At 49.2% G+C, this 72,089-nt stretch overlaps 1 pseudogene; it reads right to left on the bottom strand.

Annotated features, from left to right (window-relative positions):
- Positions 1-44,167: 44,167 nt before the first annotated feature.
- On the bottom strand, positions 44,168-44,645 carry LOC140385760 (histone H2B 1.2-like; annotated as a pseudogene).
- Positions 44,646-72,089: the final 27,444 nt, after the last annotated feature.

Below are 72,089 nucleotides of genomic sequence, written 5' to 3'. Positions count from 1 at the left end.
AATCCCTTTTAGTAGCTCTTATAAGCTGCATTGTGGCCCTTTACTGGTCTTTGTATCCTTCCTATTTGGTAGGATCTGTGCTGTTATTTGCATTTTTGTAACCCCTTACTTCTAGTTTTATGCTGTCCCTTATCTCTTTCGTTGTCCATGGTTGTTTTTTCTGTGAATCGAGCTTTTCCCTCTCAGGAATATAAATGGTTCTGTATTGCATTAAATGTTTCCTTAAACATCTTCCACTGTTCTTCAGTTGTTTTACCCATTAGCAGAGTTTCCCACTTTCCTGTGGACAGTCTCCATCTCACTTCATTAAAGTTGGACGGACCTAAATCTAAAATTCCAATAGCTGATTTGTGATTTTCACTTTCAAACATTGCATTGAACTCAATCATGTTATGATCACTATTTGATAAATGTTCACGCACAATTAGGTTACTAATTAAATCCGGCTCTTAGTTTGTTACTAAATCCAATATTGCTTGTTCCATTGTTGTATCCAGGACATATTGCTGTCAAAAATGATCCCTGACGCACTCCAGAAATTCACTACCTTGCTGACATGTGTTTGACTACCTCTCCCAATCTATGTTAAAGTTAAAATACCCCATTAACACTACTTTGCCTTTGTGACACACTTGCCTAATCTCTGCATTTATACAATCTAGCACTTACGAGCTGCTACCAGGGGATCTCCACAACACCTATTACAGTTTTAGATCCTTTACTGTTCCTCAGTTCCACTCATAAGGTCTCCACTGGATGATTTCTCCTCCTTATATCTTGTCTCACCAATGAATTGATTCTGTTTCTAATCAACAAAGCTACTCCCCCCCCCTCTCCTCTGCAATTTCTCTACATGTCCTGTAAACCTAATAACTGGTATATTAAGTTCCCAGATCTGAGCATCCCGCAGCCATGTCTCAATGGCTACCATATCATAATCTCCAATTTGATTTGTGCCTGCAACTCATTTACTTTGTTCCTTACACTCCGTGCATTTGCATATAGAACTCTTATGTGGGCCACACACTCTAACCTGTCCCTCAGCACTGGTGATCGATTCACCCATTTATTATTTCTCTCTGCTGGTTTATTCGATATACCTCTGGGAGTTTTGCCATTATCTACTGGACCTGAAGTCGGATTCCTGACTGTTTCTTTACTCTCTGCCTTGTGACTTGCTTTTAAAACTGTATTGACTTCCCCCGAGGCCTCCCCCCATTTACTAGTTTATGGGCTACCTCCTGCAGTCCTACAACATTTAAGAAATCCAAATCCAACCAGCTTCAGTCACTTGTGTATCTCTAACTTCCTCCCCGACATTCAGCAGCTGTCCATAGAGTTGTCTGGGCCCTCGGCTTTGCGATCATCTCCTTAATACTCTCACGCTATTTCCTCCTTTAAGATGCTCCTTCATACCTACATCTTTGACCAAGCTTTTGGTCACCGGTGTTATGTCTCCTTCGTCGTTACTGTGTCTTTCTATTCATTCCCTTCCTGTGATGTGTCAGGGGTGTTTTTTCTGTAAACAAGGTGCTACATAAATGCAAGTTTTTGTCAGACTCATGTCAATAAATATATTATAGATCCTGGGCGGGATTCTCCGCGAACCGGCGGGGCAGGCCACTCCAGCGCCGAGGAGTGGCGTGAACCACTCCGGCGTCGGACCGCCCCAAAGGTACAGAATCCTCTGCACTTTCAGGGGCTAGGGCCGGAACCAGACTGTTTGGCGCTGCACCAGCCGGCGTGGAAAGGCTTGGCGCCACGCCTTCCGGCGCCGAAGGGCCTCAGCCGGCCGGCGCGAGTTGGTGCATGCGCGGGAGCGCCAGCGTGTGCTGGCGTCATCTCAGCGCATGCGCAGGGGGGTTTTTCTCCGCACCTGCCATGGTGGAGGTTGACAGTGGCCGGTGCGGAGGGAAAGAGTGCCCCCATGGCACAGGCCCGCCCTCGGATCGGTGGGCCCCGATCATGGGCCAGGCCACCGTGGGGCATCGCCCGGGGGCCAGATCCCCCCGAGGACTCTGCAGGCCAGGTCCCGCCAGTAAGGACCTGTTGTGACTTATGCTGGCGGGACCCGCCGAAAAAGGGCGGCCACTCGGCCCATTGCGGGCCGGAGAATCGCCGGGGGGAGCCGCTGCCAGCAGCCGCCGACCGGCGCGCCGCGATTCCCGCCCCCGCCAAAACCCCGGCAACGGAGAATTCGGCAGCCGGCGGTGGCGGGAGTCACGCTGCCCCCCGGCGATTCTCCGACCCGGCAGGGAGTCAGAGAATGCCACCCCTGGTCCATGGTATGGTGAAGTTGGATAAAAATGGATAATGCTGGAAATACTCAGCAGGTCGGGCAGCATCCGTGGAAGTAAAAGAAAGTTAGCGTTTCAGGTCAATGACCTCTCATCAGAACTGGGAAAAGTCAGAGATGCGATAGATTTTAATCAAATACAGAGGCATGGAAAGGGAGTTGGGGAGGGAAGAAAAGAACAAAAAGGGCAGGAAGGTCTCGTATTTCCAGCATCTGCAATGTTTTACTTTTGATAAAACACTGACCTTGCTTGTAGCTTCATCCAAGTTGGAAAGGTACCTCATGGTGCTGTTGGCATTCACCCATCCAAAACAAAAACTTATTCCTTTCTAGCACCTTAACTATTGGTTCAGTCAATAATATCTCTGAAAAGTGACCTTTTTGCTGAGGTAAGGTAACCCTGGAATTACACCCTCCTTCATGTTACACCGGGTGCATAGGCCATTGAAGGTGGCGGGACAGGTGGAGAGAGCAGTTCATAAAGCACACTGGGCTTTATTAATAGGGGCACAAAGTACGAGAGAAAGGAGTTTATGCTGAATTTATACAAGACTCTAGGTGACCTCAGCTGGAGTATTGTGCCAGTTTTGGGCGCCACACTAAAGGAAAGATGTGAACGCACTGGATAGAATGCAGAAGAGGTTTACAAGAATGATTCCAGGGATGGAAACTTCATTTTAAGGATAGATTGGAGAGGTTGGGACTGTTCGCCTAGAATTCCTACAGTGCAGAAGGAGGCTATTTTCCCATCGAGTCTATACCGACCCTCTGAAAGAACACTCTACCTAGGCCCACTTCCCCACCCTACTCCCATAATGCCATCAAACCTGCATATCTTTGAACATTAAGGGGCAATTTAGCAAGGTCAATCCACCTAACCTGCACATCTTTGGTATGTGGGAAGAAATCGGAGCACCCGGAGGAAACCAAACAGACACAGAGAGAAAGTTCAAACTCCACACAGACAATAACCCAATGCCGGAATTGAACCCGGGTACCTGGAGCTGTGAGGCAGCAGTACTAACCACTGTGCCACAATGCCACCTCCTTGGAGAGAAGAAGGCGGGGAGGAGATTTAATAGAGATGTTCAAAATCATGAAGAGACTGGACAGAGTAGATATAGAGAAATGAATGAGAGGGCACAGATTTAAAGTGATTTGCAAAAGAAGCAAATGCGATGTGAGAAAAATCTTGTTCACACCACGAGCGGTTCAGGTCTGGAATGCACTGCCTAGAAGTGTGGTGGAAGTAGGTTCAATTGAGACAGTCAAGAGGGCATTAGATGATTATTTGAATAGAAACAATGTGCAAAGGTACAGGGATAAGGCAGGGGGGTGCACTAAACCTTAATGTCATTTGGAGAAACAGTGCAAACATGATGGACCAAACGGTCTCCTTCTACGTTGTAACAATTCTGTGGTTTTGTGGGTGACACTTTAGTTAGTTTACTGACTGCTTTGCAACTTAATAAGTGTGAAACCTTTGAGCTGGGTCAAATGACAAAAGATTCAAGCAGACGATGCCCGAGATTTTGCACCTTAAGTGGTAATTAATCTGAAAAACAGGTTTGCTAAATGTAAAAGGAGCCAACAAGAGAAAAGCATACTTAGGCGCTATTATTCTGAATCAGTGACCCTGGGGATCAAATCTTGCAATGCAGTTGTAAATTCCATATTGGATGATAAATCCACTCCACCCTTTGTAATAAATCTGCTCCATGTTTTGTGAAAAAATGTACTCCATGTTTTGTGACTGACAGCAGGCTCCATTTAATCACAAGGGGGAAGCAGAGTGAGAAGTCGAAGGCACCAGATGTTGCGAGCTGGAGTCAAAAATCTAGTGTCAAGCACAGGATGTTGTCAGCCAACAAATCCGTCTTTGAAGAACTGAAAGGTTCTGCTAGTGTACAGGATAAAAACTCCAAATATAGTTTGAGCTGCAATGAACGACTGAATAAACATCTCGGCTTCACTTCTCTAAATTACATTGTCTGACAGCTGGGGAGGGAAACTACAAGTACAACTCAAAACCATGTCAAGAAAACCTACCTATAACTCTTTGCTATCTTAAATCAAGACAATAAGTTTCAAAATGAACTTGTGTTTCTTCTCTCTCCCCTCTCTCTCCTGTATGCGGTTAATTTTCACTGGGGTATATCTGAAGTGACAGCTGAGGTCGGTCCAGATACCTTTCCCCTTAGGGGCCAATGCAAAAGTTAATTTCTGCAGGCTAGCCCTGACTTGCTTTGAACCACAGTATGACCTTATACATAGAATATTCTGGCAGACCCGAGGGTGAACAATGAATCCTTGTGAACTATTTAGGTAAGCACCGGAAATGGTGCTGGATTCCAGTATACATTCCAGAGCCTGGGTCTGCTACTCACTCGTAATGCTGATGGAAGAGCCGTGGGTTGGGACTTCCATTTGCCGTAAGGGTACACCCCGGCACCAAAGCCAATTTTCCAGGCTTTCAGATTTTTAAATTACTTCGGATGGCCCCAGTCCATGTTGATCAACCCACCAGGTAATAGCCATTGAATGGTTGCAGAAGTCTGCAGAGGTTTGTGTGGTATTATCGTAACTGTAAGAACTGCAAGGGTTAATGAAGTGTCTAGGGTAGCCACTAGAGGGAGCTACAGTTACAACTATATAAGGCAGTGATGCTAAGCCTTGTGGGGGAGTGTGTGCAGGAGTTAGCTAGAGAGAGTCATAAGTACAGATAGTGTAAGTGAGAGCAGATCATAGTTTATATCAGGAGTGAGATTAGCTGTAGATAACTGTAGTTTAAATGTTATTAATCAACTGTGTATTCTTTAGGAGTACGTGTCGAATCCAAGTTAGTTGTGTGAAATTTGTAGCTTTGTTTAAGTTCAAGCTATTTTGTGGTCTTTGTGAATACCATGCCAACCATCCTGAAATAAGCAACACAAAGAACACCACAGTTTGTGCCAGAGTATGACCAGCTTCAAGCAGGAAAAAGAGGGGCAAATGTATTTTTTTGGTTCTCAAATTACAAGGCTGGGGAGTTCAATCGATCACCTTTGCCCTCTCCGTCATAATAACGACGAAGCCAGGACATGCAGAAGCATTCTTTGTGTATAGTATTACGAACAAGGTATGGTCATCTAATGGTAGTAAACAAAGATTTGCATTTATAGACCACCTTTCACGTCCTCAGGATATCTGAAAGTGTTTTCCAATCAAAGGAGCGCCTTTGAACTTTTGTCACTGCTGTTATTTAGAAAACACAGCAACCAATGGGCTGCCGAGGTCTCACAAACAGTGTGGTAATGGACAGATTATTGGTTTTGGTGATGTTGGTTGAGGAATTGACGGTGGTTTTCGGCAAAAAATTCCCTTTTCTTGAAACAGGGAAACAGTTAACTCTTAACTTGCTAAATAAATGCAATGTATTCTAAACCTGGGAACGTTACTTCATGGCACTTCAAGAAATCTAATTCAGCTTTTAAAATATCCACTGGCAATAAAACTCAGCCTGTTCATTAATGTCCTTTATGGGAGGAAAGCTGAGCGCATAGCCAATGCGGTCTCTAGGTGGACTACACTCTCATAGCAGTGTGGAATATACTTAGCTGCCCCTGAAGTGCAACTGCTTAGTTCTAATTGGGTGCTAAGCGTAGTCGTGGCCAGTTAGGCCATGTGAATTTAAAAATAGCACCACTTCAGCGATGTTGATGAGTTGTGTGGGTCAGGACAGGATTCAGAATTCATCCGGGTTACTGATTTCCGCTGCCTTCTTGTAAATCTGACCCTATGGCTCAATGAATTCAGAGGCCACAGGGTCTGTAGCACAGAACCGCCTTCTCAAAGGGCATGAGAGATGGTCAATAACTGTATCCTAGCCAATGACACGCACCCCACCCATGAGAGAGAAAAAAAGGTCAAAGCAAAGGGGCAGCACGGTAGCATTGTGGATAGCACAATTGCTTCACAGCTCCAGGGTCCCAGGTTCGATTCCGGCTTGGGTCACTGTCTGTGCGGAGTCTGCACATCCTCCCCGTGTGTGCGTGGGTTTCCTCCGGGTGCTCCGGTTCCCTCCCACAGTCCAAAGATGTGCAGGTTAGGTGGATTGGCCATGCTAAATTGCCCTTAGTGTCCAAAATTGCCCATAGTGTTGGGTGGGGTTGCTGGGTTATGGGGATAGGGTAGAGGTGTGGACCTTGGGTAGGGTGCTCTTTCCAAGAGCCGGTGCAGACTCGATGGGCCGAATGGCTTCCTTCTGCACTGTAAATTCTATGAACAAATTAGCCAAATTAAAATACTTTCCATGACTCAAAGGGCACGATTTAATGGCCGTGTTGCGCATAAGCGAGAGCGCAATGAGGCTGTTAAATAGTGGGATAGGCCAAAAACGAGGACCATGCCAGGCGCCAAACTGTTCGCGATTTTAAAAATAAATAAATTTAGAGTACCCAATTCATTTTTTCCAATTCAGGGGCAATTTAGCGTGGCCAATCCACCTAGTCTGCACATCTTTGGGTTGTGGGGGCGAAACCCACACAAACACTGGGAGAATGTGCAAACTCCACATGGACAGTGACCCAGAGCCGGGATCGAACCTGGGATCTCGGCGCTGTGAAGCAGCCGTGCTAACCACTGTGCCACCGTGCTGCCTTCTGTTCGCGATTTAACCAACCCGTTCCCCTTGGCGAAATCCGGATCTCGCCTTAGCGTGGCGAGAAACCAATAATCACCACGTAAGCCCAATCTCCATAAGGTTAACGGAAGCGACACCCTATTTAACAGCCTCCCAAGGTCTAACAGCCTCCCGATGGTGCCACCGCCTTCTCCACCCATCTCACCCCCTCCCCCCACCCCCCCAATACATACTCTCCTCCTTACCCCCTATCTACCCCCTTTCCTCCCTCCCCCTCCCAGTGCCTTCTCAGTGATCCTCGACGTGCTCTACTGCTGCATCTAGGTGTATCCCCAGGATGCACATCAGAGGTGGCAGTAGTTAGCTGCTTATCATGCCTGTGTCTTCCGGTATCCTCCAGGGCCGGAGGCCCTGCCGTGCTGCACTGTCCCGGGTGCTCAGTGCGATACGCCGCGTTGTCAGAGGTTTGGAATTAGGGGGAGCTGGTGACCGCCGTTGCCACTCTGTGGGATGGGTCCAGGTTGGCATCCAGCACTCCCTTCTCTCAGTCGGTGCTCAGAGAACCCTGGGGTTCACCTCGGGACGGAGGAGTAGCTGGTTCAAGTCGCGGCTGCCCCTGCATCATCTGGCTCTGCCAGCTCTGCCACATCCCCAATATCTGCAGAATGGTGTTGATGCCCTTGGCGATGCTCCTCAATGTCTGGGGCACGCTCTGCAATTCCGCAGCAATGCCCACTTGTGATTGGGATGAGCTCCGCAGCGCCTTGGCTGTTCCCATCTGAGACAGGGACATGTCCTCCAGCGCCTCATCAAAGTCTGCCTGGTATTGGATCACTCCCTCCTGCGAGTCGGACATTCTACCGAGGCCCTCAGCCATGGACGTCACCGACTGAGCCATACCTTGGACACCTTCACTTATGTTGCTGACATCGTGCACCAGGCTGTCCACTGCAGTTGCCACCCAACAGTGTTGGCCTCGATGCCACGCATTGCCAACGTCATCTGCTGTGATGATAGCCTCTGTGACTCCTCCAATTGGCTACGGAGGGTCGTTGACATCCCCCCTGAATATCGCGGCTGCACCCTATTGTCTGTATCAGCTCTGGGTAAACTTGTTCCAGAGGCTCAGTATCTGACTGGAACCCAGCTGGGTCCTAGGATCCAGCAGACCTCCGACTGCTGTCTCACGTGGGCGTTCCTGCCTCCACCTGATGTACATTAGCAACTATGCAGTGCTCACCAAAATGTGCCCCAGAAGCCTGACCACTACCATCACCCACCGAGGTGTGTGTCTCTGCGCTAGTGGAGGGGGGGGGGGAATGACAGCTGATCTGCATCTATGGTGGCATCCTTGGCATTCCGAGATGTTCTCATGGGATGCGGGGGGTGGGGGGGGGGGGGCGGGGGGGGGGGGCAGGGGAGGGGGGGACACCACCCTGGATGGGCCGGCGCGGTCGGCTAAAGGTCTGTATGGTATTAACAACTTATGTGTGACAGGCCATCTGGGTGGGGCCGATGTAACTTCACCTCTGTGCCTTGCGCCGACCTCCACGTTCATAACCGATCTGTCCTCAGCCATCCCCGTAACCTCCAGGACCCTACCTCAGAAAGGGTGAGGACTCTGAAGTCCAACATCCCACCATCATCTGGGCCCTCTCCCATCCATTGTTGGTCAACTCCTCCTGCGTGGACACATAGGGGGCATCGTTGGCCAAATGCATAGTCATTTGTGGGGTGGGGGGGGGTTGGGGGAGGTTCTTTGAGGTGGGCCATTTAGAGGGGATGGGGAGTAAGGGGGGGTGTATGAGGGGAAGAGTATTGGGGGCGGGGGGCTTGGGGGTCTAGTGCGAACTCACCCGAGCGGCACGGTGGAGGTCGTTAACCTTCTTGCGGCACTGGGTGCCAGTCTTCCTGGTTACACTCTCTGAGCCGCTGGCGCTGACACATCGTCCCAGACCCTCGGGGTCACAGGCCATCCCATCTGGCCTCCACCGCGTCCAACAGTCGGCACAGGTCAGCATCACCAAAGAGTGGGGCTGGTCTCCATGGCGACATGGCTGCGAGTGGAGTGGGGCTGGCGGTGCAGGGGCGGTTTAAGTGCTGTTGTCACTTGTTAGTGGCAAGCGCGGTCCAGGGCGAATGAGCCAACGAAGCATGACTAGCGACATGAATCGTGTGGGACCTCGTTAAATGGGCCAATTAACACTTTATAGCGGTGACAGTCTCGCCGTACCGGGCGTCGGGCAACTTGTGGCATTTCCCTCTCGCTACCACACTTAGAAACCTATCCATTACATTGCGCCCAGAGTGTCTCTTTCAAAGCTTGATGCACTATGATATGCCATCAATGAACACACAATGAGTGGTGAACATAACTGAGGCTTTAATACACTAAACAGAAAACCTCCTGGCCTCTGATCCCAAACTTGATCAGAGGCGGAGACCAGCCACCTTTATACATGAGCCTGAGGGGAGGAGCCACTAGCGGAGCCAGCAGGGACAAGCCCAGGCATGTAACAATACAATACAATACAATACAGTGGTTTGCCACATTCACCCCCTGTTAAAAAAAAGAGTCCAGCGGGGGGGGGGAAGTGGGCTTAAAGATCAAATCTGCTGGGGGCCTTGACCTTCCACCGTGATCGCCTCAGTCCCGGCTGTGGTGTGGGCACCAGTGTCGAGACCTGTGCGTCCGGGAGGGTGTTGTCCTCTTCTTCACCCAGATGTTGAATCGGTGGAGGGGGGAGCGGTGTATGGGCGGGAGCGATGGTGATGGTCGCCGGTGGGACTGCGGGTGCCAGTTCTTGAGGTAGGTGGGTAGAGGTGGGGGAAGACGGTGTAGGGTCAGGGGTGGTGGTGATGGTCGCTGGGGAACCTGCAGGTGCCAAATCCCGAAGGGAGGCTGTGTCCTGTCGCCCATCCTGATGTGCCACGTAGTCATATTGTGGATTGGCATGGAGGAGCAGGACCTTCTCAACGAGGGGATCTGATTTATGGCTCCTCGCATGCTTCCGGAGGAGGCCGGGCCCTGGGACTGTCAGCCAGGATGGGAGCAAGACCCCGGAGGTGGACTTCCTGGGGAAGGCAAACATACGCTTGTGAGGAGTCTCGTTGGTGGCAGTATACAGGAGCGACCGGATGGGGTGCAACACATCGGAGAGGACCTCCTGCCAGCGGGAGACTGGAGACTTCTAGACCATAGGGCCAGGAGGACGGCCTTCCAGACCATCGTGTTCTCCCTCTCCACCTGTCCGTTGCCCCAGGGATTGTAGCTGGTCGTCCTGCTGGAGGCGATGCCCTTGCTGAGCAGGAACTGAGGCAGCTCATCGTTCATGAAGGAGGAACCCCGATCGCTGTGTATGTAGGTGGGGAACCCGAACAAGGTGAAAAGACTGTGCAGGGCCTTGATGATGGTGGCAGAGGTCATGTCAGGGCATGGGATGGCAAAGGGGAATCTTGAGTACTCGTGAACAATGTTGAGGAAGTACGCGTTCAGTGGAGGGGAGGGGCCCTTTGAAATCGACGCTGAGGCGCTCAAAGGGTCGAGAGGCCTTTACCAGGTGCGCTCTGTCTGGCCGATAGAAGTACGGTTTGCACTCCGCGCAGACCTGGCAGTCGCTGGTCACGGTCCTGACCTCCTTGATGGAGTAAGGCAGGTTGCGAGCCTTGATAAAGTGAACAAAACGGGAGACCCCCGGGTGACAGAGCTCATTGTGGAGGGCCTGGAGTCGGTCAACTTGTGCGCTGGCACATGTACCGCGGGATAGGGCATCTGGGGGCTCATTGAGCTTCCCAGGTCGACTGGCCATACTAAATTGCCCATAGTGTCCAAAATTGCCCTTAGTGTTGGATGGGGTTACTGGGTTATGGGGATAGGGTGGAGGTGGGGAACTTGGGTAGGGGGCTCTTTCCAAGAGCCGGTGCAGACTCGATGGGCCGGATGGCCTCCTTCTGCACTGTAAATTCTATGATAAGATATCGCAGTTGTAGGTGGAGAGCTCGATCCTCCAGCTCAGAATCTTGTCATTCTTGATCTTGCCCCGCTGTGTGTTATTGAACATGAAGGCAACCGACTGTTGGTCAGTGAGGAGAGTGAATCGCCTGCCGGCCAGGTAATGTCTCCAATGTCGCACAGCTTCTCCAATGGCTTGGGCTTCCTTTTCGATGGAGGAGTGTCAAATTTCGGAGGCATGGAGGGTATGGGGGAAGAAAGCCACGGGCCTGCCCGCCTGGTTGAGGGTAGCGGCCAGCGCAAAGTCCGACGCATCGCTCTCCACCTGGAATGGAGTGGACTCGTCCACAGCGTGCATCGCGGTTTTGGCAATATCTGCCTTGATGCGATTGAAGGCCAATCGGGCCTCAGCCGTCAGGGGAAAAATGGTGGATTTAATAAGCGGACGGGCCTTGTCCGCATAATTGGGGACCAACTGGACATAGTAGGAGAAGAACCCCAAGCATCTCTTCAGGGCCTTGGGGCAGTGGGGGAGTTAAAGGAGGGGGGCGCATGCAGTCGGGGTCGGGCCCTAGGACCTAGGACTCCGTTTTCCACAACGTAGCCAAGGATGGCTAGGCGGGTTGTGCGGAAAACACCTTTTTCCTTATTGTAAGTGAGGTTCAGGAGTTTGGCGGTTTGGAGGAAATGCCGGAGGTTTTCGTCATGGTCCTGCTGGCCATGGCCGCAGATGGTGACATTATCTAAGTACGGGAAAGTGGCCCGCAGCCCGTACTGGTCAACCATTCAGTCCATTTCCCGTTGGAAGACCGAGACCCCATTGGTGACGCCAAAGGGGACCCTGAGGAAGTGGTAGAGGCGGCCATCTGCTTAGAAAGCAGTGTATTGGTTGTCCTCAGGGCGGATAGGGAGCTGGTGGTACGTGGCCTTCAAGTCAACTGTGGAGAAGACTCGATACTGCGCAATCTGATTGACCATGTCAGATATGCGGGGGAGGGGGTACGCATCGAGCTGCATGTACCTGCGATGGTCTGACTGTAGTTGATGAACATCCGGTGCTTCTCTCCAGTCTTGACGACCACCACTTGGGCTCTCCAGGGGCTGTTACTAGCCTCAATGATCCCCCCTCGTAGGAGTCGATGGACCTCCGACCTGATAAAGGTCCTATCCCGGGCACTGTATCGCCTGCTCCTCGTACCGACGGGCTTACAGTCCGGGGTGAGGATAGCGAAGAGCGAGGGTGGGGCGACTTAAGGGTCGCGAGGCTCCAGACGGTGAGGGGGGGGCAGGGGTCCGCTGAACTTTAAAATAAAGCTTTGGAGGTGGCACTGGAAATCGAGCCCCAGTAATAGGGCAGCGCAGAGATGGGAAAGGACATAGAGTTTGAAGTTAGTGTACTCTACGCCTTGTACAGTAAGGGTCGCGACACAGTACCCCCGGATTTCTACTGCATGTGATCCGGAAGCCAGGGAGATTTTTTTGGGTCGCGGGTAGGATGGGGAGGGAGCAGCGCCTTACCGTATCTGGGTGTATGAAGCTGTCTGTGCTCCCGGAGTCGAAAAGGCAGGCCGGAGATTTAATAATGGGAGATGAGGAAATGGCTGAGGAACTGAACAGGTTTTTTGGGTCGGTCTTCACAGTGGAAGACACAAATAACATGCCAGTGACTGATGGAAATGAGGCTATGACAGGTGAGGACCTTGAGATGATTGTTATCACTAAGGAGGTAGTGATGGGAAAGCTAATGGGGCTGAAGGTAGACAAGTCTCCTGGCCCTGATGGAATGCATCCCAGAGTGCTAAAAGAGATGGCTAGGGAAATTGCAAATGCACTAGTGATAATTTACCAAAATTCACTAGACTCTGGGGTGGTCCCGACGGATTGGAAATTAGCAAACGGGACACCACTGTTTAAAAAAGGTGGTAGGCAGAAAGCGGGTAATTATAGGCCAGTGAGCTTAACTTTGGTAGTAAGGAAGATGCTGGAATCTATCATCAAGGAAGAAATAGCAAGGCATCTGGATGGAAATTGTCCCATTGGGCAGACGCAGCATGGGTTCATAAAGGGCACATCGTGCCTAACTAATTTAGTGGAATTTTTTGAGGACATTACCAGTGCGGTAGATAACAGGGAGCCAATGGATGTGGTATATCTGGATTTCCAGAAAGCCTTTGACAAGGTGCCACACAAAAGGTTGCTGCATAAGATAAAGATGCATGGCATTAAGGGTAAAGTAGTAGCATGGGTAGAGGATTGGTTAATTAATAGAAAGCAAAGAGTGGGGATTAATGGGTGTTTCTCTGGTTGGCAATCAGTAGCTAGTGGTGTCCCTCAGGGATCAGTGTTGGGCCCACAATTGTTCACAGTTTACATAGATGATTTGGAGTTGGGGACCAAGGGCAATGTATCCAGGTTTGCAGACGACACTAAGATGAATGGTAAAGCAAAAAGTGCAGAGGATACTGGAAGTCTGCAGAGGGATTTGGATAGGTTAAGTGAATGGGCTAGTGTCTGGCGGATGGAATACAATGTTGTCAAATGTGAGGTTATCTATTTTGGGAGGAATAACAGCAAAAGGGATTATTATTTAAATGATAAAATATTAAAACATGCTGCTGTGCAGAGAGACCTGGGTGTGCTAGTGCATGAGTCGCAAAACGTTGGTTTACAGGTGCAACAGGTGATTAAGAAGGCAAATGGAATTTTGTCCTTCAATGATAGAGAGATGGAGTTTAAGACTAGTGAGGTTATGCTGCACTTGTACAAGGTGTTAGTGAGGCCACACCTGGTGTATTGTGTTCAGTTTTGGTCTCCTTACCTGAGAAAGAACCTACTGGCACTGGAGGGAGTGCAGAGGAGATTCACTAGGTTGAAATGAAATGAAATGAAATTCGCTTGTTGTCACAAGTAGGCTTCAAATTAAGTTACTCAGAAAAGCCCCTAGTCGCCACATTCCGGCGCCTGTTCGGGGAGGCTGTTACGGGAATTGAACCGTGCTGCTGGCCTGCCTTGGTCTGCTTTCAAAGCCAGCGATTTAGCCCTGTGCTAAACAGCCTCTAGATTAATCCCAGAGCTGAAGGGGTTGGATTATGAGGAGAGGTTGAGTAGACTGGGACTGTACTCGTTGGAATTTAGAAGGATGAGGGGGGATCTTATAGAAACATATAAAATCATGAAGGGAATAGATAGGATAGATGCGGGCAGGTTGTTTCCACTGGCGAGTGAAAGCAGAACTAGGGGGCATAGCCTCAAATTAAGGGGAAGTAGATTTTGGACTGAGTTTAGGAGGGACTTCTTCACCCAAAGGGTTGTGAATCTATGGAATTCCTTGCCCAGTGAAGCAGTAGAGGCTCCTTCATCAAATGTTTTTAAGATAAAGATAGATAGTTTTTTGAAGAATAAAGGGATTAAGGGTTATGGTGTTCGGGCTGGAAAGTGGAGCTGAATCCACAAAAGATCAGCCATGATCTCATTGAATGGCGGAGCAGGCTCGAGGGGCCAGATGGCCTACTCCTGCTCCTAGTTCTTATGTTCTTATGTCTCGTGCCCGTTGATCCAGACGGTCATCGTCGATTTTTGAGGCCGGGACTGGTCGAGCGTGATGGAGGCGAGCTTTGGAAGATGATGGGTAGGCTGGTCGGAGGTAGCGGCGGCCAGCGTACAATCGGGCGAGCAGGGCACCCGGAAGGCTGCGGAGTGGTCCCAAGCTGGCGGCCCCCATGGGTCGCGCCTGGCGGGTGGCATCGGAGATGGCATCAAAGATAGCGGCCCCCGTGGGTCGCGCGTGGTGTGTGAAGTACAAAATGGCATTAAAGATGGCGGCCCCGATGGGTCGCACGTGGTGGCCGAAATCGAAGATGGCGGCGAAGATGGCGGCGAAGATGGCGGCGCTCACGGGTCGCACATGGTGGGTGGCGCGGCAACTGGGGGCAGCCCCGACAGGAAGCAAGCAGCGCTGCTGGGCCTAGAAACTTTCGGGAGAGATCGGGCCTGGCAGGCTTTTGCAAAGTGGCCCTTCCTCCCACACCCGTTGCAAGTCGCGTTCCGTGCAGGGCAGCATTGTCGGGGATGATTACCCTGGCCGCAAATGTAGCAATTGGGGCTTCCGGCGTTGGCGGGCTGCTGCGCGGCACAGGCTTGCGTCGTACCCGGGTAGGATGATGGCGGCGCCCACGAGGTCCATGTTCTGGTAGGCCACCTCCAGCGAGTTTGAGAGCTGCACTGTCTCTGGGAAGCCGAGTGTACCCCCTTCTAGCAATCGCTGGCGGATGTAGCTCGATTTCATGCCCGTGACATAAGCGTCCCTGATCAACAGCTCCGCGTGTTGGGTAGCCGATACCGCCTGGCAATCACAGCTCCGGCAGAGTACCCGCAAGGCATGCAGGAATTCTGATAGTGACTCCCCAGGGCAAGAAGGTGCTTAGCGTACACCTCGTTCACAGACTTAACATAGTGCCCCTTCAGCAGCATTATCGCCTCTGTATACGAGGGGGCGTCCCTGATGAGAAGGAAGACTTGCGGGCTCACCCGTGCGTGGACGATCTGCTTCTTTTGGCGGTCGGCGAAGTCTTCGGTGAAAGATCTGAGGTGCGCTTCAAAGCAGCTTAGCCAGTGCTCGAAAGTTGCAGCGGCGTCGGCTGCCTGTGGGTCCAGCTCCAAGCGATCAGGCTTGAGTGATGAATTCATATTAGATGTTTAGTGTATTAAATTGATACACCATCAATGAACACACGACGAGTGGTGAACATAACATCACAGATGTCAAGATGGGGCAGGAATCAAGAAACTATTTACCTTCCAGATTTATCCAGATTGTGTGCACCTGGCTTGCAAGGAAAGATAAGTGACTGATAGCCCAGTGATCACTATTAATTACATTGTCATCCTAGCTGGACTCTTGCTCCCCAAATCCTGCTCACTAATCCATATCAGTAGAGGTCAGACTGATGCAGCACATATACGCTGAGGAAAAAATGGCACATTGTTATCACTCCTTCCATGTCCTCAACAAATCCTATGAGTGCATTTGTTTGTCTGTGATTCTCCAGAATTTCACTGATAATCCCTTCTAGAAAAATAACATGCATCGGACTAGCTGAAAATACATTTAACTTCCTCTGCCACTTTGGTCCGACTTATCCTCGCTGAATTTCCAAAGCCTCTGTCTCGCCCAACCTTCCTCACTCAGGCTGGGTGAGACAGGAGCAGCGAGGTTCTCCCGACAGCACCATTGTGGAGTAACTCAGGCGTAGAGAAGTAAGCCACTCTCCTTTGTAAGGCAGTAACTGCTGTACAGGGGAGGTTTAAATAGACAGTTTAAGGGAACAGGTAGTCCCGGATCTGGTGAGGGGGTGTCGAACCAGTTCGCACCCGGAGGGGGATTTGGACTGGGATGGGGTGGGGGGTGGTGTTGGTTCAGGCAAGGGGGGGGGGGCGTTCGGAACGGGTGGTGGTGGTGGGGGTGGGGGGGGTGGGGGGGGGGGGGGGTGTCAGTTCAGGCGGGTGGGGGTTGAGTCGAGTGGTGGGGGTGGGTCAGGTCACGGTGGGGGGTGATGTGGTGGGTCCCCTGAGGGGTTTTGTATGTGTGGGCCCCTTGGGGAGGGTTGTGTGTGTTAGGCTTGGCCCATGCAAGGCTGGGTCTGGGTGTTTTGAATAGTTACTCTGGAGTTAGAAGAGATTTTTTTCCCTTTGGCGCTTTCACAGTCACTATCAGAGTAAAACCGGCAGAACCAATCGAAGTTAGCAATTTAAATCGCTTCTGCCTGATGGTTCCCGGCCCAGCCCAATTGTCCAGAGGAAGTTAGTGCTTCCGGGCAATTGCCTGGTAAACTCTTACATGGTAACTTCCTCGAGGGATTCCCCAGCGCTTCATTGGGGTGCTCCCTAAACGCAACACTAGGAACCAGGAAGTTATGGACCAAAGAATTTGAAACTGAACACAATTCTGACCTATCACTTGCCAAGGTTTGCACTATCCCTTTGTGAGCCTGGATAACAGCTGCTTCTGAGCTGCTCAGCTCAGAGTCAACCATGATCCTGTCCTCAAGTAATCGGCACGATCTACTGGCCACGTTGCGCTTGAGCGACAGCGGCCGGTAGATCCCAGGAGAGGCCTCCCGCGGTGCCCTGCCAGCTGGCGCGAAACTGACATTGCCGGGCGGTGCATGCGCGGGAGCGTCAGCGGCCGCTCACGGCATCCCCGCGCATGCGCAGTGGAGGGAGTCTCTTCTGCCTCCGCCATGGAGGACCTCCTTTGTTCCACCGCCCCGCAAGATCCATCCGACATCTTCTTGCGGGGCGGCCTCGGGGTGGACGGCAACAACGCATGCGCGGGTGATGCCAGTTACGCGGCGCCAATGCCCGGCGCGCGTAAATGACGCGACGTCGCTCCTACCCCCCCGGGGGCGGGGGAATAGGGGGCTGGGAGCGGGAGCGGGCTCCGACGCCGGAGTGAAACACTCCGGTTTTCACTCCGGCGTCGGCATTTAGACTCCCGATGGGAGAATTGCGCCCTTTTTGTCCAAACTGAAGGGAGGGAGAATGTGTTCGAACAGAAGACTCTGCAACAAAAAGTAGCAATTTGAAGAACAAAAGACAGATGGCCTGGTGTGGGAGGAGAAAGGGGGTGGGGGTGGGGGTTGTATTGAGGCTGTACGTGTATGGGATATTTTTTAAAAGGGGGCTTTAAGGTGGAGGAGAAAGGCCACAATGTAAAGCTGCTGAAGGCAATGTTGAGTCCTCAGGGTGACAGCGTGCCCAATTGGAAGATGTGACACTGCTCCTCCAACTTGAGCCAGGCTTCCCTGAAGCAGGCCATGGATGGACAACAACAACAACTTACATTTATATAGTGCCTTTACTATAATGAAACAGAGGCATTAAAGAACAAAATATCACACCAAGCAACACAATTGACTAAAAGGTGGTTTAAAGAGGTAGGTTTTAAGAAGTGTCTTAAAGACCTGAAGGCCATAAGAAAAAAAAAAACAGAATTAGGAGATTCGGCCCATCGAATCTGCTCTGCCATTCAATCATGGCTGATATGTTTCTCATTCCCGTTCTCCTGCCTACACCCCGTAATCCCTGATCCCCTTATTAATCAAAAATCTGGAGGAAAGTGAGGTAATAATAATAATCTTTATTATTGTCACACGTAGATAGAGCTGTGAAAGCCATGAGGTGATGATGCAGCTGTACAAAACCTTGGTAAGGCCACATTTGGAGTAGTGTGTGCAGTTCGGGTCGCCTCATTTTAGGAAGGACGTGGAAGCTTTGGAAAAGGTGCAAAGGAGATTTACCAGGAGAGTAGGTCTTACGAGGAAAGGTTGAGGGTGCTAGGCCTTTTCTCATTAGAACGGGTGGAACAAACCATTACAAGGGGACATAAATTTAAGGTGAATGATGGAAGATATAGGGGGATGTCAGAGGTTGGTTCTTTGCCCAGAGAGTAGTGGGGGCATGGAATGCACTGCCTGTGGAAATAGTTGAGTCGGAAACATGAGGGACCTTCAAGCGGCGATTGGATAGGTACATGGATTACGGTAGAATGATGGGGTGTAGATTAATTTGTTCTTAATCTAGGACAAAAGTTCGGCACAACATCGTGGGCTGAAGGGCCTGTTCTGTGCTGTATTATTCCATGTTCCATGTTCCATTAACACTGCAATTAAGTTACTGTGAAAAGCCCCTAGTCGCCACATTCCGGCGCATGTTCGGGTACACGGCGGGAGAATTCAGAATGTCCAAATTACGTAACAGCACATCTTTTGGGACTTGTGGGAGGAAACGAGCACCTGGAGGAAAATCATGCAAACACAGGGAGAACGTGCAGACACCGCACAGACAGTGACCCAAGCCGGGAATCGAACCTGGGATCTTGGCGCTGTGAATCATAGAATCATAGAGTTTACAGTGCAGAAGGAGGCCATTCGGCCCATCGAGTCTGCACCGGCTCTTGGAAAGAGCACCCTCCTTAAGCCCACGCTTCCACCCTATCCCCGTAACCCAGTAACCCCACCTAACCTTTTTTTTGGACACGGGCAATTTAGCATGGCCAATCCACCTAACCTGTACATCTTTGGACTGTGGGAGGAACCGGAAAACCCGTAGGAAACCCACGCAGACACGGGGAGAAAGTGCAGACTCCGCACAGCCAGTGACCCGAGCCAGGAATCAAACCTGACACCCAGGAGCTGTGAAGCAACTGTGCTAACCACTGTGTTACCGTGCCGCTGTGTAGAAAGTTGGAGAGGTGCAGGAAGGGAATTTCTGAGCTTAGGGCAGCTGAAGGCACGACCAACAACTGTGAAATGGTTAAAATCAAGGATGCTCAGGAGGCCAGAAACATGTGAGCTCAGATATCTGTCAAGACTAGACAGCTGGATGACATTACAGAGGTGGGGAGGGGCCAGTTTAGGGAGGAATTAGAAGGCAGGGATGAGAATTTTAAAGTCAAGACAGTGCTTATCTGTGAGCCAGTGTAGATCAGCGAGCACAGAATTGATGGGTGAACGGGATTTGTAATGCGTTTGGCTATCGGCAGCAGGCCTCAAGTTTACAGAGGTTAGAAAGTGGGAGGACAGCAAGGTGTACATTAGCGTGAAGAATGCTCCACCAAAAATGTGGAGTGAAATTCCTGCAGGAAGAGAGGCCATTTTAAATCAATTTGTTGCTGCAAGCAGCTTTTAACCAAACAATTAAAAGAGAAACAGCCAAGATCACAAACCATTCAGGAAATTCAAGACACTCAAGAAATTGAAGAAGAAAAGGAACCTGAAGTGCCGTCCATGGGAGAGGTCACTGGATCAAATGGTCAACAGACACAAAACAAACTTCAAGGTAGACACAGCAAAGTGGTTCGAACCAGAGGTACTCCAGCCAGCGATCATGAGACTACATGTGGTCCAGGAGGCATTGAGCTAGAAGTCAAGGAACTGCAAATCCCCATCAAGAAAGAGAAATCATATAAACCTTACATGATTCAGAATCAAGATGCTCACAGTCAAGCCAGAAAGCCTGCCCAGAGATTTACAACTTCTCTTTGAAGGAGAGGAATTGGAAAGCATGGAGGAAACCAGGCAAAAGATTTCCCTGGAACAGTAAGTGACAGAGCCAGATAAATATGAAGAAAGCAAGCCGCAAACAACAGCAGATGCATTCTCACGCATTTGTGTTGGGAAGTCTGAACAGGAGGACATAAATCTGCTGAAATGATAGAGCCATAAAGCCCACTCGTAACAAAATTCCTATCAACAGCCACAGAGAAGTTGAACAGAATTCACTTTGCGCAGAGAACAGATGAAGAATGTGCTAAACTCAGGGAATACTGCGAAAATGGATGGCCAGAATATGTTCCTAATAATATCATTCGAAAACAGTACTTTGAGCAATATTGCAGATGCCTTATTAATCTACGATGAGAGGTTGGTCTTACCAAGAGTCCTCAGACTTGAGATCCTCAAGGAATACATCAGGGATACCTCGGCATTAAAATGTGTTGCTAGGGCATGAAATTTAGTTTGGTGGCCAGAAATCTGAAGTCATTCGAGGACATGATTTTCAGCTGCATCACCTGTGCAACCATAGAATTTGCAGTGCAGAAGGAGGCCATTCGGCCCATCGAGTCTGCACAGGCCCTTGAAAAGAGCACCCCACCCCACCCAAGCCCACACATCCACCCTATCCCCGTAACCCAGTAACTCCACTCAACCTTTTTTTTGGACATTAAGGGCAATTTAGCATGGTCAATCCACCTAACCTGCACATCTTTGGACTGTGGGAGGAAACCGGAGCACCCGGAGGAAACCCACGCAGACACAGGGAGAACGTGCAGACTCCACACAGGCAGTGACCCAAGCTGGGAATCGAACCTCGGACCCAGGAGCTGTGAAGCAACTATGCTAACCACTGTGTTACCGTGCTCCCTATCGATCGGCAAGAGCAGAAAGAACAATTGATGGTTTTATAATTTCCATCCAGAGCCTGGGAATGTATCAGAAAGGACCTATTTGAGCTCAATTGGAAGACATTCCTCATAGTTGTTGACTCCTGATTGAGGTTAAACACCTTCATTGTACAACTTCAGAAGCAGTCATCAATCGTTCAAATACTTTTTTGAACGCATGGCATTCTAGAGAGACAATGGTCCACGGTTTGCAAGTGAAAGGTTCAAGAAATTTACACAAGGCTATGGATTTGTCCAGAGAACTGGTTTGCCCAGGTACCCACGATGAGGCTGAGAGATGGATAAAATGGTCAAAGCTATGGTGAAAAAGAATGATGATCTCAACATAGCGCTGCTGAGCTACCATTCCACAACACAACAGAATGGGTTGCTGTATCAGAACTACATATGCTCATGCCATGCCTAAAAACCTCTGACAGAGAAGAGAGAGTAAAGGAGAGGGAGGAAGAATATTGCGCAAATCAGACAAAGAACTGCAGTCACCACCATAGAGTGCATGATTTACCAGAACTCCAACTAATGGAGCCAGTCTGGATTAGAGACCACAATAGAGTATGACAAATACTGGAAAAGACACAAAATACGAGTATCTTGTTGACACAGAGAATGGGATAGTGAGAGGAAATAGAAATGTACTCTGATCAAACAGAAAACAATCAATTGCATATACTAACTATCTTTGTGAACAGGAAGACAACCTGGGCAGAGAACCAGAGAAGATTCACAAGCTACTCTACAGAGTTCAAGAGAGAATATGGAGAAACAGAATTTTATGCCACCTGCAAGAGAGATGCAATAAGGTCAGTGAGACAGTTGCCACCATCAAAACGCTTACCTCCGTAAGCCAGAGATGAAGAGGAGACTTTGTGGGGGGGGGGGGGGGGGGGGGGAGGTAGAATAATGTAAATAGTATAATGGGTTCATGTTAAATATGTACATACATGGATAGCACGGTGGCACAGTGGTTAGCACCGCTGCCAAACAGAACCAGGGACCCGGGTTCAATTCCAGTCTTGGGTGATTGTCTGTATGGAGTTTGCATGTTCTCTCCGTGTCTGCATGGGCTTTCTCTGGGTGCTCTGATTTCCTCCCACAGTCCAAGGATGTGTTGGGGAGGTGAATTGGCCATGCTAAATTGTCCCTCAGTATCCAGGGATGTGCAGGTTGGGTGGGGTTGCGGGGATGGGGCGGGGGAGTGGGCCTGGGTGGGTTGCTCTTTCAGGGGGTCAGTGTAGACTTGATGGATCAATTAGCCTTCTGCACTGCAGGGATTTTATGGGATTCTATGGAATATAGTCTAATATCAATGACATAAGGTCACATGATAGGAGAGCTTGTAGAGCAACAGGTCTATGTAGTGTCATGTGAGAGTACCTTTGAGAAATGGGTGTTTAAGCAATGTACCTTTAAGAAATGGCGCTGATCATGGGGCGGGATTCTCCGACCCCCCGCCGGGTCGGAGAATCGCCGGGGGCTGGCGTGAATCCCACCCCCGCCGGTTGCCGAATTCTCTGGCACCGGATATTCGGCGGGGGCGGGAATCGCGCCGGTTGGCAGGCCCCCCCCTGGCGATTCTCCGGCCGCAATGGGCCGAAGTCCCGCTGCTGGAATGCCTGTCCCGCCGGCGAGAATCAAACCACCTCTCTTACCGGCGGGACAAGGCGGCGCGGGCGGGCTCCGGGGTCCTGGGGGGGGGGCGTGGGGTGATCTGGTCCTGGGGGGTGCCCCCACGGTGGCCTGGCTCGCGATCGGGGCCCACCGATCCGCGGGCGGACCTGTGCCGCGGGGGCACACTTTTCCTTCCGCCTTCGCCATGGTCTCGACTATGGCGGAGGCGGAAGAGACCCCCTCCACTGCGCATGCGCGGAGATGCCGTGGGCGTCCGCTGGCGCTCCTGCGCATGCGCCGCACGGCAAAGTCAGTTTTGCGCCAGCTGGCGGGGCACCAAAGGCCTTTCCCGCCAGCTGGCGGGGCGGCAATCAGTCCGGCGCGGGCCTAGCCTCTCAAGGTTAGGGCTCAGCCCCTCAAGATGCGGAGGATTCCGCACCTTTGGGGCGGCGCGATGTCGGACTGATTCGCGCCGTTTTTGACGCCAGTCGGCGGACATCACGCCGATTGCGGAGAATCCCGCCCCATATTACTGAAATGATATCAGAGGGTGGGGGAGCTGAGCTCACTTCTGCTTTTGGTTTCAGTTTGAGGAGAAAGCTGGGAGTGTGTGGGGGTTTTGCTGAGAGCTGCAGGAAGAAAACACATAGCTGGTCTGTGGATGTCTGCAAATGCAAAGACTATAAATATATTGAATGTAACCCGGTGTGTTCTTATTTTTGAAAGGTTGAAGTCTTTTGGATGTTTAAAGGAACAGTTTGAAGGATTATTTAGTGTTGTAGTCTTTTGGGGTTATCTTTGAAGTAATGGGTGTTAAGATATTCAATGTTTGTTTTTAAAAGGTTAACTTGAGTTCATAGAATAAACATTGTTTTGTTTTAAAAACCATTTGTCCATCTCTGCTGTATCACACCTGGAGAGTACGCCGTGTGCTTCCCACACCACAATCTATTAACAGTTGTGGGTTGGTTGAACTCCATGAAACACTTTGGGGTTCTGTAAACCCGGACCCATAACAGTAGAGCCTTGTGTGGAGTATACCTTGTAAATAATTAGCATCATGTTCAATAAAAGGTAGAGTTTGCGAACAGTGCCAGTCTTATTTGGAAGGTCAGGACTATGATTATCATATACAAGACCAAAAGCAACAATAACAGACTGGGGTTAGGTGGGGTTACAGGGTTACAGGAATCGGGCGGGGAAGTGGGCCTAGTTGGGATGCTTTTGGAAGGGCAAGTGCAGACCCAATGGGCCGAATGGCCTCCTTTTGCTCTGTAGGGATTCTATGGGTTAAGCAACTAGCAAGAGGAGGAAGCTACACAAATATTCCTAGCCTCAATATTGGAGGAACCCAGCACATCTGTGTAAAAGGTAAGGCTGTAGCATTTGCAACTATCTTCAACCAGAAATGCTAAGTGGACAATCCACCTTGGCCTTCTCCTGAAGTCCCCAGCATCACAGGTGCTGGGCGGTATCTCCGATCCACCAGCCTCATTTTCCTGCGCGGCGTGCTCTCAACGGCAGCAGGATCCTCCATTCAAGCAGCCGGCCAAATGAGATTTCCCATTGTGGCCACTCCACACCATCGGGAAAGACGTGGGCTTGGGTGCGCTGCCGGCGGAGAGGACGATCCCACCGACGGTGAATTCCACTGGCTCCAATTTAATTTACTCCCCATGGTATCAAGAAACTGTTGAAAGCACTGGATACTGCAAAGGCCATGAACCCTGACAACATCTGGCAAAAGACTGAAGACTTGTGCTGCAGAATTAGCCATGCCACCAGCCAGGTTGTTCCAGTACAGCTACAATACTGGTACCTCACCAATTATGTGGAAAATTGCCCAGATAGCTCCTGTCCATAAAAAGCAGGACAGATCCAATTTGGCCGCTTACAGCCCAATCTTCATCATCAGCAAAGCGATGGAAGGTGTTTTTGACACTACTATCAAGAAGCACTCACACAGCAATAACCTGCTCACTGATGCTCAGTTTGGATTCCACCATGGCCACTCTACTCCTGATCTCATTAGAATCTTGGTCCAAACATGGACAATTAAAAACTGAACTCAAGAGGAGGAGGTGAGAGTGACTTCTCTCAACATCAAGGCAGCATTTATTCGACTGAATGTGTCATCAAGGAATCCTAGCACAATTAAAGTCAATGGGAATCAGGGGGAAAACACTTCACTGGTTGGAGTCATACCTAGTTCAAAGGTTGTGGTTGTAGGAAGATAATCACTTCAGTCTCAGGACATCATTGCAGGAGTTCATCAGGGTTATGTCTGAGGTCCAACCCATCTTCATGCGCTTCAATAATGACCTACTTGCTATCATATGCTCAGAAATGGGGATGTTCGCTAATGAGTTCACAATGTTCAGTATCATTTGCAATTAATAATAATTAATTATAATAATTATAAACCCTCAGATATGTGCCAATATGCAGCAAGGCACAAGTGCCAAGCAAAGACAATCTCCAAAAAGAATGAATCTGATCATCTCCACTCTCTTGTGATATTGTATACATGCCAATGAAGACAACGGTTGTGATTTATCAGTCGCGCTAGCCGTGAGTGCCAATTCTGTAATGGCCGCAATATCTCACGAGAGGCCAAAAATGGGATTTGCCCCACCAAGATTTGCAAACACCATCTTTTCAGCTCCCCCCTCCCCCCACCACCATTGACGCAATCAGGTTCATGCCCAGAAAGGCATAATTTATAAAAAATTTGACTATCTTTATAGGGCTTAACACCGCTACTTCCGTCCTCAATGTATCCTTCCAACCAGTTGGCGTGGCGCCATTATTGGTTTTCAAAAGCAAGAACCAGTTGTGATGATCAGGCTGGGGATGCACAGGTAAATATAGCCCTCGGTGGTGGGGGATATGGCTGCGCTGTGTTTACCCTGGTGGGCATTGTTACCCTGGTTGGCACTACCAGGTTTGGGCCATCTGGAGAGCGCGACGGAAGGGGGGGGGTTCTCCTTATGTGTGATGGGGGACGTGCACCAAAGTCTCTAAGGGGGAGGGGCTGTTGACTATAGGGGGGAGGGGCGATGCCTGTGAGGGGGGTAGATGTCTGGGAGGGGGGGGCAGTGCTCCGATGCCCGGGGGGGGGTCACCCTGATACTGGGGGGGTCGCTTAAATGCTTGTATGGTGGGGGGGGGGGGGGGGGCGATGTTTGTCTGGTGGGGGCAGCAGTGTCCCAATGCCTGTATGATGGGGGTTGCTCCAATGCTTATGGGGGATCCTCCATGTCCATGGCAAGGTGGGGGTGGGGTTTGTTTTTGCACAGATTAGTGCGTCCTTTAAAGATGGCGCACAAATTTCCGTGGAGCTGACCTTACCGGCTCTATCAGGCCCCGCCCTGCTAGAGTGATGGCGTAAACCACCCCTAGATTTTCTGTGCACTGAGTGCCAGAAAATATGTTGTGAAACCTCGGCTGAGCATCTGGAGAAACATACGCTGATTTTCAACCTGAACCTGACAATCAGACAAATTGTGGGGAAATCCCACCCAATGACATGTACCTTTAAGATGCCACATAGTGACATCCCTGTCACGTCACTGTGTGTACAGCTTAAGGATAAAAGGTACAGCCTCCAGGTTAGGTGTTCACTATTACCCATGATCCCTACTGCAAATGTTCAGTACTGTCTGTGACACTGTATCAGTAAGACTTCATGTGTACTTTATGAGTCAGGCATATAGTCAAGTAATCAACCCATGCAACTGTACAGATCTGTATTTTGTTGCTGTTAGTGATAAACTTCATGTCCAACCAGACATCTGCTTTGCACAGATAGCCTAGAGCCAGATTGAGTTCTACACCGAGACCATCAACATATATCATGGCAACAGACCACAAGTGACCACAAAATCCTCGACATTGCTGTTGCTTAATCCCCAACTCTCATCATCTTGGGGGTTATCATTGACAAGCAAGTGAACTGGACCAGGCTTCAGGAGCCCTTAGGGACTGGAAATTCTAAGGTGAATAACTCACTCCTGACTCCAAATGCCTGTCCACCATTCACAAGATGCAAGTGAGGAGTGTTATAGAATGCTGGCGGCACAGTGGCTAGCACTGTTGCCTCACAGTGCCAGGGACCAGGGTTCAATTCCGGTGACTGTCTGTGTGGAGTTTGCACTTTCTACCCGTATCTGTGTGGGTTTCCTCCGGGTGCTCTGTTTTCCTCCCACAGTTCAAAGATGTGCAGGTTAGGTGGATTGGCCATGCTATATTGCCCCTTAGTATCCAAAATGTTGGGTGGTCATCATTAGACTTTTAGTTCCAGATATTTACCCTGTCACAGCGAGCATCCTCGAGTCCTCCATCATTATCACCATCTCTCATGAGTGTGTGTGTGTCCCTTTCCCTCATCCCTTGTCCTGTTCCTGTTTAAATTCTGTTCTTCGATCTGTAATTTCTGATGAAAGTTCTATGTTTGTTTGTCTGTTCTTTCTGCTGGTACTGATTTACGGCGGTTTGTTTCCTAGGATGATGGTATCTGTTCCCAGACTAATTCTAGGATGGTCTTGCTGTGGAGAGTGGAACTTGGGAGACAGAGAAAGAGCAATGAGAGTAAAGAATGGATTAGTGGATATGGGAATAAGAGAAAAAGGGAAGATCTGGTGAAGCTCAAGTTGTTCTAAGTTTATAATTTTAAATAGTTCAATTGTATTCTTTTCTAAGGTTCATAATAGAGTATTATTTCACTATCTTCAGTGGCGGGATTTGGACCTCGGTCCCCAAAGCGTTATTTTGGGTCTCTGGGTTACTAGCCCAGTGACAATACCACTATGCCACCGTCTTCCCTAAAGATATAAAAGGCCTTGTGAATTGTAAAAGGCCTTGCTGCATTGAAGGCAGTCCTTGCTTGTGATTTACACAAATCAGTGGTTTCAGAGTACCTCTTATATATTTTACAATATAAATATTTGGGACGTCAGTGAGTGTTAATTTTTATGCTAGTATTTTGTCTCTTTCTGTTTATGCATAGTACGTGTCATCAAAAAGACCTAGTCACATACTCTATTATGAACCTTAGAAAAGAATACAATTGAACTATTTAAAATTATAAACTTAGAACAACTTGAGCTTCACCAGATCTTCCCTTTTTCTCTTATTCCCATATCCACTAATCCATTCTTTACTCTCATTGCTCTTTCTCTGTCTCCCAAGTTCCACTCTCCACAGCAAGACCATCCTAGAATTAGTCTGGGAACAGATACCATCATCCTAGGAAACAAACCGCCGTAAATCAGTACCAGCAGAAAGAACAGACAAACAAACATAGAACTTTCATCAGAAATTACAGATCGAAGAACAGAATTTAAACAGGAACAGGACAAGGGATGAGGGAAAGGGACACACACACACTCATGAGAGATGGTGATAATGATGGAGGACTCGAGGACGCTCGCTGTGACAGGGTAAATTGAAAACCGAAGGCACAGCTCCTTGAACTTCCACTGAACTTTATTGATGCTATGTAGAATGTTAAAAACAGAAATGCCAGATGGTCAGTGGAGCTGAAAAAAAAGTGGCAAGCAAAAGGAAGCTTGCGTTTGGAGATAACACTGAGGTATTTTGGATGGTACTCACCTAGTTTGCAGGCAGTCTCCCCAAATTATTGGAATTGGACCATAAACAGCGAAAACAGTGCACAAGATGGGAAGAAACACAGATAATTTGCTGTCTCCCACAGAAAGAGTGTTTGGTATCTTTGGCTGAGTTCTCCACTTCCTGTTGCCGACAGCATGAATAGTGCACAATGGAAAAATTGCGATTTGCGCCTGGCACCGATTCCACCACCATTCTCTGGCCCCTTATAGGCGACATTATCAAAGTTTGCATCCCACGCCAGCAGGTTCATGCAAAACCGTCATTTGCATGGATTTAAATCTCATTAGCTGATTAGGCAGTTCATGTTACAGGCAGCACGGTAGCCTTGCGGATAGCACAATTGCTTCACAGCTCCAGGGTCCCAGGTTCGATTCCAGCTTGGGTCACTGTCTGTGCGGAGTCTGCACATCCTCCCCGTGTGTGCGTGGGTTTCCTCCGGGTGCTCCGGTTTCCTCCCACAGTCCAAAGATGTGCAGGTTAGGTGGATTGACCATGCTAAATTACCCTTAGTGTCCAAAATTGCCCTGAGTGTTGGGTGGGGTTACTGGGTTATGGTGTTGACCTTAAGTAGGGTGCTCTTTCCAAGAGCCGATGCAAACTCGATGGGCTGAATGGCCTCCTTCTGCACTGTAAAAAAAAATTCTATGTTTTACCCCTCTTAGGCGGATGTCACGTGGGTGCGAATTGGTGCAAGTATTTACAACTGGGGCCTGAACGCCATGGCTATTGAGGGGGAGCAAGATGCTCTGCCTCAGATGGGCCGAGTTCCGACAGCACGGGTCGCATGTGGTCTCAGCAGCCATGAGCCTGGCGTGGCGCCAGCGGAGGGAGAGAAAGTGCATGCGGACAGTGTCCAGCACCGTCACACTCGGGCGAGATCCATGCCATTGGCCGGGGGCTTTTGTCAGGACTGGGGGGAGTGGTGGGGGGTTGCCAGGAGGTGGGTTGTGGAGTCGGGGCAGGTGGGTATGCGGTCCAGCGCAGCTGGTTTCATCTTTTCTGACATGATTGGTGAGAGTGTGGGGGGTGCAGGAGTACACACGGCTGCAGCCTGTCAGCCCTGTGCATGTCCAGCACAGACCCGGCGATTTTCCAACCATTTTCCGCGTGTTCCGTGGGTGTTTCACATGGCGCAGGTGCTAGCCCCTAACCAGTAGCGGAATCGGTGAGGGATTTGCGCCGATTTTCCCATCGTGAAACACCACGGATTCTCCATTGATGTCGGCACTTTGTCTCAGGAACGGAGAATCCAGCCCCTCGTTTTCATTGCTCAGTCGCTTTTTTGTGGAATGGACCAGTGCTTTTGTCAATGGGTGGAGAGGTTTTCAACTACAAAGTGCCTGTGATCCATTGCCAAGATAACAGAAATTTCTACTTGTATAATTGAATGCCATTGTTAACTAATTGTCCTGGGATCTGGGTAAGTATATTGTAAGGGAAGCACAGGACACCGTCTAATTTTCTGTGCATAAGCGTCCAAGAAGTTTCAACCCACCTGAAGTCTTTGCTAAAAGTCGATATTGCAGTCGAGATGGGGTTATTGGGTTACGGGGATAGGGTGGAAGTGAGGGCTTAAGTGGGTCGGTGCAGACTCGATGGGCCGAATGGCCTCCTTCTGCACTGTATGTTCTATGTTCTATGCAACAACAGATTCCTCTCCACTTATTGATTTTATACCCTTTCCGTAAGTCTTACTGCAAGCTAAATGCAACTCTCTGAATCCTCACTTTGTTGAAGAGACTAAGTTTTGATTTTGATAAAGATTAAGAAACATTTGTAGATAGCCAAGGGAAAAAAGGAAGAATAAGCAGTCAGCAGTGTACAGTTGTAACAGGAAGCCAGCCCGTGATCTGAGCTTGTTTCCTTCTCAGGATGTGGTCAGATCCTTTTACCCTCCACTAGCCTCACAGATAGTGTTGGAAATGGCACTGTGTGAGAAAAGAGGTTTACTAAAAGAATGCAGTATGTTAGCAAGCAATCAACCAACAGAAAGATTGTATTTGTCAGACAGCAGAGCAAGTTCAACTCTGTACACTGGCTGAAATTTATGTTTTGTTTTTGCATCTGCAGGTTATGAAATGTTATCCGACATTTCTAGCCGCTACTCTTAGTGTGTCCCAAGAGCCTTGAATGGCTTGTAGCCAGATATAAGAGATGTATTGCTTCCAGGAAATGGCACCATTAAAACAAGCCTGATACAGAGTAAAACCAGCTGTGAGAAGGCATCAAGCAGTGGCCATGGACCTAACCCAATGGGGAGAAGGCAGGAAAGGAAAAATGGGCAGAAAGTACGTCATCTTTGTCCTTTTGTGGAACCACTCCTATTTACCAGTATGAAGGGAAATAACAATGTTGATCCTGGAATACCATTTTTCAGTAAAGGAATAAAATACTTGGGGTCAAATTAGGAAGTCAGAAGTAGAACAGAAACAAGGCAGAACTTTTCCACTGTAAGGATGTTTGACTTGTGGAGACTGGGGGCACCACTAAATTGGACAGTATAAATGAGTTTAATGGAGTATTTCTGGAGGGAAAACAAGGATGGTGGTACGAGAGTAAGTTCCATGATCCTGTATTCCAGCAGGAATCCATGCCTGCATGAATGTAGATTGGAGATTTGAAACTGCAAGGTTTCAGCTCTTCGCTGGTCCATGTTCCCATTGAGTATATCTTCCTTACCATATCAGTTTGGACAGGAGTTTCTACTAAGTTGTGCTGGTTTTTCTGAGCATGTTGCCCACAATTGGCCAAACCAGTTCAAAAGATTGAGGAATTTCAAGTGCAAATTATGTTCGGTGCAAACCAACCCTCCATGTGATCTTTTTCATTATTTAAAAAACATTGCGCTAGAAACTGACCCATTCCCACAAAACTGATCATGTCCCCAGATCGAATTAATCCCCATGGCGAGGTTCTGGCAATGGCTCCCGTTTGGACCCCTTCACGAGGGACTGAGATTAAGCTTTTTTAAAGTCTCATGGGTGCTAATAAGCATGCTGTAAAGCTTTTAACTATTAAAAAATGCCAATACATTGACTAGTGTGCTCTTTTTTAAAGAGTCTTTTTTAGTTACTTAAAAGGCGGCACAGTGGCACAATGGCTAGCACTGCTGTCTCACAGAGCCAGGAACCTGGGTTCAATTCCAGCCTTGGGTGACTGCCTATGTGGAGTTTGCACTTTATCCCCATGTCTACGTACGTTTCTTCCGGGTGCACCGGTTTCCTCCCAGAGTCCAAAGGTAGATTGGCCATGATAAATTTCCCCTTAGTATCCAAAAGGTTCCCCTTAGTATCCATTGGGTTATTGGGATATGGTGGGAGCATGGCCTAGGTTGAGTGCTCTTTCAGAGGGTCAGTGCAGACTCAATGGGCCAAATGGCCTCATTCTGTGATTCTATAAATGACTCACAAGTGGTAGACATTCTGGTTAAAACTATTTCTTATTTGTTTTAGCTGCATTGATAAAATGGCACCAGATGCCACTCCTAAATTTACCAAGGGATTGTTCATTTTTAATGCAAGAAGACTCATGTTCCAAAACACTGCCCATTTGGGCTGGTTCAAGCCGACTTTACATTTGGGGGTCATGCAAATTAGTTTGTGGAAACACTTGAACCACAGGATCAATTCGGGAAACCAGCATAATAACCTGTGCCTGGATTGTGAATATTGCCCAAAGTGGAAACTCTAAGTGTCTCACTATCTGGGCACAAAATTGTAACAAAAATGATAAATGGCTTTTCAACTCCTCTTCCTCACCGTGAAGCTACAGTGAGGAGGTAGGGCTATACAGAAAAAGGATGGGCATTGGGGTATCTAAAACGTTCTCAGGGAAGGACTTGCTGCGTGCCAACCAGATCGTAAATATATCGTAGAAATTACTGTGATTTATTTCGAGAAGCACCAAACCAAACAAATGCTGCTGACTAAATATTCCCTTCTTATGTCCTTGTTAAACCAGGTGCACTTGGAACACATGTCGAGTGAAAATTTCTTCCAAAACCGTAGGGAAATTCCTGTCAGAGGCCATAATAATGTGTTTCATATGTTTAGAGTGCAGTGATAGCGAGGAAAGAAACAGGTGCTGGGGGGAGAGGGGTGTCAGTTTATTTTGTTAATTCCATGTCAAAGATTTTTCATCTGATGATAAACAGCAGTATGACAGGAAATGTGAATATTTTGGGAACGGCTCAGGGAATTCAAGTGCACATATTTAAAAGTACACGGACTTCATGGAAAAGTGTTTGGAAAATATTTTTTCTGTTTGCTTTCAAACACGCCACATTAGAATCTAAATCGCAACAAACGGCTTTATGTCGCTGCCTGTGTACGATGTTATTATGGCAAAAAGAAACAAGGAATTTCCACCTCTTTTATTCCTTGCAAAAATAGGCTTTCCTATAATTTTGAAAATATATTTTTCCCTTGATTTTCTCTGAAGGGATTGAGTTCTTGAAGCCTCGTGACATCATCGGCAATGCCGGGTGTCGATTCTGATTTGTCCTCGTGGGTGACTGTGTTTAAATGAGAGATTTTTAAATTGTGTTTGATCCTTTGATCCCTGTGAGAATGGGCTCCCTGATGTAGCTCTGAGTAGAGCACTTGTTTGGTTAGTCTTGAGTCGGACATTCTGATGATATGTCCATCTCACTGACGTAAGATTATCATGGCTTCTATACTTGACATATCTGTGTCTTGATAAATACTTATCTCTCCTTTGTCCTCACCCTTTATTCGCAAGATTCTTCTAAGACAATCCTCTGGCAGTGAGCACAACTGGGCATACATCGAGTATGAGCCAATCAGCATCATCAGGCTATTCGACAAAGGGGTGCATCTAACAAAGCCTAATTCTACCCTCACCTAGGCTGAGATTTTCAATTGGGTTGAGAGGCCAGAAAAGGAGAAAACGTGCTTTGATAATAGCATTACCTAACCGGCATGTTGTCCCATACCTCCAGAATAAGCTAGAATTTTCAATGTGAGGGCAGTGGAAGGAGATAAGTCAAGAACTCGCTCGCCTCCAATTAATGGCCTTTCAAGCTCCTTGAGAAGTTTGTCAATGAGCCAAGGTGGGCGAGAAGACAATTTTCAATTTAGAATTTGAAATCTGAGAAGTCTGGTGCATGTTGGTGACCATCTCTAGGGTTCAATGCGATTAGAAATTTAGGGTTCTTTCCAATTGAACAAGGGAATCTTCCTCTGGATCAGACACGGCATATTTTAACTGGCTGTTTGACCATTTTTGTGTGTGGTGGGGTTGTTGACCCTCCACAGTGCTGCGTGCACACTTATGAGGCAACAGCAGGCTCCAACATGCCTGCCATCTGCTTTTGACATTTGCGCTTTGCACACAGTTCTGGCTTTGCTTTTGATGTGCCATCAATAAACACAAGCCGAATACTGAACGAAACTGTGGCTTTAATAAGCTAAACAGGAAGCCTCCTGGCCACTGATCCTGAACTGGGGCAGGGCCAGAGGTCAGCCACCTTTATACCGAGCCCGAGGGGAGGCGCCACAGGCGGAGTCATCAGGCAGTGGTTTACCACAATACATGTAGTACAGCAACAGTTTACCATAATACATATAATACACTAACAGTGGTTTACCACAGCTGTGAGGTTTACCTCCTGCTCAGTTTAAAGCATTTATATTTGTCGATAGTGTCATGTAAGCAATGGAGATACAGCACAGGATCAGGACCCGGAAATTATACGGGCATCAGTTTCCCGATACCGGATTGAAAATCAAGCCCCTGGTTTCTACATTCTAGCAGGAGGAAATGGATTTTATGGCAGAGACCAATCAATTTGTTGAAAACCTGAAGATCAAACATGTGATAATTTGGTCTATATGTTTGAGATACTCACTGATCTAATGAGCTGAGTCATTAAGGGAAAGATGGCCTCAACTCCTCACATAACTCTAGTATGATATATCCAATCCATGGCTCAAAAATATCCCCTATCTAATCGGTCACTTGGGAATGTCCAAAATCAGACAAGAGTTCCCCAGCCTAAGCTGCTTACTCACCAACCTTGGCCCTCTGCCGGAATTCTTGTCGCTGAGTCAGACAGCTTTTAATTTGTGCATATAATGGACAGTATTTAATGGGATTACATTTCAAAGTGGGAGGATACCAGTGTACAACGGGTAGAGTTTTGGTTGTGGAGAATGGAAAGACTTGGCAACCTTACCGTTCATCAATTCAGGGTAAAATCCATGGACAGACATATTTTCACGCCACTGTCTTCCTTCTTCACAGTTCAAGTGTAGGAATACACATGTGTCTGATACACCCAATATTCCTGAAACCTCAAAGAAGAGCTCTTGCCAGTTACCAACAGAGGCCAAAATGCCAGCAACAGGCAGTACCGGAGCGGGAGGCTGGTCAGCATGCAGCCGTCCAGGGAAAGCATCATAGAAAACAGGATTTAGTGCATTCTCAGGACAAGAACTGATTGCCTGCAGATGGTGGAGACAACCAAGTCTTTCCCAAAGTGGTCACTGAAAGATGTGGGATTGTGCAGTAAGTCCTGCAGCCACATAGATTTGACAGGAACCCCAGTGGCTCCCAGTGTTGCTTTCCAGGGCTCCACAGGCAACATATGTGGCATATCACAGGCTGCCAAACACAGGTTTGCTGTGGAGTAGACCATTTGGCCCTTCGAGCCTGCACCATCATTCAAAATGATCAAGGCCGATCATGCAAATTTAGTTTCCCTCTCCAACTTTCTCTCCATTCCCTTTGATCCCTTTAGACGCAAGGGTCACGCCCAGCTCCCTCTTGAATATATTGAACGAATTGGCCCCAACAGCTTTCTGTGATAGAGAATTCCACAAGGTCACAACTCTCTGAGAGAAGACGTTCTTCCTCATCTCAGTCCTGAATGGCTTACCCATTATTATTAGGCTGTGACCACTAGTTTTGGAAGTCCCCAACATCGAGAACATTCTTCCCACATCTAGCTTGTCCAGTCCCATCAGATTCTATGAGATCTCTCATTCTTCTAAACTCCAGTCAGTACAAGCCCAGTCGATCCAGTCTTTCTTCATATGTCAGTTCTGCCATCCCAGTAATTGGTCCGGTGAACCTTCGCTGGACATCCTCAATAGCAAGAATGCCCTTCCTCAAACAAGGAGGCCAAAATGCACAAAACACTCAAGGTGTGGCCTCACTAAGGCCCTGTATAACTGCAGCAAGACATCCCTACTCCTATATTAAAATCCTCTCACTATGAAGGCCAGCATGTCATTAGCTTCACATTGAGGATACCCTCCATCGTGTTGTGTGCACTACCATCGTGCTAAATGGGAGAGACTTCGAATAGATCAAGCAACTCAAGACTGGGCATCCATGAGGTGCTGTGGGCCATCAGCAGCAGCAGAATTGTATTCAACCACAACCTGCAACCTCATGACCCATCATACTCCCCACTCTACCATTACCACCAAGCCAGGCGATCAATCCTGGTTCAATGAAGAGTGCAGCAGAGCATGCCAGGAGCAACATCAGGCATACCGGAAAATGAGATGTCAACTCGGTGAAGCTACAATACAGGACTACCTGAGTGCCAAACAGCATAACCAGCAAGTAATAGACAGAGCTAAGTGATTCCACAATGAACGCATCAGGTCTAAGCTGCAGTCCTGCCATATCCAGCCGTGAATGGTGGTGGACAATTAAACAATTCACTGGAGGAGGAGGCTCCACAAATACCCCATCCTCAATGATGGAGGAGCCCAGCACATAGGTGCAAAAGACAAGGCTGAGGCATTCGCGCCAATCGTCAGCCAGAAGTGCTGAATGGATGATCCATCTCGTTCTCCCCTGAAGGCCCAGCATCACAGCTGCCAGTCATCAGCCAACTGATTTATTGCACGTGATATCAAGAAATGATAGACACTGGTACTACAAAGGCTAGGGGCCCTGACAATATCCCAGCAAGAGTCTTGAAGACTTGTGCTCCAGAACTTGCCACACCCCTATCTAAGCTGTTCCAGTACAGCTGCAACACTGGCATCTAGACAGCAAGGTAGAAAATTGCCTAGGTGTGTTCTGTACACAAGAAACAGGACAAATCCAACCCAGCCAAATACCGCCCTATCAGTCTACTCTCCATTATCAGCAAAATGATGGAAGGAGTCATCAATAGTGCTATCAAACGGCACTTACTCAGCAATAACCTGCTCACGGACGCTCAGTTTGGGTTCCGCCAGGGTCACTCAGCTCCTGACCTCATTCCAGCCTTTGTTCAAACATGGACAAAAGACCTGAATGCCAGAGGTGAGATGAGAGTGACTGCCCTTGACATCAAGGCAGCATTTGACTATGGCATCAAGGAGCCCTAGCTAAACTGGAACCAATAAGAACCAGGGGGGAGCTCTCTGTTGGTTGGAGTCATATCTGGCACAAAGGAATATGGTTGTGGTGGTTGGAGGTCACTCATTCCAACTTCAGGACATCACTGCAGAAGTTCCTCAGGATAGTGTCCTAGGCCCAACCATCTTCAGCTGTTTAATCAATGACTTCCTTTCCATCATAAAGTCAGAAGTGGGGATGTTTGTGGATGACTGTACAATGTTCAGCACCATTCGTGACTGCTCATATAATGAAGCAGTCCATATCCAAATGCAGCAAGACCTGGACAATATCCAGGCTTAGGCTGACAAGTGGCAAGTTACATTCGAACCAGACAATACCATCTCCTTCAATAGAAGATCTAACCATCGTCCCTTGACATTCAATGGCATTACCATCGCTGAACCCCCCACAATCAATATCGTGGGGGTTATCATTGATCAGAAACTGAACTGGACTAGTCATATTAATACTGTGGCTACCAGGGCAGGTCAAAGGCTAGGAATTCTATGGCGAGTAACTCATCTCCTGACCCCCCCAAAGCCTGTCCACCATCCACAAGGCACAAGTCAGGAGTATAATGGAATACTCACCATTTGCCTGGATGTGCAGCTCTAGTTATCCTCTTCCCATTTATCTACTTATAGAATCTCTTCGGATTTTCTTTACTTTTACTAGCTAGAGATTTCTCATATCCCCTCTTTGTTTTTCCTAATTGCTTTCTTAAGCTCCATCTTGCACTTTCTGTACTCCACTAATGCCTCTGTTGATTTGCTCCCCTTGTACTTATTAAAAGCCTCTCTCTTCCTTCTCATTGTATCCTGAATATCTCTGGTCATCCATGGTGCTTTGGGCTTGTTACTCTTTCCTATTACCCAAGAGGGAACAAGTTGGGCCTGTACCCTCCCCATTTCCTATTTGAACACCCCCCCACTGCTCTTCTGTAGATCTCCCCAACAGTAACTTGTTCCAATCTATCTTGGTCAGATCCTGCCTTATTTTACTAAAGTCTGTTCTCCCCTAGTCCAAGACCTTTTTCTGCAATTTGTCTATTTCCTTGTCCGGAACAAACTTAAATTGCACCATGTTGTGATCGCTATCATTAAAATGCTCCCCCACCATCACATCAATCACCTGTCTGGCTTCATTCCCCAGAATTAGGTCCAGCACTGCACCATCCCTTGTTGGGCCCTTCACATGTTGAGCTAAAAAGTTATCTTGTATATGTTTTACAAACTCTGCTCCACCTAAGCCCTTAATACAGTGACTATCCCAGTTAATGTTGGGAAAGTTGAAATCACCCACTACAATTACCCTATTATTTTTACACACTTCTGCAAATTGCGCACTATCTGGGGGTCTATAATAAACACCTAGCAATGTGGCTGTCCCTTTTTTATTCCTAAACTCTACCCACAAAGCTTCATTTAACACCACCCCCAAGATGTCATCTCCCCTCACTGCAGTAATTGACTCCTTAACTAATAGTCCAATGCCTCTCCGTCTTTTGCCCACCCCTCCGCTGTCCCATCCCCCGTCCCTCCCGAAGATTCAATATCCCGGGATGTTAAGCTGCCAATTCTGCCCCTCCACCAACCACGTGTCTGTAATGGCTATATCATAATTCCACGTGTCAACCCTTGTCCTTAACGCATCCGTTTTACCTGAAAAATTCCGGGCATTTAAGTAGAGGCCATTCAGTCTTGCCATACTCCCTTGAAACTTATACAGCTGTATTCCCTTTGACTTGATCGCTTTACTGTACTATACTGTGTCCCAATTCTGCTAACAGTCTGCGTCCCCTCCCCCTGCCAAATTAGTTTAAACTCATCCCATCAGCACTAGCAACCTGCCGGCAAGGATGTTAGCCCCGCTCTGATTCAGATGCAGACCGTCCCACTTGTTCAGGTCCCTCCTTCCCCAGAAACAGTCTCAGTGATCCAGAAATCTAAAACCCTCCCTCCTGCACCAACTCTTAAGCCATGTATTCATCTGTGCTATTCTCCGATTTCTATACTCGCTAGTGCATGAGCAGAGCACTAGCGAGTATAGAAATACACACAGCCCTGCTGGAAGTCTGCTCCTGTTTGATGGATAGAGTCCAGTCAATCCTGAACCCTTGGCATTCTTTTCCGCTTGTATTCCCAGGCTGGAGCAGAATGCTAAGTGATGGTTCTAGACATGTTACGCTGGGTTCCTGAGGACGGAAGAACATTACAAATCCTCTCCACACACTACATTGGGTGCAGGTGATGGTTGCAATGATAACTATAGCCAACCTTAACATCAATGGCAGTGGAGGAGCACAGTGTAGGTTCCAGAACTTCTCAATCGTCAAGGATAGGAAGCATGCAGTTTGCTTCCTGCAGGAAACCCACACCGTTCTGGAAAATAAAGCTTTTTGACTGCTGGAGTGGTAAAGGCTTTGGGGGAGGACTACATGAGTCACCTTGCCTCCAGTTCTGATGGGGTTGCCATCTTGTTGGCCCCACATTTTTAGCCAGAGATCTGAAGGGTCAAGGACCCTGTGCCGAGCTGATTGCTGCACCTCACCATCCGCTTGGGGAGTGCAGCACTTCACTTTGTGAATCTGTACGCTTCCTGTGCTGGGCCACAGCAAACAGGCTTCTTTGAAGAAGTGTCTGCTAATCTCAGCTCCATTGATGTGGTGACTGCATTGTCCTCTAGGGAGGAAGGCCAATTTTAATCGTGCCCTCAGGGGGCAGGGACTGTAATGGTGCCCTGCATGGCCCAACATCAACGGTGAAGTTGAGAGGCCTGATCGGGTCCTTCAATTTGGTGGGAGTCTGGTGACATCGCCATGCTGACTCCAGGGGCGAAATTCTCCCGAAACGGCACGATGTCCGCCGACTGGCGCCCAAAACGGAGCCAATCAGACGGGCATCGCGCCGCCCCAAAGGTGCGGAATGCTCCACATCTTTGGGGGCCGAGCCCCAACATTGAGGGGCTAGGCCGACGCCGGAGGAAGTTCCGCCCTGCCAGCTGGCGGAAACGGCCTTTGTTGCCCCACCAGCTGGCGCGGAAATGACATCTCGGGGCGGCGCATGCGCGGGAGCGTCAGCGGCCGCTGACAATTTCCCATGCATGCGCAGTGGAGGGACTCTCTTCCGCCTCCGCCATGGTGGAGACCGTGGCGGAGGCGGAAGGGAAAGAGTGCCCCCACGGCACAGGCCCGCCCGCGGATCGGTGGGCCCCGATCGCGGGCCAGGCCACCGTGGGGTCACCCCCGGGGCCAGATCGCCCCGCGCCCCCCCTAGGACCCCGGAGCCCGCCCGCGCCGCCTTGTCCCGCCGGTAAGGTAGGTGATTTAATTTACGCCGGCGGGACAGGCAATTTATCGGCGGGACTTCGGCCCATCCGGGCCGGAGAATCGAGCGGGGGGGCCCGCCAACCGGCGCGGCCCGATTCCCGCCCCCGCCGAATCTCCGGTGCCGGAGACTTCGGCAACTGGCGGGGGCGGGATTCACGCCAGCCCCCGGCGATTCTCCGACCCGGCGGGGGGGTCCGAGAATGTCGCCCCAGGTTTTCACTTTTGTGTTGCCTGGAGTTGGATCGTCCAGAATTGACCACTTTTACATTTTTAAAGTGTACATGTACTACATTCCAGTGGCTTCTGTACAGCAGGTTCCATGCTTAAACCACCGTCTGGTTTGGGCAGAATTGTTCCATGCTGTACTTGGATGGGATCCATTGGCTGGCAGTTTAACAAACTGCAGCTGGAGGATGAGAGGGTCTTAGACTCATCCTGTCGTTTCTGGGCCGGCTGGAGAAGGAAGCGGGGAGGCTATGTTGGAACATGGGAAGACACACATCTGAGTCTTCTGTCAGGAGCATACAAAGGATTCAACGAAGAAGCGGAAATGCAGGATTGAGGAGTTTGAGAAGGTGGGTTTGACCTGGAGTCACGCCTTGGTCAGCCTGATGAAGACCCAGCCCTGCCGCCTAAAAAAACAAGGAGGACACAGGTTCAGAGGTAGCTTCAGGATGGAGGTTGAAAGGGATTGGTTGACATCCAAAACAAGCAATGTAGTTTCAATGATGGGACAAAGACCATGTAGGTGCCACAATCTTGGGGAAATTGGATACTTATTAAGTGGTCACCGATATCCCGTGCATCTCTCACCGAAGCCCTGGCTTCTACTAAAGGCTTATGCATATTCATGGTCTCCTTCAATTGGAAAATCTAATTAATCTAAGGACGAGTCCTACTCCTCACTGACCCTCTAAACGAGTATGCCACCACCGTCATAGACTTCATCGGCAAGTATGTAGATGGTTGTGTGCCAAAGAAGGTAGTATATACGTTCCCCAACCGGAAACCATGGTTTAATCAGGAGACCTACTCCCTACTGAAGGCCAATTCTGAGGCGTTCAAGACAGGTGACCCTCACCTATACAAGAAATCCAGGTACGACCTCCGCAAAGCCACCAAGATGCCAAGAGATAATACCAGATTAAGCTCGAGTCACATACTAATGACACAAACTCTTGTCGGTTGTGGCAAGACTTAAACAACATAACGGACTACAAAGCAAAGCCTGGTAGAATCTCTGGCAACAGCGCACCCCTCCCCAATGAACTCAATGCATTCTATGCTCGTCTTGAGCAGGAATCCATCAAACCGCTGTCAACTTCCCCAGCAGCCTTGGACACACCCAGACCTACTGTCACAGATTCCAAAGTCAGATCGGCCTTCTTGAAAGTGAACCCTTGGAAAGCTGACAGAGTCCCTGGTCGGGCACTCAGATCCTGCGGGGACCAACTGGTGGGTGTGTTCACGTACATCTTCAACCTCTCCCTGCACCATTCTGAAGTTCCCACCTGCTTCAGGAAGACCACCATCATACCGGCACCAAAGAAGAACCATGCAACCTGCCTCAATGACTACCGTCCAGTGGCCTTGATATCTATCATTCTGAAATGCTTCGAGAGGTTGGTCATGAGACACATCAATGCTAATCTCCCAGAATGCCTTGATCCACTGCATTTCGCATACCACCACAACAGGTCCATAGCAGCCGCTATCACCCTGGCCCTACAATCATCCCTGGAGCATCTCGACAACAAGGACTACTACGTTACACTCCTATTCATTGACTACAGCTCTGCCTTCAACACCATAATCCCAGCCAAGGACTTGGCGCCTCCCTCTGCAACTGGATCCTCGACTTCCTGACCCATAGACCATAATCAGTAAGGATAAACAACGACACCTCCTCCATGACAGTCCTCAATACTGTAAGTACCTGCAAGTCTACGTACTTAACCCCTTACTATACTCCCTGAAATCTATACACACACACGACTGTGTGGCGGAATTTGGCTCCAACTCCATCTACAAGTTTGCTGATGACACGGCCGTAGTGGGTCGGATCTCGCACAGCAATGAGTCAGAGTACAGGAGGAAGATAGAGAACCTAGCAGCATGGTGTAATGACAACAATCTCTCCCTGAACATCAGCCAAACTAAAGTGTTGGTAATTGACTTCAGGAAGCAAAGTATCGTACACACCCCTGTCTGATTAAATGGTGCCGAGGTGGATATGGTTGACAGCTTCAAATTCCTAGGTGTGCACATCACCAAAAATCTGTCCTGGTCCACCTACGTCGACACTACGACCAAGAAAGCACAACAGTGCCTGTACTTCCTCAGGAAACTAAAAATATTTGGCAAGTTCACATTGACTCTACCAATTTTTACAGGAGCACCATAAAACATCCTATCTGGCTGCATCACAAGGCCCTAAGCAACTCCAGAGAGTCTTGAACAGAGCCCAGTCCATCACACGATTCCGCCTCCCATCCATTCACTCTGTCTAGACCTCCCGCTGCCTTGGGAAAGCGGGCAGCATAATCAAAGACCCCTCCCAGCTGGGTTATTCTCCCTTCCAACCTCTTCCATCGGGCAGGAGATACAAACGTCTGAGAACATGCACTACCAGATTCAAAAACAGCTTCTATCCCGCAGTTACCAGAGTCCTGAATGACTCTTATGGACTGAACTGATCTCTTCATACATCTCCCCTACTGAGTAGTACTACACTCCGTATGCTCACCCATTGCCTGTGCCTATGTATTTCCATTATGTATTTATTCATGTGCAATGTTTTTCTCATGTATGGAACCAGCTGTTTGGACTGTACACAGAACAATACTTTTCACTGTACCTCGATACACATGATAATAATTCAAATTCAAATAGTTCTCTGTCTTTTTAAATAACTTTCAGTTTTTGTCTTATTGCCCCAATTGTAATGTTCTTATAAATGACAGTCGGATCAGCCACAAACTTACTGAATGACAGAGCAAGCTCGAGGGGCTAAATGACTACCTCCTGCTCCTATTGCTTTTGCTTACGGAGTACAATTGAATCTCTGTTTCACTGATAGTAGTGTTTGGGGCCTGGATGGTAGAAAGGGAGGAAGTAAAAGGGCAGGTGCTGCACCTTCTGCATGTGCACAGGAGATAATCATGTGCTAAAGTCACCGGGGTTCAGGTTTTTTTTTCTTTTTAAAAAATAAATTTAGAGTACCAAATTATTTTTTCCAATTAGCGTTAGGAACATAGCGTTGTCAGAGCAGATGGAGAAACTGACAGAATGGATTAAAGTCCTCAAAGGAAGCAGGATATGAGGAAGTGAGAATATGAGGGTAGTTGTGGGAGCCAGTGCGCTTACAGTCGAACACTATTGGTGAACACTATTCCTCAGAAATGGAAATAGAGACGTTTAGGAAGAAAAGAATACAGTTCACGTGAAGGTGGGGTGGAAATTGGGAGCAAAGTTGATGAAATTTGTGCAGTTTGTCACAAGACCAGGAAGTGGTACCAATATAATCATCATTACAACAGAAAAAGAGGTGAAGGAGGAAGCCTGCATAGGGCTGAAATAAAGCATCCCCCACAAAAAGGCAGTCACAGCAAGGATGCATAGGGATTTCCCTAGGAGCATCTTTTATGAGCGGCATTGTAGCAGAGTGGTTAGCACTGTTGCTTCACAGCGTCAGGGTCCCGGGTTCTATTCCTGCTTGAGTCACTATCTGTGCAGAGTCTGCACGTTCCCCCTGCGGCGTGGGTTTCCTCCGGGCGCTCCGCTTTCTTTCCACAAGTCCCGAAAGACGTGCTGTTAGGTGAATTGGACATTCTGAATTCTCCCTCTGTGTATCCGAACAGGCTCCAGGGGATTTTCACAGTAACTTCATTGCAGTGTTAATGTAAGCCTACTTGTGATACTAATAAAGATTATTATTATTTGAAGGGAGTGGAATTAAAGCACAATAAGTCCAAAGTGTGAACACGTTCTGCCAAGCAGAGGAGGGGGTTGTCGAGTGGGAGAGGTTGGGTATAGGTTCATGAACAAAGCAGAGCCCAGGACCCATTGGCTGTCCTGGTGGGAATTGAGCTGGAAAGGGACTGGAGATCTTTTGGTTCAGAAGGATGAAGTCCACCAGTTTTCTACTGCTGATCAATACTCAGCGACCCTTTTGGAAAGAGTTTATGTAGATGGGCGAAGAGGACTCAACCTTGGCTGTGTTGTTTCTGTTGTTCAATAAGCTGTTAACATTTAATGAATTATACAACCACACAGTCAGTAGGTCATTCAGGCAATCATGCCTGTGCCAGCACTTTGAAAGCCCTGCAAATACTTCCTTGTCAGCATCTAGACAATAAGTGGATGTCAGGTGAATGTGTTTTTCAAAACAGTGTACAATTTTACTTGGTACTGGCGTACATGGTTACTGTCTTTGTCCCCTCTGACATGGCGTGCTTGGCCTGTTCCCCGGGCAGCAGCAGGCGAACAGGATCTGAATCTCTCGGGATCTGATGGTGTGCCACTTGTTGCAGTGCACCAGGTGGAAAGCCTCACCCGCGATGCCCTTGAAGATGCTGTTGAGGAATGAGTTCACGATGTTCACGGCCTTGGAGCAGATGCTGGTGTCGGGGTGAACCTACTTCATCACTTTGTAGATGTAGATGTAGAAAGTCTCCTTCCTGACTCATTTCCTCTTCTTACCGCTCTTGGGTGGTGCTTTCTTGATGACTTTCTTGCCGCCCTTCTTGGATGCTCCCGCTTTCTTGTCCTCAACCATTGTCCAGATCGAGTTGAGAAAGGACAGTTTTGTGATTGACTACAACATCCTCGCATAGTTGAAGATGCTAAATGATCTGAGTATCATTGGTACCTGCAGGGTTGTATCTGTGCTGCTGGGTAAGAAATTAGATGACCAATCACACACCAAAGATTGTGTTGACTGGCTACCGTGTCTATTGCCTAACCAGGAGATGTATACCATTGTTGAAGGAGGAAGGCATCACAGTTGTACTCAGCCTAGTTATCATCCAATGTCTTTGCCTCTCCCAAATAGGGCGGCGGAATGTGGCGACTAGGGGCTTTTCACAGTAACTTAATTTGAAGCCTACTTGTGACAATAAGCAATTTTCATTTCATTTTCATTATTAGATAATGATCTGGAGCAAGAAAGCTGGCTGATATTTTCCACCCATCCTCCACTGGAACATTTTGGTCCTGTTGCCAACTCAGTTTTGGTCACAGAGCTCAATATTGACTACATTTACTGACCAAACTATTAAAAAAGCTATGTGTTATCACAATTAAATGAGTGACTGATCACATCATCTAAATAGTCCCATAACTGGACCAGCAGAATGTGCTGCAGTTGTTTCTGGCAATATTTTCTCCTGTCCAGTGATGGATGTTTCCTGCTAACTCTTTTGGTTCTGGAGGCTGACCTTTTGATCCACCAGCAGGGGGAACAGGATTAGGTGTGGTAAACCACTGTTACTGTATTATATATATTGTGGTAAACCACTGTTACTGTATTATATATATTGTGGGAAACCACTGTTACTGTATTGTATATATTGTGGTAAACCACTGTTACTGTATTATATATATTGTTGTATCCCACTGTTACTGTATTATATATATTGTGGTAAACCACTGTTACTGTATTGTATATATTGTGGTAAACCACTGTTACTGTATTATATATATTGTTGTAGCCCACTGTTACTGTATTATATATATTGTGGTAAACCACTGTTACTGTATTGTATATATTGTGGTAAACCACTGTTACTGTATTATATATATTGTGGTAAACCACTGTTACTGTATTATATATATTGTGGGAAACCACTGTTACTGTATTATATATATTGTTGTAACCCACTGTTACTGTATTATATATATTGTGGTAAACCACTGTTACTGTATTATATATATTGTTGTAACCCACTGTTACTGTATTATATATATTGTGGTAAACCACTGTTACTGTATTATATATATTGTGGGAAACCACTGTTACTGTATTATATATATTGTTGTAACCCACTGTTACTGTATTATATATATTGTGGTAAACCACTGTTACTGTATTATATATATTGTGGGAAACCACTGTTACTGTATTGTATATATTGTGGTAAACCACTGTTACTGTATTATATATATTGTGGTAAACCACTGTTACTGTATTATATATATTGTGGTAAACCACTGTTACTGTATTGTATATATTGTGGGAAACCACTGTTACTGTATTATATATATTGTTGTAAACCACTGTTACTGTATTATATATATTGTTGTAACCCACTGTTACTGTATTATATATATTGTGGTAAACCACTGTTACTGTATTATATATATTGTTGTAACCCACTGTTACTGTATTATATATATTGTGGTAAACCACTGTTACTGTATTGTATATATTGTGGTAAACCACTGTTACTGTATTATATATATTGTGGTAAACCACTGTTACTGTATTATATATATTGTGGTAAACCACTGTTACTGTATTGTATATATTGTGGTAAACCACTGTTACTGTATTGTATATATTGTGGTAAACCACTGTTACTGTATTGTATATATTGTTTGTTGTCTCTGCTGGCTCCGCCTGTGGCTCCTCCCCTCAGGCTCTGTATAAAGCTGGCCGATCTCTGGCTCTGCCCCAGTTCAGGATCAGTTGCCAGCAGGTTCTAGTTTAGCTTATTAAAGCCACAGTTACGTTCCGCAACTCATCTTTGTATAGTTGATGGCACATCAATTTAATAAGCTAAACTATTAAGATGGATGCATCACTCAAGCCTGATCGACTGAACTGGACCCTGAAGCAGGCGACGCCACTGTGACATTCAAAGCTTACCTCGAATCTGCCGCTGACGCCGTCGCCGAGATCCACAAGCTTCGAGTCCTCAACGCCCGGATAAGCCCACAGGTTTTCCTCCTTATCAGGGACACTGCCTCGTATGCGGAGGCGATAACGCTGCTGAAGGGGAAGTATGTAAAAGCAGCAAATGAGGTGTACGCTAGGCACCTCCTTGCCACAAGGCGTCAACGCCCCGGAGAATCACAGGCCGAATTCCTGCGCGCCTTGCGGGTACTCGGCCGGAACTGTAGTTGTCAGACGGTATCGGCTGTCCAGCACACGGAGCTGCTGATCAGGGACGCCTATGTCGCTGGCATAAAATCTATCTACATCTGCCAACGCCTGCTCAAAGGGGGTACACTCGGCCTCCAAGAGACAGTGCAGCTCTCAAATTCACTGGAAGTGGCTTCCATAACATGGATGCCTTCACCTCCGACCACGCGGCACCCTCATGGACGTCGTGGGCGCCGCCATCACCCGACCCGGGTGTGTCGCAAGCCTGTGCCGCGCATCAATCCGCCAACTCCGGAGGCCCGAGATGCTACTTCTGTGGCCAGGGTAAGCACCCCAGACAACTCTGCCCAGCACGGAGCGCGATCTGCAACGGGTGAGGAAAGACGGACCACTTCTCCAAAGTCTGCCAGGCCCGACCTGTTCCTAAAGTTTCCAGACCCAGCAGCAGCAGTGCTTCGTGTTGCCTGTCGGGACTGCCCCCATCTACCACGTCATCCGCCACGTGCGACCCGTGGGGGCCGCCATCTTTGACGCCACCCGCCACGTGCGACCTGTGGGAGCCGCCATCTTCGACACCACCCGCCACGTGCGATCCGTGGGGGCCGCCATCTTCGACGCCACCCGCCACGTGCGACCCGTGGGGGCCACCATCTTCGATGCCACCCGCCACGTGCGACCCGTTGAGGCCGCCATTTTTGACGCCGCCCACCACGTGCGACCCGTGGGGACCGCCATCTTGGAATCACCCCGCTGCCTCCCGGAACCCCTGCCCACCCAGTCGTACGCTGGCCTCCGCTACTCTCGACCAGCCCACCCACCTTCCGAAGCTCGCCTCCATCACCCTCGACCAGTCTCGACCTCACTAAATCCATGATGGCCATTCGGATCAACAGGCACGAGATGACCTGCCTCTTCGACTCCGTGAGCACTGACAGCTTCATCCACCCAGATACGGTAAGGCGCTGCTCCCTCCCAATTTTACCCGTGACCCAGAAAATCACCCTGGAGATCCGGGCGTACTGTGTCGCAACCCTTTCTGTACAGGGCGTAGAGTACGCTAATTTCAAGCTCTACGTCCTCCCTCATCTCTGCGCTGCCCTATTACTGGGTCTTGATTTTCAGTGCCACCTCCGAAGCCTTACCTTGAAGTTTGGTGGACCCCTGCCCCCCCTCACTGTCTCTAGCCTCGCGACACTTAAGGTCGCTCCACCCTCGCTCCTCACTAAACTCACCCCGGACTGTAAGCCCATCGCCACTAGGAACAGACGATACAGTGCACAGAGGTCCAGCGACTCCTGTGGGAAGGGATCATAGAGGCCAGCACCAGCCCCTGGAGAGCCCAAGTGGTGGTCGTCAAGACTGGGGAGAAGCACCGGATGGTCATTGACTATAGTCAGACGATCAACCTGTACACGCAGCTCGATGCGTACCCCCTTCCCTGCATATCTGATATGGTCAATCAGATGTCACAGTATTGAATCTTCTCCACTGTTGACTTGAAGTCTGCGTACCACCAACTCCCTATCCGCCCAGAGGACCGCCAATACTCTGCCTTTGAGGCAGATGGCCGCCTCTACCACTTCCTCAGGGTTCCCTTCGAAGTCACCAATGGGGTCTCGGTCTTCCAACGAGTGATGGACCGAATGGTTGACCAGTACGGGCTGCGGGCCACTTTCCCGTACTTAGATAATGTCACCATCTGCGGCCATGACCAGCAATACCATGACGCTAACCTCCGACATTTCCTCCACACCGCTAAGCTCCTTAACCTCGCATATAATAAGGAGAAATGCGTTTTCCGCACAACCTGCCTAGCCATCCTTAGCTACGTGGTGGAAAACGGGGTCCTAGGGCCTGATCCCCGCCCGCATGCGCCCCCTCCTGGAACTTTCCCTCCCCCACTGCCCCAAGGCCCTGAAGTGATGCCTGGGGTTCTTCTCCTATTATGCCCAGTGGGTCCCCAATTATGCGGACAAGGCCCGTCCACTCATTAAATCTACCATTTTTCCCCTGACGGCTGAGGTCTGCCTGGCCTTCAACCGCACCAAGGCAGATATTGCCAAAGCCGCAATGCATGCAGTAGACGAGTCCATCCCGTTCCAGGTGCAGAGCGATGCATCCACCTTTGCCCTGGCCGCTACCCTCAACCAGGCGGGCAGGCCCGTGGCTTTCTTCTCCCGTACCCTTCAGGCCTCCGAAATTCAACATTCCTCCATCGAAAAGGAAGCCCAAGCCATTGTGGAAGCTGTGTGACATTGGAGGCCGGCAGTCGATTCACTCTCCTCACTGACCAACGGTCGGTTTCCTTCATGTTGAATAACACACAGCGGGGCAAGATCAAGCAATGACAAGAACCTGAGATGGAGGATCAAACTCTCCACCTACAATTATGATATCTTGTATCGACCTGGGAAGCTCAATGAGCCCCCAGATGCCCTATCCCGCGGTACATGTGCCAGCGCACAAGTAGACTGACTTCGGGCCCTCCACAATGAGCTCTGTCACCCGGGGGTCACCCGTTTTTTTCATTTTGTCAAGGCCCGCAACCTGCCCTACTCCATCGAGGAAGTCAGGACCATGACCAGGGACTGCCAGGTCTGCGCGGAGTGCAAACCACACTTCTATTGGCCGGATAGAGCACACCTGGTAAAGGCTTCCCGCCCCTTTGAGTGCCTTAACATTGACTTCAAAGGGCCCCTCCCCTCCATTGACCGTAACGTGTACTTCCTCAACATTATTGACGAGTTTCCACCTGTCCGTTTCCCTTTCACCATCCCATGCCCTGACATGACCTCTGCCACTGTCATCAAGGCCCTGCACAGTCTCTTCATCTTATTCGGTTTCCCCACCTACATCCATAGGGATCGGGGTTCCTCTTTCATGAGTGACGAGTTGCGTCAGTTCCTGCTCAGCAAGGGCATCGCCTCCATCAGGACGACAAGCTATAACCCCCGGGGAAACGGACAGGTGGAGAGGGAGAATGCGACGGTCTGGAAGGCCGTCCTTCTTGCCCTATGGTCTAGAAGTCTCCCGCTGGCAGGCGGTCCTTCCCGATGCGCTCCACTCCATCCGGTCGCTCCTGTGCACTGCCACCAATGAGACCCCACATGAACGAATGTTTGTCTTCCCGAGGAAGTCCACCTCAGGGGTCTCGCTCCCATCCTGGCTGACAGTCCCAGGGCCCGTCCTCCTCCAGAAGCATGTGAGGAGTCATAAATCTGATCCGCTGATCGAAAGGGTGCTTCTCCTCCATGCTAGCCCCCAATATGCCTACATGGAACACCATGACGGGCGGCAGGACACAGTCTCCCTTCGGGATTTGGCACCCGCAGGTTCCCCAGTGACCATCACCACCACCCCCGACCCTACACCGTCTCCCTCCACCGCTACTCGACTACTTCAGAATATGGCACCCGCAGGCCCTCTAGTGACCATCACCACCAAACCCGCCCCTACACCGTCTCCCTCTCCACCGACTCAATTACTGGATGAAAAAGAAGACGACACGCTCCCGGACACGCAGGTCTCGACACCAGTGCCCACTGAGGCGTTCACGGCGGAAGGTCAAAGCCCCCGACAGACTCGATCTTTAAGTCCATTTCACCCCTGCCGGACTCTTTTTTTTTAACAGGGGGTGAATGTGATAAACCACTGTTACTGTATTATATATATTGTGGTAAACTATTGTTACTGTATTGTATATATTGTTTGTTGTCTCTGCTAGCTCCGCCTGTGGCTCCTCCCCTCAGGCTCTGTATAAAGGTGGCCGACCTCTGGTCCTGCCCCAGTTCGGGATCAGTGGCCAGCAGGTTCTAGTTTAGCTTATTAAAGCCACAGTTTCGTTCCATAACTCGTCTTTGTATAATTGATGGTACATCATCAGGGAAATGGAAACCATGATTCCCTTCAACATAAACAAAAACACACACTTAAAAATGGAGACTGCAAGATCCTGCTCAGTTGTGCTGGTTTAGTCAGCGCACTTTGCCCAGAATTGGTGTCTGTGGGGCAAAACATCACATGGGGCTGGATTCTCCGGTCCCTCAGCCGTGTGTTTCTCAGTGGTGTACCGTTCGCTGCAGGATTCTCTATTCCTGTCGTTTGTCAATGGGATTTCCCATTGAAGCCACCCCACGCCACTGGGAAAGCCACGGTGCACTGCGGTGGGAAAAGAAAATCCCAGTGGCCGGAAAATTCCGGCCATAATTCTAAGTGCAACTTGCGTTTGACACTATTCCAGTTTCTTTTACACCATTTTGGAAATTGGAAGTAGGCAAAACCTGCCACAGCCTTAAGATGAATCATTGGGTGGTTCCACCAACAGCGTGGGCCTTCAGAAATGCTTTTAAAAATTGAGCTGGTTGTTCCGGGCCCAGGACTCAAAATGTTTCATTTTCAAAGCTGTTAAATGTGATTTCTGTTTCAATTAACTATGACACTGACTGATGTATTCCAATATAACTAGAAAACCAGCCGAGACCTGGCATGACCTTGTTTGCAGTCAAATCAGTAGACTTAGCCCATTCCATCATCTCATCCACCCCTCCCTTGTCATCCACACCCCATGCCATTCTGTCCTTCCAATGTTTAAAAATACTTATATTTTGGGATTGGAGGCCACTCAGAGAATGTTCACTGGGCTGATTCCTGGGATGTTGTCTAATGAGCAAAGGTTGGACAAGTTTTTTACACAGAGGGTAGTGAGTGCCTGGAACTCGCTGCCGGAGGAGGTGGTGGAAGCAGGGACAATCGTGATGTTTGAGGGGCGTCGTGACAAATACATGAATAGGATGGGAATAGAGGGATATGGACCCCGAAAGTGTAGAAGATTTTAGTTTAGATGGGCAGCATGGTCGGCGCAGGCTTGGAGGGCCGAAGGACCTGTTCCTGTGCTGTACTTTTCTTTGTTCTTTGTTCTTTGAGCCGGTGTGGTACTCAGCAGCGTTCTAATTCCCAGGAATCCTCTGAGAGCCTGCAGGCCGGATTTTCCAGTTCGTCCCGCTGGTGGGATATTCTGGTCCTGTCCAAGGTGACCCCCTGTGGCGGGTTCCCCAGCGGTGGGACGGGCGAGCCATGCAAAACATCGCAGGCATCAGCAGGGCCGGATGATTTCACCATCAGCCAATGATGAGCCGCGCCCGCTGCCGGAGAAAATGCCTCGGGGAGGCTAAAACATCGCCCCCTGGGGCCTCATTGTCACATTGTCACTCAACTGCTGGGATGTCATTGTGCTGTGCTCACCACAATGTGACGCCATTTCTAAACATGACCTTGGCTGGAATTCTCCAGTCATTAAGCAATTCGCTTTTCCTGCTGGCAGCATATTCCTGCCAACGAGTTTTGCGCCAGCACGGGGTGGTTACAATGTGAAGTTCTAGTGACAAGTGGAGACCATAAGACCATAAGACATAGGAGCAGAATTGGGCCACTCGGCCCATCAAGTCAGCTCTGCCATTCAATCATGGCTGATATTTTTCTCATCCCCATTCTCCTGCCTTCTCCCCATAACCCCTGATCCCCTTATTGATCAATAACCTATCTATCTCTGTCTTAAAGACATTCAGTGATTTGGCCCCCACAGCCTTCTGCAGCAAAGAGTTCCACAGATTCACCACCCTGAAAAAATTCCTCCTCATCTCTGTTTTAAAGGATCGTCCCTTTAGTCTGAGATGGTGTCTTCTGCTTCTAGTTTTTCCTACAAGTGGAAACATCCACTCCACATTCACTCTATCCAGGCCTCGCAGTATCCTGTAAGTTTCAATAAGATCCCCCCTCATCCTTCTAAACTCCAATGAGTACAGACCCAGAGTTCTCAACCGTTCCTCGTACGACAAGCTGTTCATTCCAGGGATCATTTTTATGAACCTCCTCTGGACCCTTTCCAAGGCCAACACATCCTTCCTCAGATACGGGGCTCAAAACTGCACACAATATTCCAAATGGGGTCTGACCAGGGCCTTAGATAGCTTCAGAGGCATATCCCTGGTCTTATATTCTAGCCCTCTTGACACGAATGCTAACATTGCATTTGCCTTCCTAAATGCCGACTGAACCTGCACGTTAACCTTAAGAGAATTGTGAACAAGAACTCCCAAGTCCCTTTGTGCTTCTGATTTCCTAAGCAGCTCTCCACTTAGAAAATAGTCTATGCCTCCATTCCTCCTTCCAAAGTACATAACCTCACATTTTACGACATTGTATTCCATCTGCCACTTCTCTGCCCACTCTCCTAGCCTGTCGAAGTCCTTCTCTAGCCCGCCTGCTTCCTCAATACTACCTGTCCCTCTACAGATCTTTGTATCATCTGCAAACTTAGCAACAGTGCCTTCAGTTCCTTCTTCCAGATCATTAATGTATATTGTGAAATGTTGTGGTCCCAGCACTGACCCCTGAGGCACACCACTAGTCACCAGTTGCCAACCTGAAAAATACCCATTTATCCCCACTCTCTGTCTTCTGCCAGTCAGCCACTCCTCTATCCATGCCATGATCTTGTCCTTAACACCATGGGCTCTCAATTTATTTAACAGTCTCCTATGCGGCACCTTGTCAAAGGCCTTCTGGAAATCTAAATAAATCATGTCCACTAGTTCTCCTTTGTCTAACTTCCTTGTTACTTCCTCAAAGAACTCTAACAGATTTGTCAGACATGACCTCCCCTTGACGAAGCCGTGCTGACTCAGTCCTATTTTATCATGCACTTCCAAGTACTTCGCAATCTCATCTTTAATAACGGACTCTAAAATCTTACCAATGACCGAAGTCAGGCTAACCTGCCCTCCCTGCCTCCAGTGATTCCTGAAAGATCATCACCAATGCCTCCACAATCTCCTGAGCTGTCTCTTTTAGAACCCTGGGGTGTAGTCCATCCGGTCCAGGTGACTTATCCACCTTCACACCTTTCAATCTCCCCAGAAACTTCTTCTTAGTAATGGTCACTGCACTCACCTCTGCCCCCTGATTCTCCTGGAGCTCTGGCATCCCACTGGTGTCTTCCACTGTGAAGACTGGTGCAAAGTAAGTATTCAGTTCCTATGCCATTTCTTTGTTTCCTATTATTACTTCTCCAGGCACATTTTCCAGTGCTCCAATGTCTATTTTTGTCTCTCTCTTACCTTTTATATATTTTTTAAAACTCGTCCTATCTTCTTTTATATTACTAGCTAGCTTACACTCATATTTCATCTTCTCCTCCCTTATTGCTTTTTTCGTCTCGTTACATCTGATTGCAGCTTCTCCCTCTCAAACTGCAGGGTAAATTCTATCATATTGTGGTCACTGCTCCCCAAGGGTTCCTTCACCTTAAGTTCCATAATCAAGTCTGCTTCATTACACCAAATCCAGAATTGCCTGTTCCCTAGTAGGCTCTGTCACAAGCTGCTCCAAAAAATCATCTCTTAGACATTCGACAAATTCCTTTTCTTGGGATCCACTACCAACCTGATTTTCCCAGTCCACCTGCATATTGAAGTCCCCCATGATTATTGTAATATTGCCTTTTCTACAAGCTTTTTCTATCTCCTGATTTATTTTCTGCCCCACATCCTGACTATTGCTAGAGGACCTGTACATAACTCCCATCAGGGTCTTTTTACCTTTGCAATTCCTCAACCCTACCCACAGAGATTCTGTGCCTTCTGATCCTCTATCGCTCCTTGCTATCGATTTAACTTCATTCCTTACTAACAATGCATCCCTGCCCCCTTTGCCCATCTGCCTGTCCTTTCAATAAGACACATATCCTTGGATATTTAGATCCCAGCCCTGGGAATACTGCTACCAGCTAATGCCGTCCTGCCGAGGAACAAGTGCTGGGGGATCGGAGAATCTCGTCCCCTTTTGTGATTTGGATGAGATGCATGGGTATCCTGAGTTGGCGGAGGGAGAAGGAGAAGGAAAAGCAGATTATGGTGCTTCCTCTGGGTTACTGGAAGCATCATGCCTAGAGGTGGAATTTTCAGTCACAAGTGGCTGAGGCCTGGGCTCTGGATTGCAGACACTAAGGGACATGAGTAGGCCATTCAGCCTGTCGAACCTCTGCTATTCAATTAGTTCATGTCTGATCATCTACCTTAATACCTGCTCCATCTCCATATCCCTTGCACCTGAAAAGTGAACAAAAAGAAACACATTAAGCTTCTACCGTGTCACTGAGCACAGCACAACTTCTCATGCGGTCCTGAGCGCCCATTATGATAGCACCAATATATATTCTCACTCCGCTGCAGAAATGAATCAGTCTCTTGACCTGGGCGGCACGGTAGCACAGTGGTTAGCACTGTTGCTTCACAGCTCCAGGGTCCCAGGTTCGATTACCGGCTTGGGTCACTGTCTGTGCGGAGTCTGCACGTTCTCCCCGAGTCTGCGTGGGTTTCCTCCGGGTGCTCCGGTTTCCTCCCACAGTCCAAAGATGTGCACGTTAGGTGGGTTGGCCATTCTAAATTGTCCCCTAGTGTCCAAAATGTTATGTGGGGTTACTGGGTTACAGGGATAGGGTGATGACGTGGGCCTAGTAAAGTGCTCTTCCAGAGGGTCGGTGCAGAATCGATGGGCCAAATGGTCTCCTTCTGCACTGTAGGGATTCTATGATTCTATAAAATCACTCACTCAAACCAAACTGTCACACCTTTTGGCCTCAAGTGCCAAATGTGTTTGATGATATATTCACTCGCCTAGCTGCACACACACACAAATACATCTCCTGATGCTCACATGACAGACAATGCCAAGCCATTGTGTCACTTACTTGGATGATTGAGAAGGCTATTAACCATTTGCACCCTTAATTTTGGGCGTAACCCACGTTGCTAACCTCCTCTGTCATCGCTGTCCAGACTGCCTTGGTCAGGCGCAAGGGTCTTCAGTTGCCTCACTGGAAAAGAGCGCCTGTCGCCATTCCCTGACGGCCCAGTGGAGGATCTGCAGGGAGGGAGAATAAGAACTAGCTCTGCGAATCAATCCTATCAACTCCTTTTCATATTTTTAATACCTCAGTCAGGTCACTCCTCACACTTCCCAGTTTATGCAATTCCCCAGCTTTCCCGCGGAATCTTTTCCATCCAACTGAGAGTGCATAATGGGACCTCAGATCAACATCCCATTCGAAAACTTTCCACTCCCTGCACCGTAGGGCAGCGATCACTCAACATTGTACTGAAATGTCAGCCTAGATTGCGCGCAGATTGAAATTTGAACCTATAACCTTTTGACTCAGAAGCAAGAGTGCTGTAGCTGAGCCAAGGTTGAATATATTTAACATATTTTTTCCCAAAATTTGTATTAGGTTGAAAATTTCAAGTGGGTTTTCTCAATCTTTTCTCACTCTTCTCACAACAAAGACTCACAAAAAGGTTTGCCAAATAATTTTTCAAGAAGGCAGTTTCACTTCAATATAGATTTTTATTTGTTACCTACCACTTGTTGAGTAACGTGGGAGTAAAATCGTAGGTCTGAATCATTGTGGAAATGATTCAAGATCCACATCACAAAGCAAAGCTCAGCATATCTATTTGAATAAGGATGTAAAAAACAGATAATGGGACTGGATCAAAAGTTCCACTGGCTTTTCACCTCTGGCCTGATTTAATCCAGCCAAGACTGATAAATGTTCTCTCAATGAAGGAGCACGTGAATTTACATACCATCTTTCACCACATTACAAAGCAGTTAGCAGTCAGTGAAATAATTATGAAGATTTACTGTTATATGGTAAGGTGTGTGTGACAGGTAATTTTCACACAGCAAGGTCCCTTAAACAGTGATGAGGTAATGATGAGGTGATCAGTTTTAGTGACATTGGTGGAAGGATAAATATTGGCTGAGAAGAGCTCCCCTGATCTTTGTCAGTCATAAAGTTGTACATGTTTGCAGATTTGCAGGACTATTGGGAAAAACAGGGAAGTGACTCATTCGGTGAATTGCACCTTCAGAGGACAAGTGCAGACATGATAGGCCAAATGGACTCTTTCTGTGCAGCATCATTCTTTGATACCATGGGAGAGTAGGTGATTAAAGTCTCTTTAATCTGTAGCCCCCCCCCCCCTCATTACCCCACAGCTGGGTTGTGGGGCTTGAACTCACAGGGTTTTGACTAGATCATAGAATTTACAGTGCAGAAGGAGGCCATTCGGCCCATTGAGTCTGCACCGGCACTTGGGAAGAGCACCCTATATTTTCTCAATTAGGTATTTCCTAAATGGGCCTATTTTTCTCTATTTCTCTCCCTCTCCTAGCAGACTACCCAACTTGGGAGAGCAAGTTGCAGATTCATAATACACATAGGCCACAACATGCCTTGATGAAACACGTTGAATGGACCCAATGGTCTTAAGTTGTCCCTCTTTGATATATATTTGTAATGTATATATTCTGATCACTCTAGTGAACAAGAAATCAAACCAAAGTGGCTGATGTGACTCACCAGCCCGGATTGCTCAAATAATTTTTTGAGCCAGTAAATGCATTGAAACAATGCTGTCATTTCTTAGTAGCTAATCTAGGTCTGTTTTGTTCTGCTGCTCTGCGGCTTGGCTGAAATCTACTTTAAATTTAAGACCTTGGCAACTGGGCGAGTCACAGGATAGATTGAATCATGAAATGAAATCCGCATGCTGCAATGCCTGAAGAAAACATTTCCAATAAACACTGAAGTGTTAGTTTTCATGCTTGGGGGATATGGTTCTGCTGCTCATTTCTTGTGACAGCTGAAGACAGCAGATCAAGTTCCATAATGAGCATCATAATAAGGTCTCAGAAACTGGGATCAAAAATCCTCAATCCTGCTTTGCCTCTGTACGTGTGGCAGAGCGACAATTCCTGTTCCTGACTGGGCTGTACTCATGACCAAGCCCATGTGTGTCAGAGGTCAGGCCATCTACATACAACTGAGAAGTCAGCTGTGGCCAGGTCTGCCGTTCCGATAACATGACCTCCGATCACGTGTCTTCTACACATATTATTGCATTTAGCTTATGAAGGTTGTGCCTCCTAAGTTGAATAATCTTGCTTGTGCCTTCTGTGGTAATACCAGGTATTGCAGTACCTGAGAGGTGGGTGACCATTGGCTAGACCTAGGAGTCTACGATTGGCTAACGTACATAGCTCCGCCCTGAGAGGCAGGGTATAAGAATCAATGCCGTCCCAGCAGCCTTCACTTTCTGTATCGAAGCTGCTGGGTACAGTTCTAGCTGATTAAAGCCTATTAGTTATGACTCACCTTGCTCGGGAGTAATTGATTGCGCATCAATTTTATCAGCTATTACTTCTGAAAGGATGGATCTCCGCATCAAGCCGGAGTGCCTTCAGCTCAGCCCCCATGCAGACAACTCCGCTGCTATCTTCAAGCACTGGCTGGCGTGTTTTAAGAGCTTTGTCGTCAAGGCCGCCGACACCCCCACGGAAAGGCAGAAAATGCACCTTCTACGCTCCTGGGTCAGCCCTGCAATCTATCCTCTGATCGAGGAGGCGGAGAATTATACTGCAGCTATCGAGCTGCTAGAAGGATACTATATCCAACCTGTGAACCAGGTCTACGCCCGTCACCTGCTGGCAACTAGAAGGCAAAGCCCTGAAGAAACACTGGAAGACTTCTATCGGGCACTGCTAGTGCTGGGCCGGAAATGTGGATGCCCGCCAGTTTCGGGGAACGAGCACACGGAACTTTTGATTAGGGATGCTTTCGTGGCAGGTATGACTTCTCCCGATATCCGCCGGAGGCTCCTAGAAATGGACACACTGGGACTTACTGAGGCATGGGCCCTGGCGGGGTCTATGGACGTTGAGTATAAAATCGCGCTGGCTTTTGCCCCCGGATGCGCGGCGCCCCCCTGGGCTATGTTGCACCCCGTAACGGCAGCTCCCCAGACCTATCCCCTAACCCTGCAAACCTGCGCGATGAAACGGCCCACTATCGCTACCGACCAACGCTGCTTTTTCTGCAGCAGGCGAATCACCCCACCCGCGCTGCCTGGCCCGCACCACCACCTGCAAAGGGTGCAGCAAAAAGGGCCACTATGTCAGGGTCTGCCAGGCCCACGCCATGGCCGCAGTCTCCAGTGACTATCGGCAGCCTTTAGTTCAGGTCCCGGCCATCCAAAGCCCACCGCCGCTCTCCTATCCCCTGGCCACGTGCGATCCACGGGTGCGGCCATTTTGCCCCCCGGCCACCACGCTGGATGGGTGGGAGCCGCCATTTTGTCCCTCGCCGCCGCCATCTTCGGCATCCCCGGACTCCATGTGTAACCCGTGGCTGACGCCATCTTGGATGGGGCCTCAAGCCCCCAGCACAGCCGACTCCACGCTGCCTGACCAGAACTCCCCCTTGCTGCAGCTGGCCTCCGTTACCCTGAACCGGCTTCAAGCCCCCAGCACAGCCGACTCCACGCTGCCTGACCAGAACTCCCCCTTGCTGCAGGTGGCCTCCGTTACCCTGGACCAGAGTCGGCCCCGGACGCTAGCGAAAGCTACCACAACGATCGCCATCAACGGCCACGTGACGTTGTGCCTGATTGACTCCGGGAGCATGGAAAGCTTTGTCCACCCCGACACGGTAAGGCGCTGTTCTCTTGTCACCCATCCCGTAAACCAATGGATCTCCCTGGCCTCCGAGTCACACGCAGTGTAGATAAAGGGGTTCTGCCTAGCGAACCTCACTGTCCAAGGCAGGGAATTCCGCAATTTCCGCCTGTACATTCTGCCGCACCTCTGCGCAGCCACCCTTCTTGGGCTGGATTTCCAGTGCCACCTACAAAGCCTGACCTTTAAATTTGGCGGCCCTATACCCCCCCTTACTGTCTGCGGCCTCACGACCCTTAAGGTCGACCCGCCTTCCCTGTTTGCGAACCTCACCCCGGATTGCAAACCCGTCGCCACCAGGAGCAGACGGTACAGTGCCCAGGACCGGACCTTTATCAGGTCCGAGGTCCAGAGGCTGCTCAAGGAAGCAAGCAACAGCCCCTGGAGGGCTCAAGTAGTGGTGGTAAAGACCGGGGAGAAACATAGGATGGTCATCGACTATAGCCAGACCATCAACAGGTTTACGCAACTAGACGCGTACCCTCTCCCCCGTATAGCCGACCTGGTAAACAGAATTGCGCAATACAAGGTTTTCTCCACGGTGGATCTCAAGTCTGCCTACCACCAGCTGCCCCTCCGTCATGGTGACCGCCAGTACACTGCCTTCGAAGCAGATGGGCGGCTCTATCACTTTTTAAGGGTTCCCATCGGTGTCACGAACGGGGTCTCGGTCTTCCAACGTGAGATGGACCGAATGGTTGACCGGTACGGCTTATGCGCAACGTTCCCGTATCTTGATAGCGTCACCATCTGCGGCCATGACCAGCAGGACCACGACACCAACCTCCAAAAATTTCTCCAGAACGCGAATATCCTGAATCTGACTTACAATAAGGATAAATGCGTGTTTAGCACCGACCGTCTAGCCATCCTAGGCTACGTAGTGCGAAATGGAGTCATAGGCCCTGACCCTGAACGCATGCGCCCCCTCATGGAGTTCCCCCTCCCTCACTGCCCCAAGGCCATAAAGCGCTGCCTCGGCTTCTTCAGCTATTATGCACAATGGGTCCCCAATTTCGCAGACAAGGCTCGACCCCTGATCCAGTCCACAACCTTCCCCCTGTCGACGGAGGCCCGCCAGGCCTTCTGCCGCATCAAAGGCGACACCGCAAAAGCCACGATGCGCGCCATCGACGAGTCCCGCCCCTTCCAGGTCGAGAGCGACGCGTCTGACGTAGCTCTGGCGGCCACCCTCAACCAGGCGGGCAGGCCTGTGGCTTTCTTCTCCCGCACTCTCCAAGCTTCCGAAATTCGCCACTCCTCGGTCGAAAAGGAGGCCCAGGCCATAGTAGAAGCTGTGCGACACTGGAGGCATTACCTGGCCGGCAGGAGATTCACTCTCCTCACGGACCAACGGTCGGTGGCCTTCATGTTCGATAATGCGCAGCGGGGCAAGATTAAGAACGACAAGATCTTGCGGTGGAGGATAGAACTCTCCACCTACAATTACGAGATCTTGTACTGTCCCGGGAAGCTGAACGAGCCTCCTGATGCCCTGTCCCGCAGCACTTGTGCCACCGCACAAGTGGACCACCTCCGAGCCCTCCACGAGGACCTCTGCCACCCGGGGGTCACTCATTTCTTTTATTTCATTAAGACCCGCAACCTGCCCTACTCCATCGAGGAGGTCAGGACAGTCACCAGGGACTGCCGAATCTGCGCGGAGTGCAAACCGCACTTCTACCGGCCAGAGAGAGCGCATCTGATAAAGGCTTCCCGTCCCTTTGAACGCCTCAGCATGCATTTCAAGGGCCCCCTCCCCTCCACCGACCGCAACACGTATTTCCTGAAAGTGATTGACGAGTACTCCTGGTTCCCATTCGCCATCCCCTGCCCGGACATGACCACGACCACTGTCATCAAGGCCCTCCAGGGTATTTTTACACTGTTCGGTTTCCCCGCATACATTCACAGTGATAGGGGGTCCTCCTTTATGAGCGACGAACTGCGTCAATTCCTGCTCAGCAAAGGCATCGCCTCCAGCAGTTACAACCCCCGGGGAAACGGGCAGGTAGAAAGGGAGAACGGAACGGTCTGGAAGACCGTCCTGCTGGCCCTTCGGTCCAGGAATCTCCCAGTCTCCCGCTGGCAAGAAGTCCTCCCAGTGGCCCTTCACACCATCCGGTCGCTGCTCTGTACTACCACAAACCAGACACCTCACGAACGTCTCCTTGTTTTCCCCAGGAAGTCCTCCTCTGGGACCTCGCTCCCAACCTGTCTAGCGACACCCGGACCCGTCCTGCTGTGGAATCATGTGAAGGCGCACAAGTCAGACCCGTTGGTCGAGAGGGTCCACCTGCTGCATGCCAACCCCCAGTAAGCCTACGTAGCGTTCCCCGATGGCCGCCAAGACACGGTCTCCCTTAGGGACCTGGCCCCCGCCAGAACCCCACGCGCACCTGCACCATTGCCCCCACCCCCACCCTCCCCGCATCACCTGACCGGAGGGTCAGTACTGCCGCCGCCCCTACCCAGCGCCGAACAGGCACCGACACCCCCTACAGGCGCCGCTCCCCCCTGCCCATTTTTCACCCCAAAAGCGCCGCCTAGGGGTGATGAAGCTGCCTGGGAGGAAGACACCACGTTCCCAGAGCCACAACCGCCGGGGTCCCCACCAGGATCATCGCCAAATCCCAGACGCTCCAGAAGGACGACCAGGCCACCCGATCGTCTGATTGCTGCACCATAAAACAAAAAACCCTCGACATTACGGTACCTCCATACCTGGTCCTACCAGGCAAAAGGCGATTGTAACGCTGGCCATCACCCCGCTGGGTTCCTTTTTAACAGGGGGTGAATGTGGCAATACCAGGTATTGCAGTACCTGAGAGGTGGATGATCATTGGCTAGACCTAGGAGTCTACCATTGGCTAACGTACATAGCTCCGCCCTGAGAGGTGGGGTATAAGAACCAATGTCGTCCCAGCAGCCTTCACTTTCTGTATCGAAGCTGCTGGGTACAGTTCTAGCTGATTAAAGCCTATTAGTTATGATTCACCTTGTCTCGAGAGTAATTGATTGTGCATCACCTTCACACAAGCAGCTGCTGTACGACAAGTTGTAAGAACCACGAGGCCACCCGTGAGTAGGAGAAGGGGAAATGGAGGGTGGGAAAGAGGGGAATCAGAAGATGGGCTGGGAGCTTTGCAGATGGGAAACCAGAGTGACAAGAACTTTGATTTCACCAGAAATTAATGATAACTCACTGAAATTGAACTGAATACTAATAAAGTGGTAACACATGGATTCCCCTCCTACTGACAGAAATATAAGAATTCACAGATAGTCTATATATAAATGGTCTATATATAAATGGTAGCAATAAGTGTAATGTCCCAATATCCTCAGCTGTATAGAGGAGCAGTCCTGTATCCCACTAATACTCTGAAACCATCGTCAGAATCTTCCTACACTGCATAGGGTATGGTTAACCTCCCCAGCCGTTGTCACTTTTAATTGGCCAGATGTTGCTCCCTATACCATTGGATGGCATAGTGGTATTGGTACTGGACTAGTATTTCAGAAACCCAATGTTCTGGGGATCCAGGTTCGAATCCCACCATGGCAAATGGCAAATTCAGTAAAAATCTGGAATTAAAAGTCTAATGACGACCATGAAACCATTGCCGATTGTTGTAAAAGCCCATCGGGTTCACTAACGTCCTTTAAGGAAGTCTTCCATCCTTACCTGGTCTGGCCTACATGTGACTCCAAACCCACAGCAATGTGGCTGACTCTTAAATGCCCTCTGAAATGGACTAGCAGGCCACTCAGTTTCAGGGCAATTAGGGATAGGCAATAAATGCTGGCCCAGCCGGTGACACCCGTGCCCACACCTCATAAAGTAATTAAAAATAAACTCTGACTCCTGTGAAGGTGACAACTCAGTCAGTCAATGTGTACTTGGACATTTATCATTAAAAACAGACAGCACAGATCAACCTACTAACCAACAGTGGGTGCAGTGGGTTACACAGAGAACAGTGCGTGCAGGGTTTGGGGTAATTCCTGCAGGACACATTGTCCCTAATCTCAGAACCAACATTTTGAAACTCCTCCCTGAGCACAGACTCAATGGAAAAGAGTTCTCTTGTGAACGCAGAAATCATAGCGCAGGAGCAAACTATTCACCCCGTGCACTCTTCTGTAACCCTCCTCCCACACTCCCCATTAAAATATCTTTTTATATTTTTCCTTTTCAAATATATATCTCATTTTCTTTGAAATTAAACTTTATTCTCTACCTCAATAATTCCTCCTACCCTTCCTTTTGTTAATCCCAGAGAGAATCCTTGATTTCTGTTCTCTAGAGTATTTTGTTCACCACCAGTGAAAATAATATTTCACCATTCACCTGCACTCAATTCCCAATGTTTTACTGAACCCTTCATGGCCATGCCCTCCTCACTACCTTGCTGCTGTTGCTCCTGGGGCTGCATGGTAAATGTTGGTCCCACACCCACTCCATTTCCTCCTCTACATGATTGGGTTAGGTAATAGTGTATTGAGATGGATAGAAAAGTGGTTGGCAGACAGGAGACGAAGAGTATGAATGAAGGGGTCTTTTTCCAAGTAGCAGGTCGTGACTAGTGGGGTACTGCAGGGATTATTGCCAGGACCCCAGCTATTTACAATATATATTAATGATTTAGATGAGGGAACTAAATGTAATATCTCCAAATTTGCAGATAACACAATCTGGGTTGGAGGGTGGAATATGAGGTGAATGCAGAGATGCTTCAGTGTGATTGATTTGTCAAATTGAGTGAGTGGGCAAATGCATGGCAGATGCAGTATAATGTGGATAAATGTGAGGTTATCCAATTTGGTAACAAAAACAGGAAGGTATATTAATATCTGAATGGCTATAGATTGAGAGAAGGGAATGTGCAGCGAGACCTTGGTGTCCTTGTACACCAATCGCTGAAGGTAAGCATGCTGGTGCAGCAGGTAGTGAAGAAGGCAAATGGTATATTGGCCTTTATAGTGAGAGGACTCAAGTACAGGAGCAGGAATGTCTTGCTGCAATTATGCAGGGCCTTGGTGCATCCACACTTGGAATATTGCGAGAAGTTTTGGTCTCCTTATCTGAGGAAGGCTGTTCTTGCTATGGAGTCAATACAGCAAATGTTTACCAGACTGATTCCTTGGATGGAGGGACTGATGTACGAGGAGAGATTGAGTTGGTTTGGATTATATTCGTTGGAGTTTAGAAGAATGAAGGGGGATCTCATAGAAACCTGTAAAATTCTAACAGGACTCCCCTGATGGTGGGGGAGTCCAGTACCAGGGGTCACAGTCTAAGGAGGGGTAAACCATTTAGGACTGAGTTGAGGAAAAATTTGAGACCAAATATTTCCAAGTCTGGTTTTGGATGAGTTTGGTGGGGTGTTTCCCAAAGGCTGCAGTGCTGAGATTGACACCGCTATTCAACGGCACTTTTCCATTTTTTGGGCCTCAGGCTGTTTCTCCCCATCGAGGCCACACAAGGAAAGATTTCCTGCCGTGGGGAGCTGAGCTCACCAGCAGGCCTGTCTCCTCACAGGTCACAAGACCGCACCCGCCACAACTTCCAGTTAGCTATAGCTCTTGAGGGCTAAATAGATTAAAAGGATAATGGGGAAAGCAGGATCAGATTACTGAGTTGGACGACCAGCCATGATCATAATGAATGGCTGAGGAGGCTCGAAGGGTCGAATGGGCGGCAATTGCTTCTATTTTCTATGTTCGTATGATCCCCAATCCTTTCTCTCTTCCCTCCCCCAACCTCCTATTCTCAATTCCGCCCCAAGTCCTCATTCTTTCTCCTCCAAGACTCATTTCACAGTCTCCATCTCTTCATAGCTCATTCTCAATCTCGTGCTGTACCATCGTTTCCCAGAGTCCTTATTTCTCAGTCACCTCCTCCTGAGCATCTTCCTCTGTCTCCATCTTCCTCAAACTCCCATTCTCCAGGGAAGCTTCATTTCCCTTTCAACCACTCACAATTCCTGCCCCAAGACCTCATTCCTCAGTCTCTCTCTCCTCTAAGTGTGACAAATAACCGACGATCTGTTTTGGTTGCAAAATACTTGAGAAAACGTTCCTACTCTTCTTCCAAAAGTGACATGACATCTTTTACATCCACTTGAGAGGCTAGAATGGGCCTCAGTTTAACATCCTATTGAAAGATGGGATCTCTGATGGCCCTGCGTTCCATCAGTAGAATGCAGAACTGTCAGTCCAGAATATGTGCTTGAATCTCTGGAGTGAGCTTGAACCCATGCCCTTTAACCCAGAGGAGAGTGTGTCATTATCATAAATGCAAAGAATTGCAAGGCTTAATGTAATGTCTAAATCAGCCACTAGAGGGAGCTAGATGTACAACTATATAAGGCATTGATGCTAAGCCTTGTGGGAGAGAGAGTGAGGAGAAAGCGAGAGAACAGACTGAAGGAAAGAGAGTGTGAGTGAGAGCAGATCATAGTGAATGTAATAGTGTAGAAATTAGTAGTAGATGAGTGTAGATTATATGTTTATCATCAACCGTGTATTATATAGGAGTAAGTGTTGAATCCAATTAAGTAGTGTTAATAAATTTATAGCTTTGTTTAATTTAAAGCTATTTGTGTTCTTTGTGAACACTTCACCAACCATCCTAAAATTAACAACACAAAGAACACCACCGAGAGATGTTGGGCTGTATTCTCTGCTCCGCCAGCTTCGTGTTTGTCGGCGGCAGCCGTTCACTGGCGGCGGGATTCTCGCTTCCCGTCGCTTGCCAATGGGACTCCCAGTGAAGCTACTCCACGCCGCCAGGAAACCCATGGGCGGGGGTGCGCTGCCAGCGGAAAAAGAGAATCCCAACAAACGGATAATTCCGGCCATTATCACTTAGACACAAATCATGGGCGGGATTCTCTCAGCACAGGCCAGTCCGGAGAATCGCCGGGACGGGCACGAATTGTGCGACGCCGCCCTGACGCCGGTCCGCCGATTCTCCGGAGAGCGGGGAATTGGCGTCATTGGCGCCGGCGCGGTTGGTGCGGCGCCGGTAGAGCGCCCTCCCCCGGTGATTCTCCGCCCGGGATGGGCCGAGCGGCCACGCAAAAAAACCCGAGTCCCGCCGGCGCCATTCACACCTGGTCTTACCCGGCGGGACATCGGCGTGAATGCATCCGGGGGCGGCCTGGTGGGGGGGGCAAGGGGGGTCCAACCCTGGGAGGGAGCCTCCGCTGTGGCCTGGCCCTCGATTGAGGCCGACCGATCGGTGGGCCGGCCTCTTGGGCTGGGGGCCTCTTTTGTTCCACGCCAGCCCCTGTAGCCCTATGCCATGTTGCGTCGGGGCCAGCGCAGAGAAGGGAGCCACCGTGCATACGCGGCAATCGCACCGGTCCCACGATGCATGCGCGTGTTGGCGGCGGTCCCACTGCGCATGCGCAGACCTGCGCCGCCCAGCTGACACCGGTATCAGCAGCTGGAGCGGCGTGTGTCGCACCAGTGCCGTGCTGGCCCCTTGTAGGGGTCAGAATCGCTGCTCCTGAGGCCATGTTGACGCCGTTGAGAAACGCAACAGTGTTTACGACGGCGTCAACACTTAGCCTCAGGATCAGAGAATCCTGCCCTATGTTCCCAGCCTTCCAAGCACATCCAGGAATCTTCCAAAATGGCTTATGGATCACTCGGATGATGCCTCTAGTAGCCTGCGAGATGAACTTTTATGGAGACTATTCGCATGTCAGTCATCATTTAAATTTCCCACCAGTGCATCATTCCCCCACCCCTCTTCATGCCATCGCCCGACTGCTGTTTCAGAGAGCTGGAACTATCTGGAATGATGGTGTCAGAAGGAATCTGGATGTTCAAGAATCAGAGCGGGGATTCTTAAATGGGAAGAGAGGCATGTTTGAGAAATGGTGGGTGGTCTCTGAAATGGTGGTTGCTGAAAACGGGAATCTGTAAAATCGGGGTGTCTGAAATCGGGAGAGTCTCTGAAATCTTGTTCTGCTATTTCTAACGTCTTACAATCTGAATTAAGCTATTGCAGTTATGATCTAACTATTAGGTCTTGCTGCACCACTTCAAATACCATTTAACAGTCAACGATATTGGAGGCTACCTCTGGTAAGGATGGCAGCTTTCATTCCCTGAGAGACATTTAATGAACCAACTTGATTTTTAAACAATCTAGCAACTCCATAGTCATTTTTGCTGGAGAGATACAAAGCCATAGAGATCATGCCATGATATTTAGTGCTGAATTAGCTGATTTCAGCAAGCAAAACATTTGGCCATTAACATTGGTCAGGACTTCCTCGAGAAAAGAAAATGATCCTACTCTTGATCTTTAAAACATGTTTGAGAGCCGATGTTGGCTCAACTGTGACTTTGGTTACACCCGACCAGCAGATGAATGCTCACTTGCCAAGACTCATACATAAATACTGGCCATTTGGATGAGGTACTGACACCATTGGGTCTATATCCCAGAAGAAGAAAGTCAAAGTGGGGAAAAGTAAATATTTAGTGTTACCTGAATCACTGGGACAGGCAGATTTGGTTTATCATCTCATCTGAAGCAAAGGGCCAACAGTGACCAGGGCTCTAGCAGCAGTCAGGTAATGCAGCGTGACCAGAGACCAAGGGCGCAATCGTCCGGCCTCGTTACACTTGCGCTCAAACGTAACGAGGCCGGTGAATAGCCAGATAGGCTAAAAATGGGAACCGCGCCATGCGGCAAAAGGTTTGCGATGGAACCGGCCTGCTCCCCTAGGCGAATTCAGAATCTCGTCATAGCGTGGCGAGAAACCAATTATCACCACTTAAGGCCCTTTTCCATACAATTAACGAGAGCCACCTGTCATCCAACAGCGTCCCACCATTCACCGGCTCCCCAGCAAGTGGTCACGCTGGCGCCGATTAGTACTCCTTTTTAAAAACGTGAACCTGGCGGAAGGGCTTCTGTGGCGAGCCAAGGAGGCGATTAGCCATCTTTCCTCACAAGTAAAGAGACCGGGTGCGCTGGCCTTGCCACCCCAGTGCTCGGCATGGGGGTGGGGGACCCTCCGCAGGGATGGGCCGCCCTGGGAGAGCGGAGGGGGAGGTGCTGGTGGGGGCTAACTGGGGGGGGGGCAATCGCTCGTGGCACCACCATGCCAACCCTTGGATCCAACCCCATGTCGATCGTAACCCCTGTCCCTGCCCGTCTGCCCCACCGATCACCCATAACCCACACCGACTGCTGAGTCATGTACCAGGCTCTCCATTGCGGTTGCCACCTTAGCAGTGTTGGCCTTGGTGCCATTCATTGCCGGCGCCATCTCCTGTGCCCTTGGCCTCTGGGGCTCCTCCAATCGGCTATGGATCTGCTGCAGTGATGCTGACATCTCCCTCTGAACAAACCGGCCGCTCCCTAATGTCTCCAACAGCTCAGAAAACTCTGTGCCAGCGGCATAGCATCAGGTTGGGACCCAGCTGGGTCCTGGGATCCAGCAGCCGTCCGACTGCTGTCTCGCCTGTGGGTTCCTGCCTCCACCTGATGTACATCAGCAGCAGTGTGCTGCTCACCAGATTGTGCCCCAGAAGTCTGACCATTAACATTGCCCACTGAGGTGTGTGTATCTGCGCTGGTGGAGGGTGGGGATGACAGCTGTGCCATGACCATAGCAGTTGCATCCTCAGAACTCTCCTCCGATGTGTTCTCCTTGGAGTCAGGAGACGGGGTCACCCTGGATGGGCCGGTGCCACTGGCTGGAGGATCTGCAGGAGAATGAACATGTGGTCAGTGGGAGGGATGGGTCAGTCAATAAGGCAATAACAACTCACGTTTGACAGGACCTCCAATGGGGCCCAGTGGTTCCTCACCACTGCGGCATCCGCCAGCCTTCACGTGGGTGACCGCCCTGTTCTCGGCCACACCGGTCGAATGAGGTGAGGATTCTCAAGTCTGGCACCCCACTGCCAGTCTGGACCTCTCCCGCCAATTATGGGACAGCCTTTCCTGAGGGGACACAGAGAGGGCATTGTTAGCCACATTCGTGGTTCACAGTTGTGGGGGGGGTGGGTGTGAAAGGAGGGTTGGGGTGGAGGGAGGGTTGAAGGGGTGGGTGCAGGGAATGCTGAAGGGGGAAGGGTTGTAGGGAGGGTTGGGGGGGGTTCACCTGGAGGGATGCTCCCTTGGATGATTAGGGGGTGGGACATTGGTGTCTACTCACTCTGGCTGGCCTGTGTAGGTCATTGATCTTCCGACACTGGAGGCCGGTCCCTCTGGTCACACTCCCTGAGCTGACTGCTGCCGTCACTTCACCCCAGGCAGAGTTGGCTGCCTTGTGGCTCACCCTCCGGGACCCTCAGGGTAACAGGACACCCCTCCTGGCCTCCGCCGCGTCCAGGAGCCTCCCCAGGTCAGCATCCCCGAAACTTGAGGCCGGTCTCCTTGGCGCCATTGTTGTGAGCTGGCTGGGGTTGGCCTAAATGCTGCTCGAACTTGTTAGCGGGGGGCTGGCGAGCGTGGTCCCGGCGAATCAGCTGGCGAGCCGACACTCGGCGCGGAAATCTGTGAGGCCTCGTTAAGTGGACCAATTTATGTTGAATAGTGTTGTCAGCTTTGCCAGTCCGAGCACCGGGAAACACGTAGCAATTCCCGCTCGCTACAGCACTCGGACGTTTTTCCAGGGTATCGCGCCCCAAATGTGGGACCTTTCAGATATTTATGCTTGACAACACTTCTTTTCATTAGCCTTTGGTGCAATGCCAGCAAAGTCACCATCTTGCAGAATATACACCGTAGTGTCTTTTCTCAGACTGTTTATAGATGTATTTATAAAGAAAGGTTTAACATTTTAACATTTGTTCCACTGATGTCTAAGTTGGTTAATTCAGTGATAAACGAAGCCATAGAGATCATGAAGGTTCCAGATTTAATCCATTAACTGAAGTTACTTTCAGCAGGGGTGGTTAAAAAAGAAAGACTGGCATTCATATAATGCCTTTCATGACCTCCAAACATCCAATAGTGCTTTACAGGTAATTAAGTAGATAGTATAAGGGATTAATGCCGAACATGTGAACAGATATATAGGGCTAGATCTCCATTCTGGAGACTATGTGCTGCTGCCGGAGTTGAATTGCAGGAACTGCGCACTCCCGTTGGGAGCGCCAGCCAGGAGAGATTCAGGTCATGTAAATGGGCTGGCACGCTGCCCACGTGCAACCCGATCGATTCCCGGCCCCATTGGCGTCTGATTTGCTGGGGTCGGGAATCGTGCGAATAGCCTGACAAGCTGGGGTCGTTTTTAAGTGCTCCATTCAGCACAGACTGTCATTCCAGCCAAGGAAATGGCTACACGAAGACCTGTTCCAACATTCAGGGAGCCAAAGAGAAACAGAGTGCTGGATGCCATTGAGGAGAGGAGGGACACCCTCTTCCCCACTGGGGCGGATTCTCAAGCCAGCCTTTTTCAACAGCGCCTGAGATGAGGTGGGGGAGGCTGTTAGTGCTGCCAGCGTCACCAGGAGGAGCAGCATGCAATGCAGAAAGAAGATGTACAACCTCCTTATGGCAGCTCGGGTGAGTAACCATCTCTGTGCCCCTGGCACCACTCCCGTTCCTCACCCCCCCATATTAGCCCCCAATCTCCTGGAGGCCAACAACAGACTATCCCACCCTTACAACCCACCCTCCACCAAACCCCAACACGTGTATTGCCCTCTTTGGCCAGGGGTCTTGCATACACATGCCACCAGCTACCCCAAAAAAACACACCTCCCAGCATCTCACTCTGCCATTTCTGTGTCTCCAAGAATAAAATGGCCCACAATCACTGGGAGCATGAGAAAACAGGAAGGCCATTCCAGATATTTGGGTCCACACCCCATCAGAGGAAAGGGACCAGCAACTCGCAGGGGAGGCCAAGGAGAGGGATGTAGCTGCAATGTAGTTCAGCATGCGCCAAACAAGTGAGAGCCCAATGCAACGCAGATGTCCCTATACAAAGAACAAACAAAGAAATGTACAGCACAGGAACAGGCCCTTCGGCCCTCCAAGCCCGTGCCGACCAGGCTGCCCGACTAAACTACAATCTTCCACACTTCCTGGGTCCGTATCCCTCTATTTCCATCCTATTCATGTATTTGTCAAGATGTCCCTTAAATGTCACTATCGTCCCTGCTTCCACCACCTCCTCCGGTAGCGAGTTCCAGGCACCCACTACCCTCTGCGTAAAATACTTGCCTCGTACATCTACTCTAAACCTTGCCCCTCTCACCTGAAACCTATGCCCCCTAGTAATTGACCCCTCTACCCTGGGGAAAAGCCTCTGACTATCCACTCTGTCTATGCCCCTCATAATTTTGTAGACCTCTATCAGGTCTCCCCTCAACCTCATTCGTTCCAGTGAGAACAAACCGAGTATATTCAACCGCTCCTCATAGCTAATGCCCTCCATACCAGGCAACATTCTGGTAAATCTCTTCTGCACCCTCTCTAAAGCCTCCACATCCTTCTGGTAGTGTGGCGACCAGAATTGAACACTATACTCCAAGTGTGGCCTAACTAAGGTTCTATACAGCTGCAACATGACTTGCCAATTCTTATACTCAATGCCCCGGCCAATGAAGGCAAGCATGCCGTATGCCTTCTTGACTACCTTCTCCACCTGTGTTAC

This window comes from Scyliorhinus torazame, chromosome 11, assembly GCF_047496885.1.
Source record: "Scyliorhinus torazame isolate Kashiwa2021f chromosome 11, sScyTor2.1, whole genome shotgun sequence".
In the NCBI taxonomy this organism is placed as follows: domain Eukaryota; kingdom Metazoa; phylum Chordata; class Chondrichthyes; order Carcharhiniformes; family Scyliorhinidae; genus Scyliorhinus; species Scyliorhinus torazame.
This window is presented reverse-complemented; position numbering and strand designations above follow the sequence as displayed.